The sequence below is a fragment of the Callorhinus ursinus genome, unplaced genomic scaffold (genome assembly GCF_003265705.2).
Source record: "Callorhinus ursinus isolate GAN/ISIS: 27379988/994484 unplaced genomic scaffold, GSC_fseal_2.0 scaffold10, whole genome shotgun sequence".
Classification (NCBI taxonomy): domain Eukaryota; kingdom Metazoa; phylum Chordata; class Mammalia; order Carnivora; family Otariidae; genus Callorhinus; species Callorhinus ursinus.
In genome coordinates, this window is record NW_027397072.1 from 22,120,888 (window position 1) to 22,190,376 (window position 69,489).

The window sequence follows — 69,489 nt, forward strand, 5'->3', positions numbered from 1 at the left end:
AGACAATGCGGTTGATAAAAACTCAAGTGATATGTGTATAGACGATTTTGTTAGCTCAATTTAGGGTTAAGGGTATAGATCTGGTAGGAGATGAAAAGGTATGTTTAACACAGGTAGGAAAAAAATTGAATTTGGAGGTTAGAGTAACGGGCTGTGATTAAAAACCATAAACCGCGAGGAGATACTCGGCCTTAGCTCTCTCGTGTTGCTAAAAGAGAAGAAATATGCTCCAGTTTTTCCTTTGCAGTAGCCGTGAGGCAGATAGGAATCCGTCATCTGGCTACTACGGAATCAGGTGTAAATGGTTGTTCCTTCTGTGATTAGTTAGACAGGGTGGAGGAATTGTTACCCTGTTGCTAAGGAAAAAGGAAGGGGCTGTCCCCAGTTGCCATGGTGACAAGGTAAGAGCGTTCCCTCGGTACCACCATAAATTTATGAGGCGGTTTCTTCTCCTTGTTGCTATGGCAATGTAGAGGGACTGTCTCGTCGCCCCCCGCCGCCCCCCGCCGCCGTCGCTAAGACAAGGTGGAGGTTGGGGCTGTCCTTCCCTCGCCGCCCAGTTGCCTTGGAGACGGCGGGTGCCCTGGCCCCGCCCCGCTCGGACTGACAGCGGTGGCCGCATCGCGCCTGCGCAGTGCTCTCTTCCCCCGCAGTCCCTGTGCGTTGAGCCAGAGACCGCGGCGGCCTCTGCTAGGACCCTTCGCCCCGGAGCCGCCGGCCGGAGCCGCAGCCTCAGTCGCAGCGCCCCCGCCGCCTGTCCCCCGCCCCGCCGCCTCCGCCGGAGCAGCCTCGCGCACTGTGAGTCCGGGCCGAGGCGACCGACGCCGTGGGGCTGAGTCAGCGGGAGGCCCGGGCCCGGGCTGGGGGAGGGGAACCCGGCTGCCCCCCTCGCCTCCCCACCCGCGCCCCCGCCCCCCAACCGCGCCTCACCCCCGCCGCCTCTCTCCCTCCGTCCCTCTCTCTTGGGGTTCACGCGGCGGCCGTCAGGCCTTCGAGCCACTCCCCCTCCTTGCCCTCCCTCCGGACCCACCTCGGGGGCTCCTTCCCCACTAGATGTGGCGCCACCGCACCTCCACCCCGGACTGATCCCCCCGCGTCGCCCCAAACTGCCTCCGGTCCGCCCTTGTCGCTTCTCCTTACTCCTCTTGGGCCTGACACCTCCGGCCTCTCTGGTTTTCCCCAGTGATATGCCAGAAAAAGAGTGACAAGGGAGAGGGCGAGGGGAGACTTGGGGGAGGGGGGAGCATTCTGCCTGCCCAAACCTTGGGGCCTCAGGTTTCTTACCCACACAGTCCTGCCCTGACTGGTGTGGGGAAGCAGGTCTGGACAGTTCTGACTGACTGCTAAGAGCTTCTGGGGCTTTCGGAATAGATTTTGCTGAGAAGGACTCAACCCCGTGATGATGATCGGCTACTGTTTAGTGAACACCCGCTGGTGCATGGTGGCCTTCTAGTGGGCTGGGCTGTTGCCTTGGCAGGTGCTACCGAGAAGAACTAGAGGGAGTGGGGGGGGGTGCGGAGGTTGAGTTGGGGAGCTGAAGTTCCTGCGCTTCCAGTGTGTTGTGAAGAAGCATCTTGCAGTACTCTTTAGTATGCATTTATTTATTTACTTACTAACTTACTTACTTACTTACTTACTTTGCAGTACAACCCTGGTATAATGTGAGGCCTGATACCACCCATAGCAAGTGCTTACTGTTTGTTGAGGGGCTGTGGCAGGACTTAATCTCTGATACCTGTAAATTCCATGCAGTCACCGACTGGGTGACAGTGAGTTTTAACATAACGTGCAGAGTGAAGAGGAAGGAGAAGAACCAGGACTTCCTCTGTGGTATAGGTCTGCGGCCTGTACCCCCCACCTCCTGCAGCTGTGAGTCTTTGTGGGGGCTGTCACCCGATAGGGGTTCCAGCATATTTGGACAATTCCCTGGGTTATGTTTGCTACCAATCCACCTGCCCACCCTGCATTCCCTGATTTTGGAGGATCCCAGACTGTTTTCTTTTTCCAGCAGAAATTGAGCTCAAGTCAGAATTGGTGCTCGCAGCCAGGGCTCTCTTAATAAACGTGCCTCAACTCGAGGGCTCCTAACTACTATGCATGTACCTCACTGCCAATATCCTTTGATTCTTTTTTTTTTTTTTTTTGGCTTCCAGATTCCAGTGTACTGTTAGCAAATATGTGTAAATATCAGGCAGTTAAACCCTGTACAAGAGGCTTTGCATTTTTTTACTCCAGGCTGCCAAAGGAGTAGATAGTTTACTTTTAAAAATCATGGCGAAGGACCCACTAATTTGCAGTTTTGGGGATTGCAAACAGTGAGAAACAATGATTTTGCTCCTTGACTTTGCTCAATCATGGCCTATTGGCAGCCTCCTCAGAGCCACTCCCCACCCCCATGCCCATCAGATTAGTTTACAGTAGCAAAGACGGCTGTTGCCCTAGTTTTAAACATAGAGATGAAGTTCAGGAAAACTACAGCCCCCATGCAGCAATGCAGTTTCTTCTGTTTCGAATGCCAGTCTGGGGTTTGGCGGGATGCACCTGCCTGCGGGGTGATGGGAGCTGTGGGGCCTGAGAGTTACATTCCTTCTGTGTGGTCCTCTGTGTTGCATAGCTCACCGAAATACCCGGGCAGGGCAGGAGCAGACAGCTGTGCCGGAGAGCTGCTCCTCCTGGGCTGAGTGTATTTTGGGAATCAGCAATAGTACTGGGGTGGAGGGTTGTGAATTAAGAAGCAAGAAAATGTGTCAAGGCTAGATAGATGAGGAGGGTGTGAGTAAAATGTTCCCTTTCCAGTTTGCTCTGGGACGGGACATTTTCAGAGCATCACAGTGGTTTTTATATGGGTTAATTTGCCTTTGAAATCCATACCAGTGTTTTATGAGACAATGATGGAATGCTTTTTAAATGGCTACTATTGGGAAACAGACTAATGCCTATGTCTCGAATGTTGCCTATCCAGTTGTTACTGAATGTAATTGTTAAGATCAGGGAGAGAGACACAATTTGAATGAAGTTAGACCTAAATCTATGTAATCTATATGGTGGTTTTGTAGCATTATATCCCTTTGATTCTAAGACACACCAGCAATTTACCAACGCTTTTTAGTAAAACAATTTAACACAACCAGATCAAAATATATATGTTGATTCTAAGGCACATCCTAATTTCGGGAACAGTAAAGTAGCCAGGATGTGGCAAGATTTGAAGGAGGGATTTGTGTGTTTTAGAACTGAGGAAGGGTGATATTTATAATATTTCTGGGTGTGTGATGATGCCATTACTGACCTACCATCCTGACAGTGCATGCATTGTGAGGACGGATTTCTTCCAAGTCCTTCCTCCAAGTTAGCCCACATTATGGGGTTATGTGTGTAAGACAATTGACTGTCATTAGGTACAGTAGTTGGCTACTCAACAGAGGAAAGTTCCTATGTGGGAATCCAACCCAAGGCCTTATTATGGTATCTTCCAGAAGCTGAGCCAACTAACTGGCAGCAGTGTCTTATGAGCTATACATGAATTTGGCTAGGGTAACATCTTTCAGAGGCTGAACAGAAAATATTATTTTTCTCAAGCAGAATGCATTTGCCCTGATTTGTTTACAGATACATTTATAAAGATCCTAAAGTACATGCCCAACCCCTGTACGATGTTAGAAGTAGAGGGGACTTCAGATGATATAGCTCAATGTTCTCATTTCCAGATTCTAACATGAGACACCAAGAGTTAAGCGATTTGCCTAAAGTCACCCAACTAATGTAAAAAGTATGTGAAAACACTTTGTAAACTGTGTACACTGTACAAATGAATGTTGGTGGTTATTAGTGGCTGAGTCAGGATTAGCACCCAAATTTCTAGAGCTAGTCTGCAATACTACATTGTCTCATCCCTCATGTTTAGTATTCAGAGGATTTTAATAAAAATAATTTAGTAGTCTGTAATTAGTCCTGTAGACAAGGACTTGTTTTATTGTCAGAGATGTTGCAGAGCTAGGTAAAATCTAGTGTCACACTGTCTAATTGAATATTCTTGCCACCTTAAAAATAATAATTTTGCCTCACACACTCTGACTCTAGGAAGGTTTTCCCTTCCAAACTTTGCATCATCTACTATAAAATAAATGTGAAGGTGGGGGCTTGTAGGCCTCTCAACTTGGCATCTGTGAGGCCCCTGCATCCCAAGAGGCAGGGTGCAGGGGGCCAGGAGGGGCCAAGAGGAGCAGTAAACTGGATTATCTTCCAGCTTCCAGCCTGGAACCTTCTATAGTTCCCGGAAGCCCCAGGGAGATTTCTAACCTTTCTCCTGGAGAAAGTGAGGTAGTCTGGCCTCTGGAAGCAGACAGACCTGAGTTCAAATGCTGGTCCTATCACCTCCTGGCTGTGTGGCCTTGGGGGGCTGTGGAACCTCTGCGTGCCCATTGCTCCCCTGAAAGCCTGGGATGATAACTGTATGTTTTGCAGGGTGGTCATGAGGGTGAAATGAAAGAAAGTATGCAGCACGCCTGCTTAATAAGACGTAACAATCACGATTTCCTGTTGCTAGGGTATAGAATTTAAAAAAATACAAATTTGTATCATGTCTTAAGTCCATCTTGGACCCTCATTTCAGTAGCCCCCACCACCCAGCAGCACTCTCCTGGTGTTTGACACGCTCAGAGAGAAGATTTGTCCCATGAAGACCTGGCACTTGCAGTGTTATTCCAACTGCCAAAATAGGAGTATATGAAATGCCCCTTTGTATCCATGTATTCAGCTGACCTGGTTATCTGAAAGACTAGCAGGGCAGGAGCACTTGCCCGGGAGAGCACAGACTTGGTGTGTTTGTGTATGTCATGGGGGCGGTTAGTCCTCCAGTTGGGGAGGCCAGTCTGGGGAGCAAGCTTAATTGGAAATGAAAAAGCTGCTGAGCTCTCCCTTGTGACTAAATCTCCCATGGCCTTCATTCACTTTCTCTTCTGTTAGAGGTGTAGCTCTCCTCCATGACTTTGCTCGGGTCAGCTTCTGCATCTGTCCAGGAGATCTGGAGGGCCAGGCAAAGGAGCTTTCCATCCTAGCAGGGAAACCTCCTTTCTAGTGAAGAGAAGTAAAGGGAGGTCGTTTGGGATGGCAACATTTCCAGATGGGGTCAAAGGCAGAGACTACCCAGTAATTAAGGAGCCAGGCAAGCCATTCAGGTAGAACACAAATGAACTTAAATTCATATAAATTTCATTTGGGAAGAAAATACGAAGGTATAGGCATCTAAAGACTGAAAAGGGATTAAACACAGTAGGTTTTACCTCTTGGAAGAATTTTGGTGTGGAGGAGGGAAAGGGAGATTCAAAGGAGAACTTTTACTTTATGTGCTTCTATATGTGAATTGTTATAAGCAGCATGTATGTTTTTGTAATTTCATGCAGACGAACAGAGTTAGCAGCGGCTGTTTTTCAGTGAGTACATTTTGATACAAAAGAAGGCTTTGCCTTGGGGCACCTGGGTGGCTCAGTCATTAAGCGAGTGTCTGCCTATGGCTCAGGTCGTGATCCCAGGGTCCTGGGATCGAGCCCCCTGCTCGGAGGGAAGCCTGCTTCTCCCTCTCCCACTCCCCCTGCTTGTGTTCCCTCTCTTGCTATGTCTTTCTCTGTCAAATAAATAAGTGAAATCTTAAAAGAAGAAGAAGAAGAAGAAGAAGAAGGCCTTGCCTTTTCTTGAAGCCTTCAATACAACAGGCAGATAGGGTTAGACTGCTTCCCTCAGGCAGTTTGCACCAAGTCAGTCGTAAGTGAGGGCAGGAAACTCCAAAGTGGCTACTTCCCTGGCAGCCCAAGATGCTTCATTGACCTGCTGCCTACCCACCTCTTTCTCCTGTTTTCCTTCCCTTCTTAAGAATAGTCCCTCCTCTTGCCCAGTTGAAGTCATCATTACTATTCCAATATGCTAATTTAATTTTCAACTACTGATGAAATGCCATCTGACCAGATGACCTTTATGAAAAATCCGTGCCCCTTACTTTACATCAAGGAAACTTGAAGTTTAGGGGCGCCTGGGTGGCTCAGTCGGTTAGGCATGGGCCTTCCTTTCGGGTCATCCCAGGGTCCTGGGATCGAGCCCCGCATCAGGCTCCCTCCTCGGCAAGGAGCCTGCTTCTCCCTCTCCCTCTGCCTGCTGCTCCCCCTGCTTGTGCTCGCTCTCTCTGTCAAATAAATAAATAAAAAATATTAAAAAAAAATAGGAAGGCTTGAAGTTTAAAGGACCTCCGGCTGAAGTGCTGACACACTCTAGCATTAGCTGTGTTTTTGATCAGACCTAGCCGATAGAGCCCACAGCTCATTCAGTAACTGCTCCTCCTAGGAAATAGATGATCTTTGACAAAATAATTACATATTATTGAGCTTTAATCTTCCCATAAGTTGGTCAATTGTGTTTCCTAGCCAGGTGTCCTATTTATTATAGAAAGAAGACACACCTATCATTTGGACACGTGCTTTGGCTTGCTAACCAGGAGTGAGGATGGGTTATGCTGAGTAATCCACATTCCATCGCCTAATCTCCCCTCTGGCCAAGAGTACAAATTTGTGACAGTTGGCCAAGGTTGGTGAGACATTCTGTTGACAAGGATGGTTTTTCCTCTGTGTTGAGTTGACCAGCCAATACTAGCCTAAGCCCTGTATCTTTCTCACTAGCATCATGTCCTACCAACTTTGCTAAACAGGCATGACATAACATTAGCGTTTTGAGCTCTGAATGCTTTATTTGCCTGAAGTAAATAGGACTTGACCTATTAAAATATTTCAATTCCAAGTAAAATTATTTTTTTCCTGAAATTGTTTCCTGTGTATGGGAGATACATACCACTGTGTGATGTTTAAAATAACTGAGCAAGAAGCATTGCTTCAAATCTGACCAGTAATTTTGACAATGTATATCAAAAGCCTTAAAAGGACATACATCCTTGAATGGAGCACTGGGTGTTATGCACAAACAGTGAATCATGGAACATTACATCAAAAACTAATGATATAATGTATGGTGATTAACATAACATAATAAAATAAAATTTAAAAAAAGAACATACATCCTTAAATCAGAAATTATGATTCTAAGAATATTTAGAAAATCAAGGGTGTTTACAAAAATACTGTACAAGGATTTTTATTAATGTAACATTATTAATAATATCTAACAGTTAAAACAACTAAAGGGTCAACAATTAGGGATTGGTCAGGTTTACCCAGATAAAATACTGCACCAGTGCACATGCATGCACGTGCGTGTGTGTGCGCGCACACACACACACACACACACACTGAACATACATTAAGAATCTTTTAGAATATTTGTTGATACCAGAAACTTTTGATATAATAAGTGAAAAACAGATGTAAAATAGTATGTTGAGAATGATACCATTTTTATAAAGAAAAATGTGAAAAAGTACTAGCAGAGCATTTGCCAACCATACATGATAATCTTGAAGTAATGGGATATAAATGAACAGGTTGTTTTGGTAGTGCTTTTCACTATTTTCCAAACTTTTCTGTGTTAGCAATTATAACTTTTATTATAAAACTTTTTTTTAAGATTTTTATTTATTGGAGAGAGAGAGAGCATGAGCGGCAGGGTTGGGGGGCAGAGGGAGGGGGAGAAGCAGGCAAGCAGGCTCCCCTAGGAGCAGGGAGCTCGATGGGGGGTGGGGCTGTACTCGGGGCTCCATGCCAGGACCCCAGGATCATGACCTGAGCCAAAGGCAGACACTTAACCCACTGAGCCACCCAGGGGCCCCTATTATAAAACTTTTAAGTCAGTGCTTTCTAGATTCCATATAGTAGAGTAATCTCTAAGAAAATCACAAGATATTTAATCTACTTATTATTATTTCGTTTCACCATTGTCAAGATTAATGAAAAACACATCTCAAAGGTGTTTCTTTAGATACTACTTTATTTCTTCTTTGAAAGAGAACATGGAGTATTATTGTGTGGGTATGTGACTTAAAAACATGGCCTAGTGGGGTGCCTGGGTGGCTCAGTTGTTAAGCGTCTGCCTTTGGCTCAGGTCATGATCCCAGGGTCCTGGGATCAAGCCCCGCATCAGGCTCCCTGCTCGGCGGGAAGCCTGCTTCTCCCTCTCCCACTCCCCCTGCTTGTGTTCCTGCTCTCGCTGTGTCTCTCTCTGTCAAATAAATAAAATCTTAAAAAAAAAAACAAAAAAAAAATGGCCTAGAAATGCCCAAGTCCATCATCCAGAGAAGTAATCTCTCTTGACTCAAATGAGCTGTAAAAAAAATTTATGAAAAGAAAGTACCTTTTTTTTTAAAGATTTTATTTATGTGAGAGAGAGAGAAAGAGAGAGAGAGAGCACGAGAGGGAAGAGGGTCAGAGGGAGAAGCAGACTCCCTGCTGAACAGGGAGCCCGATGCGGGACTCGATCCCAGGACTCCAGGATCATGACCTGAGCCGAAGGCAGTCGCTTAACCAACTGAGCCACCCAGGCGCCCTAAAAAGAAAGTATTTTAAGATAGTTTTCTTTGCCTCTTACCTTTTGCTGTTTAAATTTATCAGAAAGTTTCAGTAAAACCCTGTATAACAGGGCTCTGTTTGGGGTGGGCTTTCTTCCCCCATGTCTATTCAGATTCTCTGGATTCCCGGTTCCCCCGTGTCTTGGGGACCTTATCTGAGGCTTGCTCTCATGTTTTGCTGCTTGTATACCTATCTGAACTCTTTCTGAAAGACTGTGCTCAAGCCTGCCGCAGGCTCCTTCCTCCCTTTGCCTTTGGCCATGTTCTGTTCAGCCATCAGCTCAGAGGTCGTTCTTCCTCCAAGGATAGAGAAGGTTGGATGCCTGCCACTAGCCACCTGATGGGCAGAAGCCCTCCGCAGGGACAGACTGGGCAGTTCCCTCTTCACTACACCGGGTCCATGGAGCTCCTAGCTAGGAAGGGAGGGCTGGCCCAGTAGCTGTCCTCTCGCCTGATCTTTCCTGTCCACACACACATTGTACGCTGCCTCCATGGCCCCGCCCAGAGGACTGATTCCTGTCTTCCACTAGTGGTGGTGTCTGCTCACCTCAGAGCACTGGGCATCCAGGTTTTAGAGCTGAGGGACGTGTGGCCTGTCACACAGTGCTGCCGTAAATGTTTGCTGAGCAGAATCTGCCTCTTTTTCCAGATGGTTCTGACTACCCAAACATTTGTCCCAGATGGGGTGGAGGCCTTCCTAGCCTCCTGGGATTATTAGTGAAAACTCTTTGGGTATGGCTAGCTGGAGAAGCTCCCCACTTGGCGAGAGCGATCGTCAGAGAGGCATTCATCTCCTCTTGAGGGTGTGGTTGTCCTGGTCACCTTGTCATTTAAATGGGGTTTCCTGATTGGTAGGAAACGAAATCTTAGCTGCTCTGAGTCAGCAAGATCATAGTTGGACTAACGTGTGTTGTGCCATGTGAAAGGGGCAGGCCTTAGACCACTGGATGATTTTAAATATCTCCTCCCATGTGAGGAGTGTTTCCCTGAAGACTTATCTCCCCTGGTATAATATGCACTGTGTAGCCAGACTTTTCTGCAGTACCAGACTCTTGGCAGGCAGCCACCACCCCCAGCCCCTTCCTTGTAGATTATTGCCACTTATCAGAGACTCTCTGATTTAGTCTCTGATTCGTTCTGATTTTAGATGGGTAGAGTTCACAGTTGAAAGCTTCCAGTTTGGGCATCCTATTACCACCTTTAAGTGACAAGACCACTGAAAAGTACAGAGATGTGTTATGCTGGCCCCAAAATAGCAAAAGGTGCAGTGTTTTGAGACTAGATAAGACTTGTATTCCCCAGGGTGCCTGGGTGGCTCAGTTGGTTAAGCGACTGCCTTTGGCTCAGGTCATGATCCTGGAGTCCCGGGATCGAGTCCCGCATCGGGCTCCCTGCTCAGCAGTGAGCCTGCTTCTCCCTCGGACCCTCCACTCTCTCTCTCTATCTCATTCTCTCTCTCAAAAAAATAAATAAAATCTTAAAAAAAAAAGACTTGTATTCCCCAGAAAATATAGTTTCCAGGTTTATAGGTTATTCATATACATTTACATATTTTCTTCTCAAGGCTTTATTCTAAATATACCCTCAGCACGTACTCCCCAGGTCCTTTCTGTTTTGTATTCTTAGTCACCATGGGATTTAAAAGAAATGAGACTTAACCCATCTCCATGAGGAGATCATAGTGTGACTTGGAAGATAAGATGCATGTGTGGAATGACCAGTATATTTGACAACATCAGATGTCAGCAACACATCTGTGGTGCTTTGTTGTGTAAGAAGTGGTCTTTGTGCTTAAGGAACTTGGCTAACATTCTGTTGAGAGTTGGACAAAAATGATATAAGTCACCATAATACAAGGGGATGGAAACTCCAGCAGTGATGGGAAGGGGTGCTTTGGTAACCCAGAAGGGGGAGTGACCCTGAGCCTGTGAGAACTGGGAGGGCTTCAGAGAGAGAGATGCACTGGGTTGGATGATGCAGGATCCTGTCCACCAGAGGACAGATGAGTAAGAGAGTTCAGGTAAAAGAAATGAAAAGAACAGTGCATTTGTGTGTCATTAGTACTATAGAGTCTAAATTCAACAAGGATTCTGAGAGGAAAATAATCATTGTGAACTGAGGTAACTGGAAAAGACTTCACAAAGGAAGCAGAGCCTGAGCTTGCCCTGAAGGTAAGCAGGCTTTCAGGAGACAGGACAGCAGAGAGGGCTTTCCAAGAGACAAGGCGTCCGCCAAGGAATGACTGGGAGTGAATGTGATGAGGACCATAAGCAGGTCACCGTTACCAAATTGAGGGTGTGACAGTTTGGGACAACATTGGTGACATCAGCCAGAAGTTAGGTAGTTGAGGAGATAATTTGGAGAGAAGTTTCATTTCAGACGTGGAGAACCAGAGGTGACAGTTGGAGACCTCTAAGCGGAGTGATCACATAGAACCAGAAGCCGAGGGTGAGGCTGGGATGGAGCTACAGACTGAGAGTGAGCGGCGCAGAGGGATGGCTGCCCTGAAAGGGGCTCTGTCCAGAAGGCTGGGGTACAGAGCACCAAGACCAGCGCTCCAAGTAATAGGCTTCAAGAACTGTCCACCATTAGGAAAAAAGCAAAGAGGTGTGGGGAAGTTAGGATGGTTCCTCAGCAAGGGAAGAGAAAAGAGAAAGATGTCAAGAAGAGAGAGTCAGTGCCACCGGCTTAACTAGACTCAAGGATCTATCCAGAAGAAAATCATGACGATTGCTGAGGGTGGGAGTCCAGTAAAAGACTGAAGATGGAGGCCAGATTGGGTAGTGTAAAGGGGGGAACTGGGTAGAGGGACAACAGAGGCAATGGATGGTCATCAGAGAGTGGCAACAGGAAAAGGCAGAAAAGTAGTTACCAGAAGAAGCAGCAAGATCAAATTTTTTATTAGTGTAATTCTCTTCTTTATCAGCAAATGCATATAAAAATTTAATGAGTGCATTTTTGCTTATATAACTTTTATGTATTAAAATCTGCTTCATCTGCAGATTTCTCTGTATCAACATAATCCATGTATGTGTCACTTCAAATATCCCATTCCAGTACACTCATCTTGATGAGCACTGAGTAATTATATGGAAGTGTTGAATCACTCACTATATTGTACACCTGAAACTAATATAACACTGTATGTTAACTACACTGGAATTAAAGTTAAAAAATAAATAATAAAAATAAAAATAAAAACAAATATCCCATTCCTTCTGTGGTGTTCCATTATATCAATAACCAAAATATGCTGAACTATCAATCTATTACTGGGCAATTGGGGTATTTCCAACATTTTGCAAGTTGCAAGTATAAATATCTCTGCTCTGAACATCACTGTACAAGCCACTATTTTTCTTTTGTGGGTTATTTCTTCAGAGTATATCCCATACAGTGGAATTCAGAGGCAAAGGGTACAAACAATGCTGGATTTTGTTTTGGTTTTGACTTTCCCATTTGGCCCATTCCCCCACCCCTCTTCCTCTGGCAACCTCCAGTTGCTCTCTGTATTTGTGGGTCTTTTTCTGCAGGGGTTTTTTAATCGAGATAGAATTGACTCATAACACTGTAGTGGTTTCTGGTGTACAACATAACGATTCGATATTTGTATGTATTGTGAAGTGATCACCAGGACAAGTCTGGTTAGCCTCCATCACCACACATAGTTACAAATTGTTTTTTGTTGTGATGAGAACTTTTAAGATTTGCTCTCTTAGCAACTTTCAAATATACCATACAGTAAATAACTACAGTGACTGCACTGTGCATTATATCCCCAGGACTGACTTTTTGACCTTCATTCATTTCCCCCACCCTCCATACCCCATCTCTGGCACCCATCAGTCTGTCTCTGTATCCATGAATTTGGTGTTTTTAGATTCCACATACAAGTTTTTGTCTTTCTCTGTCTGACTTATTTCACTTGGCACCGTGCCCTCAAGGTCCATCCATGTTGTTGCAAATAGCAGGATTTCCTTCTCTTTTATGAATGAACAATAGTCCATTCTATATGTTACCCCATTTTCTTTATGCATTCATCCATCAGTGGATATTTAGGTTGCCTCCATGTTGTTGTTGTTGTACTAGGCTTATTACGCATTGTTCTCCATGGTGATCCAGCCAGCTTACAATTTGAGTAAGAGTTTGGGATTGACTTGGAATGCTTGCTGATAATAAGGCGATCTGAACACGTGTAATGGCAGAAGGGAGAAGGAGTTATTTGAGGAAAGTAATTTGGGTGCAAGAGAGAAAGGGAGCAAATGGGGAAGATCTTGGGGACACCAGGGAAGGGGTAACCTTGCAGAGGAGGGAAGGGTTGCCTTCCACTGAGACTGGTAGGGGGAGAGGGTGTGGCTCTTTCTACCCATGACTTGCAGGGTGAAGCCCAGGGGAGATGAGTGGCGTTCCTGCTAAGAAAAGACCTTTTCCTCAGTGAAATGGAGCCAATACCACTTGCTGAGGTAGGGCTGAGGTCTTGAAGGTCTGAATTAACCGCTGTAAGAAATGAGCCTGGGCGTATGAGAGATGAATAGAAGTCTTGTTCAGGGCCGAGGGCTGACTTGGACCCAGGGATCCCTAAGAGGCTCAGTCTCTGAAGTCCTCTACCCTGGGGAGCAGCAGTGAGTGGCCAGCAGCAAGGGCAGGGTCATGTTCGGCCAAGGTTTCTGAGGAGGCAGAATTTAAGATGGCATTGAAGCAGCTGGCCCTAAGGTCAGAGGTGGAGGGAAGAGCTACAAATCTAAGAGAGGCGTTGGTTGTCAGCAGAAGGAGGGGGCAGAATAATTACAGGCTCAATGAGAACAGAAGGCAGGTTTGGAATATGAGGGATGAGTAGTAAGGAGGTTATTGACAGAAGAAGATTTTAATTTTAAAATTTGGAAGACACTGCTTTTACTTTTCATTATTTACCTTGGTGTAATGTTTGCGGTGTTTTTACATGGGCAGGTATTACCAATAACATTTTTTAAAAAGACTTATTTATTCGAGCGAGAGAGTGAGAGAGCGAGCAGGGGTTGGAGCAGAGGAAAAGGGAGAGAGAGAATCTCAAGCAGACTCCACACTGAGCAGGGAGCCCAATGCAGGGCTCGATCCCACAACCCTAAGATCATGACCTGAGCCAAAACCAAGAGTCAGACGCCTAGCTGACTGAGCTCCCCCCAGGGGCCCCATCAGTAACATTTTTTTAAAACTAATTTAACATCTGGGGGGTTGTGCCTCCAGAGTGTGGCTGGACCACTCTGAGATTGATGAAGGAGAAAAGAAGATGCAGGAGGATCCCAAAGTCTGGCTTGCTAAGTGTTAAAACTGCCAGGTGTCTCTGCTTATCAACCAAGAGCTCCTGTGGTCACAGCTCATCACTGCAGGGTGGCCCCCAGCCACCAGCCTATAAACACCCACACACCAGTACTGTTTCAAACCAGAGGACGCCGACCTTCCCTAGGCTTGGCAGCATTTTCAACGTGATGTCCTGTGGTTCTGGCTGCTTCCAACCCTCTGACCAGGTGCCCTACAGAACCATTCCTCTCCGGCCTCTGTCAGTGAGGGTTCTTCCCTCAGGCAGATCAGCCCCTTGCCAGGAACACAGTTTTGGGTTTTTTTGTTTGTTTGTTTTTCTTTTGTTTTTAATAATTTTTTATTTTTATGTTAATCACCATACATTACATCATTTGTTTTTGATGTAGTGTTCCATGATTCATTGTTTGTGCATAACACCAGGAACACAGTTTTGTGAGTGTAGTGGGGCTTCTGTGTCAACCTCACAAATCCCCTCCCTGGGTGCTTTGTGCAGTGTACAAACTCTGTGTCTGTATACAGCAACCCTGTTTCTCTTCTTGCCTGTTTTGAAAGAGGCCCTTCCCTCCCGACCCCTCTTTTTCTTTTTCTTTTTTTTTTTTAAAGATTTTATTTATTTATTTGAGAGAGAGAGAGAACGAGAGATAGAAAGCACAAGAGGGAAGAGCCGACCCCTCTTTTTCTCATGTGCTCCTAGATCATCCACTTTGACCCTGACCCTGACTGACACCCATGGCTGTGGGCTGTAGTTCACTTGCTGGATTCACATTACCTCCAGGCTGCACAACCGAGCCATTTATGCAGCTCGCCCTTCACAGCAGTCACGGGGGCTGATAGCAGGGAGCTGAGCAAGGTGGAAACGCGTGGAAAGTCAGGTGCCGGCATCAACGTGGGGAGATGGAAAAGCCGGAGCCAGTGCTCTGCATTCTTTCCAGGGCCTTCAGCTAAGACTAAATTTTGCCTGGCCATTTTGTAAATGATGTTTCGTTAAAGCCAGCACTGAGCAGGAGTATGGCTCCCTGCCAGTCCCTACCAGGAAGGCACAAACAGCTTGCGGCACAGGCCTCAAGCCAGGTGGGGTAGGAGCTAACGTGCATTGTTTTGCATGTAGAATTTAATGGAATCTTTGTAAACATAGCCTCCTGCCATTGCTCTTTTCTCTTTTCTCCTAGGCAGCCTAGGTGAGAATAATTAGTCCTTGGCCCATAACTACTAACTGAAGAGGAACAGGACAACTGATAGGCTGCAGTCCATGAAAGAGCCTTGAACCTGGAGTTGGGAGGCCTGGGCTCAGAGTTATGTGACCGTGAACAAATCACATCTCTCCTTGATCCCGTTTCCTTTCGTGTAAAATGAGGGTTCTTTACATATGCTGTTCCCTTTCACCCGGAACATTCTTTCCTGGACTTTCTGGGCTGACTGTCCTTAACCTCGCGTGTCTGGGCCTAAATGTCATTCCCTCGGGGAAGTGTCTCATGACGTCCACCCCAACTCCACTACAGGCTGGGGCCCCGCTGACAGGCTTTTTCAAATTATGGATCACAAACTTTAATTGGTTGTGAGATCAATTTATTGGGTTGTAACCAGCATTTCGTAAATGAATAGACCAGAAAATGTCAGAGTGCAGAGTTCATAGTAAGAATAAGAATTGTTTAATGAAACTTTTGTTTTATTAAACATGTCTATATGTGTACATATATTTCTTGGATTATAATGTAAAATATATTTTTTACTAAACAGTTGAAAGGCATTGCTTTCAAAACACTCTAGTTCTATATTTTTCCTCTTAGCACTTAATGTGATTATAATTATAGAGTTATTTGTATGATTTTTTTAAAGATTTTTATTTATTTATTGAGAGAGAGAGAATGGTAGAGAGAGAGCATGAGAGGGAGGAAGGTCAGAGGGAGAAGCAGACTCCCCGCTGAGCAGGGAGCCCGATGCGGGACTCGATCCCGGGACTCCAGGATCATGACCTGAGCCGAAGGCAGTCACTTAACCAACTGAGCCACCCAGGTGCCCTATTTGTATGATTATTATATTACTATTTGTCCATTTCACTAGACAACAAGTTCCATGAGTCAAGGACCAAGACTGACTTACTCATCCACATCAGACCCAGAAATAGTTGAGGCTCAACAAATAAGCTCATCGCTGAATGAGTGGCTTTCTGAGGTGTGTTTTGTTGCCCTCGGTCCTATGTAGTCGTTCCTAGGAGTGAGTAGACAGTGACTGTAATGATAAACTAACGAGCCCTCGCGTTCATCCCTAATGGACGAGAGGACCAGAAAGAGCAAATCTCTGACTGCTCCTCTCCAGGTTGGGAGTGGCACTGGAACCCGAGAAGGCTCCAACCAGCTCCTCTCAGAGGCAACTAGGAAGCAGATACCACAACCACCCTTTATTCAATAAGGCCTCACTTGGGCAGAGTCAACTTTCCGGTAAGGTAGAGACAGAGACATTCAGGGAGCAAAACCCACCACATAATTTGTGCTTCCATGAAAAGAAAGCTGACTGGTCTAGCGCTGCCTCTCCCAAGGGTGCGTTTCTGGCCCTCCTGGGTGTGGGTGACCAGACCCTGACCTAGGAGCCCGCCAGGTTCCCAGGGTAGACTTCAGAAAGCCCTTTTCTCTCTGTAGCGCCTCCACCCTGCCCACCAACACTTCTGGAGAACTGATCTGCGTCATGGGGCATCTTTCTGAAGCCTACCAGTGTAACAGCAGGTACACTGTGCCTTCCCTGATGGAACAAGCCTCTGATTGTAGCCCAGAGAACTTCCTGTGGCCGGGAAGGCTCCATTAGCAAGACCCAGCCAGGCACCGCTCTGCCCAGAGCTCTTTGGGGATGTGCTAAAGGTTGTAACTCAAGAGGACTTGTGACTCTTGAGGGCACTAGGAACCCAATGATAACACAGGCCCTGTGAGGAGTATTTAAGAAGGTCCAATTTGCCCTTTTATCTTTAAAGCTTATCCTTTGAACTCAGTTGGTCCTGCCAGCACCTAGCTGTTTTGTGGACATTATGTTGCTTGCTGTCTGGAGCAGATGACCTCTCGGGGAGGGGGGAGGGAGGGGGACAAGGGAATAACTAGCTGTTTTAGAGCTCCCAGAACTGTTAGCTGCAACGTCTTAATGTGTACATTGTGTTCAGCTTGGTTTTCTGGAATTGGCAGCACCTTCTAACTGCCTCTCCAAAGAAGCTGCCTGTCAGCTTCTCGCAGAAGCTTTCCTAGGTATCTGAGCCGCAGTTGGGTTGCTGAAGACAGGAAGCCAGCTGAGAGAAACAACTGAGAAACCTCTCACCCCCGTCCCTTCCCCAGAGGGGGCCGGGGGCTTGGACAGACATTCCTCCACGACTGTCTGCCGACCGCCAGCTCATCAGCTATTTCTCTGAAGGACACTCTTGGGAATTTTGGATCCCTTGCCCCATTCTCACCCTAGTTAGTAATCCATGCATTCTCACTTGTATCCATGCATTAGCTTTCCCATGAATTAAAAAGAATTCTTGAAAATCGCTATTAACTTGCCCATATTTCAGAGAAACGTCTAAGAGTAATGTGTGTTTAACTAAACTTGAGTGTACAGGTCATCAAAACCCCCTTTTTTGGATAGCAAGTGTAAGTCAAAATTGCCTGTAAAAGTATTTTAAAATTAAAGCATTATGGGGGCGCCTGGGTGGCTCAGTCGGGTGATCGTCCTACTCTTGATCTCAGCTCAGGTCTTGATCTCAGAGTCATGAGTTCAAGCCCCGCGCTGGGCTCCCCACTGGGCATGGAGCCTACTTAAAAAAAATTAAGGCATTACAGAAACACACTAAGCAGGAAGTAGAAGTCTTCCATGACCTTGTCCCCCAAAAAGAATCGCTGCTGTTTTGTTGAATATTCCAACATTTTTCTACACACATATTATTTCTTTTAAAAAACGTGGGATCTGACTATTTTTAATATACAGAAAATTGGAAAAGATAGAAACGAGTAATTGAAACATGAAAGCCATTTATAATTCTACCACTCGGATGGTAGTCGCTCAGGCACTGCCCCTCTCCCAAAGCCACCCCAAGGAAACCTACAACCCCAATGCAAAGGTGTGCTGGTTCTGCAAAGCAGCGTTAAGACCCTCTTCTAGTACCCCTTGCCACCAGACCACCAGCCCTAAGACCCCACCCGTTGGAAAACCGGGCGCTGCCATCGCTACTTACTACAGTGATCATATCGTTGCCTTTCCTCCCAGTTTTTAACTAAATTAGAATCCTATCCACTTACAGTTTTTCTAGCAGTCACTTTTAAATCCCAATGCAGGACCCATGTGCAAAGCACTTCCCATTGCAATAGCATTGCGTTTGGTTTTGTCCCTGGTAGCACTATTTCCAAGACACTGACATGTTGGGGGACTTTGTTTTGAGCTCTCCCCTGGAAGACACTTCTCACTGTGCTAGTGGAGAAATGGAAACATAGGGGCAAGGACTTGTTTTAGAGCAAAATAAAACTCTGGCTTAGTTCAACTTACCTACAGGTGTCTAAATGCCCAATATCACTGGCTGAACTGCCTACGTTTGCTGTAACTTCTGGAAAGAAGTAGAAGGGACATCCCTAGGTCCTGAATTCTTCCTTTCCTAGCCTGGGTATCAGCAGCTTAGTACCATTTAGATAGATGTGCTTCAGCTCTGAGACAGGTTGGTAAAACATGTGCCGTGGAAATTCTTTTCCTTCCTTTGGGGAAGGATCCTGGCCCTTCCCCAGTCAGTCAGAATCCCACCTGGGCTATCCTCCCAGTTCATGACATGTTTCACAATATTCTCGTTCTCGATTCTCTTCTGTACATCTCATTTCGTCATGTGCAAACACAGCCAGGGAGAGTTCTGACTGTGGATCTGAGTGGGTGATGTCATTCTCATAGAGGGAACCTGGCAGAAGTAGGCTCTGGAGACCCACTCCACCACCTCAAGTTTGGCCCAGGTCAGTGCCAAGACCACTGAGCAATCAACATAAGCCAGAGCAACCTCCACGAGTGAGAGCAAAAAGGGACTCACAGCTGAGAGTGCAGGTGAGGGCAGGTGGGATCGGTCTGTGGAGCAGCTTCCTAAGGCTGCTACGAGTCTCCATGCACTTAGTGGCTTAGAACGACTCAAGTCTTTTGTACAGTTCTGGAGGTCAGAAGTCCCAAATCAGTGTCAGTGGGCATAGTGGGCTGAATGGTAGCTCCCCGAAAGTCCCACTCCCCAGAACCTATGAATGTTACCTTATATGGTGAAAGAATGAATATTACCTCCTATGACAAAAGGTGTGATTAAGGATCTGGAGAAGAGGAGTTTGTCCTGAATTATCTAGGTGGGCCCTAAATGCAATCACATGTATCCTTTAAGGGGGAGGTGGAAGAGGTTTTGAGAGAGAAGAGAAGGAGATGGTATGACCAGAGGCGGAGATTGGAGTGATGTGGTCACAAGCCAAGGAGTGCCTAGAATCACGAGAAACTAGAAGAGGCAAAAACAGATTTCCCCTAAGAGCCTTCGGAGGGCGGCTTGACACCTTGCTTTTGGACTTCTGGTCTCCAGAACAGTGAGACAGTACATTTCTGTTGTGTTAAGCCACTCAGTTTGGGTAATTTGTTACAGCAGCCATAGGAAACTACTATAGTGGGCTAAAATCAAGGTGCTGGCAAGGCTGTATTCCTTCTGGAGGCTCTAGGAGAAAATTCACTTCCTTGTCTTTTCCAGCTTCTAGAAGCTGCCTGCACTCCTCGGCTAGCAGCCCTGCATCCCTCTGACCTCTGCTGCCATCGTCACGTCTCTCTACCCTTCCCACTCCCCTCTTACAAAGACCCCTGTGATTATATTAGGTCCACCTGTAATCCAAAATAATCTTCGCATCACAAAATCCTTAACTTAATTACATCTGCAAAGCCCTTTTGCCATTTAAGGTAACCTCTTCCCAGGTTCCAGGGATTCAGACATGGACATCTTTGAGGGCCTACCCGCAATCTATATAATCCTAAAGGGTGTGACTGGGAATGGTGGGTCTGTTCACCACATCCCCATGTGTTCAGATTAGATGAACTCATGCAAGTGAGAAAGCATCAAAGGAACACTTCTTTGAGCAGAAGTAGGAAACAGGGAATGCATTACCCCCACAGGTTCTTCTAGGCAGAAATTATAGAAGGGCTGAGGTCAGCTGTGGTAAAAAGAAGGGGTATGGATGTGAGCTAGGCAATGTGAGGTTCTCCCTCTAAGCTTTCAATGTGATGATGTGTGTGTTGGGGGTGGTCTTCTACAGCACTCACCTTTGGGGTTTCTCACAGAGACTAAGCTGAATGGGTCTGTAGGGCATTTCATGCAGCCATCAGTCATAAAGCTGGTGCCTATGGAGACACAGCACCCTGAAGATGAGCCAAAGGATGAGTCACAAGAAGTGTACATGGTACTGGGATTAGAGGTAATGGGGCAAGGTTGTTGTAATGGGAGAGTTACAGGGCACGTGAGAAATATATGGGTCCGTCATACGAGACAGAAGCCTTTCATGCAGGGTGCTTGCTGGTCAGAAGGGAGAGTGAGAAGCGGAAGAGCCGCCATTTGGAACATGTTTCTATCTAGAGGCAAGAATTCAGGAGAGAGCAATCCATAATAGGTACTCTTGAAGGCAGATGGAATGACTTGAGGCGGTTTGAATCTACATCAAGACCGTCAAAAGCAGAGTTTCATTCTGCTTCTGCCTGTCTCTCCAACTCTGAGAAAGAATACTTTCTTCCTCACAAGTAAATAAAACTTCCTACTTGGATAAGAAGGCATTAATTATTAATGTTTATTTTTATATTTACAGATGAAAGGCATGCCAACTTCAAAGAAATAGAGTTGGGACTGGGGAAGAGAATTAATTCTCAGCATTATAATTATCTACTAGAAAACACTTGTGACTATTTTGAAAGTTTTTCATGATTGACTATAATGGTGGAGAATTTTTAAAAGAAATTTGACAACCAATAAAGAGACCAGGGAAGAGTCTCTGAAGACAGAAATGTTTGTGTTCCTAATCACTCCCCAAGCTCATTTCTAGGACAAGGCAGTAGACAGAGGTGTCCTGCATGCTTGCAAACCATGATGAGAAGTTATGGTGAATGCCTCGGAACCTTGCCAAATAATTAATGGCTTAAGTCTGCTTCAGCTCCTCTTTTTATAACACAGAGGTCTGAGACTCCAATTAATGAATTTTGCTTTAAAAAGCAGCAGCCTGTTGGATACATGCTCCAGTTTAGAGCATAAAACTCAAGGATGGGGACACAAAGAACCCATCATCCTGGGGCCTCTCTCTATGGTCAACCCTACTCCCACCTTGTAGGCAGGTGCGCCAGCTGGAGGCCGGGTTCTAATGACCAAGGCCATTGTTACATGGTGTGTCTCTTGGCCCACTGGTCTGAGCAGCCACAGCGATGGGGCACCAGTGTCTTTCATGGGACCAGCATCCTGACTTGATGGAAAGGGAGGCTCCTCCTGGATGGTTCTTTAATATAAGGACTTCCAGTGTCTCAGCATTCAGGGATGCTGTGAGGTAATATCTGTCCCAGTCTCTAGCTCTTTTTTTTAACTTGTATATGTGATCTTCAAGAAGGAACACTGTGTACTTTTAGCTTCTTTTTAAATGTTGGCAAAAGGGACCAATTAGCTAAGTGGGCATTAATAACTGTGACCCTTCACTGAAAATTTTTTCAGCATCCATACAGGAAGTCAGCACATTTCTTTGTATTTGTTTCCGAAGTTGCTTTCCTCCATCACAACATTCTAGAATCCAACCAGAAAGAAGACTGAAGCTTTTGGAGATGAGGGGAAACTTCAGTGTAAAAATTCATGCTTTCCCATGACTCAGCTTAATGCTGGGCAGACCACTGATGGTTCACAGTGACAGAAGCAGGGCTGCCTCAGAGCTGGTAAATGGAAAAATCTTGCATGTGCTCTCTAGAGCACGGTGGTCTCTAGTGTTGTCCTGCCACTGACTCATGAGGAAAGCCTGCGAAAAATGCAGACTTCTGATCCCCAGCCCACATCTGTCTCTGTGAGGGGACGGGCTTAGGAATCTGCATCAGTAATAGACCAGTCAGATGATTCTTGTGCACCGTAAAATTTGAGAACCTCTGCTCTAGAGAGTTTTCCTTTTTGAGGTATGAGGGGGTCCATCTTGGTTCTTAGGGCTTCATTCAAAGCCAAATGTGACCCTGGCACTCCTTGGCAGAAGAATAACCCTGCTCTTCTTTTTCTGTCTCCTCGGACCTAGGGAAAAGCTGTGCCCTAGCTCAGCACCACCATGTACTGTGAAGTCTCAGGTTTATTATTCATTCTTGCCGTGTGCCAGGCAGACAGCTTCACCTCAACTTTTTTTTTATAAACAGCTCTGTAATTGCAGCATCCTTGTCTCCCAAATTGACACAGAAGTGAAGCCTTGAGATGCAACTATCTTTGTCTTTTTCATTGTCTGATGGCATTCTAAAGCTTTTGTTGACACCCTTAGAAGAAAAGCCTATGTGGAATTTCTGATGACTGTTTTGCAGAACATCAAGAAACATCCACTAAGCTCCAGAGCCCCTGGACAGCCCCTGCTTGGTTGTGGTCAAGGAGGGAAAGGACTTTTCTCTGCTATGAGCTGGGTGCTGTGCAGGATACTTTCCATGTATTGCCTCGATTAATGAGAAAAGTGATCCAGAGTCTGCATAATTCAAGGGAAAGGACAATAATATCATGAACAAAATGAGAGGCAGGCTTGAATTCTGTTCTCAGCTTCAGTTTTGACTCAACATGGTAGGAGCCCCCCAGTGCCTCTGTTTATCCTTCTATAAAACAAGGTTATTACCCGTTCCCATTGTCCAATCATGAGGTTAGCGTTGGGAATACTTTGAACTTCTCAAATGAAAGAGGATATAAAACTACAAAGTGAAGAGTTGGTGTAGGAGAGGATGCCCCAAGAATAAGAATGAGATGGCTAAATGAGAGAACAATGTAGGGATGTCAGGATCTTCTACTCTGCTACCATGGGGACTTTCTGGGCCTCCAGTTGCCTTCCTTGCCTTATGAAGCGTGAGATGAATACACACTCAGAAGGAAAGGCAGTCTAGTGTAGTGGGTAAGAGCAAAGACTCAACCTACTGAATCAGAATCTCAAGGTAGGGGATGGGGCAGCTGCAGTTTTAAGAAATTCCCGAGGTGGGGCACCTGGGTGGCTCAGTCATTGAGTGTCTGCCTTCGGCTCAGGTCATGATCTCAGGGTCCTGGAATTGAGCCCCGCATAGCGGCATAGGGATCCCTGCTGAGTGGCAAAAAGCCTGCTTCTCCCTCTCCCACTCCCCCTGCTTGTGTTCCCTCTCTCACTGTGTCTCTCTGTCAAATAAATAAATAAAATCTTAAAAAAGAAAAAGAAAAAGAAAGGAAGGAAGGAAGGAAGGAAAAGAAAGAAAAAAAAGAAAGAAAGAAAGAAAGAAAAGAAAGAAATTCCCAAGGTGATGCTGATGCACACCAAAGTCTGAGGGACAGTATGTCCTCACTAGACCACTGGTGGTCCCCAAAGAGACTATATTTCCACACCTCTCTTACATGCTCAGGCTGTCCACACTCCCTGAACCACCTTTCATCCATCACAGGCATTATCTCTTGGCTTTGCTTACTACTAAATGGACTCCAACTCCTCCATCAAGGCCCAGATCACAAATCACCTTTTGTCCAAAACTTTCCCTAATCTTTTCAAAGAAATTAACTGTTCCTGAATACAAAAGAATATGCAACCATCAAGGAGAATGAGGTGAATCACTATACACTTCATTGAAAGGTAACCATGATATTTTTAGACCAAAAAAAAAAAATCACAATATTTTTATAATATTTGTCTTTAAACAATGGAATAAATATGTATATATGGTTTGAATATGTATATTAAAAGGTCTGAAGAATACATATACCTGTTACCAGGAAACTCTACTTTTTAATTTTATGCCCATCTGTGTTATTTGAATTTCAATACCACTTCTGTAATTTTTCAAATTCAATAACAATTCAAGTAATTACTAAGAGAGTAATTGCTCAATTACCAGGGAAGAACCGATTGATGTTACAGCTCTTGCGTATGAGGTATCATTGTGTGTGTCTCTCCCCACAGTTCAGCTGTGAGCTTCCTGATAGCAGGGGACTCATCTTGTTCATCTGCCTATCACCAGTGCCCAGCACTGTCCCTGACACTCAGTGGGTGCACAGTGCATACTCACTGAATTTAAGAGATCTAAAACAGAGTCTGGGGAGGCTTAGTTGATCAACCCCAGGGACGGTCAGGTCTGCAGCTGAGGCTCAGCCTATCCATCAGTTGGTATGTCTCGTTCTAGTAGAAGGACAACAGCAAAAAGGAAGTGGTAGTGGTCGTTGAGCCAATACTGCCTACAGCCTTGATCATTATAAATATAAAAAGCTTGACAGTGGTGGTAGGAAGAAGAGGACTTTGGAGGTGGTAATTGGCTACAAAAGGTCTGTGGGTCACTGCAATTCACTTTATTAAAAGTCACTGCTCCATAGTTATGATCTGTGTCTGCTTGTTCCAAAGTGACCCCTACTGTTTTTCAAAACAGAATGAAACTCCCCATTCACTCTGTAGAACCTAGAGAGGTAAAAGAAATGGGTTAATTTTTTATACATTGTCCTTAGTATCTCCTTTCTATCTCTATCCCTCCAAAATCCTGCAATCATGAGATTGCTTAAACCATCTCTCTGGGAGGCCCTGGCTACTTCTAGGCATCCACTCCCTGTCTTACATTTCTAGATCAGACTCTCAAACTCTAAATTAGGCCAAATGTAAATAGGTAACAAGTATCTGTATTTTGTCCATTCCACTAAAATTAGTGGGCTTTCCTCCCCTCCTTCCCTCATTGAAATAACTCACTCTCATAAATCATGCTGGACTTTAACCTTGACCTTCTTAGGTCACACTCGTGAGAATTTGTTCCCTGTCTTTCACTAACACCACCATCCCACACACATCCTTTGTGCCAACTTCCTATGAGAAAGTGGATATGAGTAATTGTTTAATCTCAATAGTTTGGGAAATCAGAAACTTATTCCTCCTATAGTTAAGGGAGAAGAATAAATGAGATATGTTTGTATTTATTATATTTACATCTAAAAGCTATAGCAATTCCTTTTTTATAAAAAATGTGATTTTTAAAGTCGTATTGTACTCATTCTCATTGAGTAATGTTCTCAGATAATTTTTTTAAAAAATACTAACCTATTTTATGAGTTGGGGATGGGTTGTTTGAGGGGAAGAGAAGACAGGTCATTCAGCAAACATTAAGCACCTACTTTGCGCCATGCTTTGGAATTAAGAATACAAATATGAGACACTGCCCCTGCCCCTGAGTTCCTGTTAATACATTCTGCTGTAATCACTCAGTGCATTGGGTGTGAGTCCCTGGCTAGTGAGATGGCCAAGTTGAGGACTTGGCCCTCTCGTGAGGGCCAACCTGGTGAGCCCTCTGTTTTCTTCTCTGCCTTCCCAACTCTGTTTGCTGGATTTAGGAGATAGGGCAGTTCTTGCCCTTTATCCTACTACTGTAGGCCCAGCTTGGTCCTGGCCACTGGTCAGGTTTTTAAAGTTCATGTCTGGCAGCAAAGCCAGAACTATAATGGACACCTTGAGACACCTTGAGAACACTCTTCTGAGTAGGAGGTGGGCTTCTCCCAAAAGACAGAGATTTATTGGGAACATTGACTCTAAGGAACACTCCCAGGATACCCCCAGGATTTGGCTGGAGCTCTAATCTTTGTGGGTGGGAGCTGTCCAACATTTCAGCATACTTTTGCATCTGCCCACTTTGAAAGAAATATAACAATGATCTGGCTGTTTGACTGTTTTATTGTGTGCCATGTTCTAAGGGAACTGACACAGTTCAGGATCCAGCCTTTCGGGTACTTTTTTGAAGATTTTATTTTTAAGTTATCTCTACACCCAGCATGGGGCTCAAACTTACACTCCCAAGATCAAGAGCCGCATGCTCCACCAACTGAGCCAGCCAGGCGCCCCTCTCAGGTCTTTAGATCTGGTACTTTAATGATGAGGTCTCCTTAAGGTCACTGAGCCCTAAAAATAAAAAAATAAAATAAAATAAAAAACCTGACTTACTTGCTCAGGCACATTTGTACCAGAAAGTAAATTTAATATAGGAAGGGATATATTTGTTTCCTGTCATGGTGACTTGACAATCAGAAAGGTGATCGAAGCTTGCTTTGTGAACATGAAATCAGAACGAGTAGAATTGGAAAATGTTAAGAAATGATGTATCATCCACACTATGGTCAAGCTTGACTAATTCTCCCCTCTCCACTAGAAAGCATACTGTCCTAGTGGCCAGAATACCAGTGTCAGCTAAACAGTGTTACTTCACTGGACAGTGTTAAAATTGCACTAACATAGTTTCACTCTCCAGCCATCATTTTTTTTCTAGATTCCATAATAACCAACCCTGATGTTTATAATTGCCTTTACAACCAGATCCTACAACATACCATATGACAGTTTTCCAACTTTGTATTTTATTTCTGCATTGATAAAGGTACTGCCTAGTGACATCTAGAGAGACATAGAGAGAGATATTAATCTTTTTACAATATCTCCAAGTCACATTATTCCTCCTGATAGGTATCCTCTCTATAGTATGTAAATACTTGTTAGCAAGGATCAGCAGACATTTTCTGCAAGGGCCAAATAGCAAATATTTTACACTTTGCAAGCCATACAGTCTCAGTCAAAATTACTTAACTCTGCTGTTGTAATATGAAAGCAGCCATAGATAATAATAGGTGAATGTGCATGGCTGTGTTCCAGTGAAACTTTCCTTACAAAGAAAGAGGGGCTCAGACTCGTAATTGCTGACCTCTGCTTATTAGTCATAATCACAGAGAGGGCTCTTTCTTGTCCTTCCCTGACTTGCTGTGGTCCTCTTTTGTCATAAATATTAATATGATGCTTAGTCTTCAAACGTGATTTTCACTCTTCCCTAAAAGGACCAGGAATCCTTAGAGAAATGGCTTCTTTCAGACCAAGGCAGGGAAAGTACAAATTGAGCCTGGAACATCTTATTCCACCAGAAAGTAAGGAGTTTCAAGAATGATGAGAATGTGTCAAAAAGACATGGGACGGGTCTCCCAATGGCCAAGACCAGGACAATGTGAGCATCAAAACAAATGATAGTAATATATTATAACCCATTGAATAAAATAATCTGAGTTTATACTGATCAAAAGAGATAAATGAAAAAATTAATGGGGTAGGAAGGGAAAGCTCTTCCTTAATGATAGGGTTATGAGAAAAAAGTGTTTCTCAAACAGGTTGGAGAGCAACCACTTGGGAAGCTTTCCCACAAACCTCCATCTTTTTTTAGAGGGGTGTGTGTGTGTGTGTGTGTGTGTGTGTGTGTGTGTGTGTGTGTGTGTTAGAAAAGCTCCCCTGGAGACACTGTTGGGCCTTTCCAGGTTGGGGACCACTGATATGTGATATGTGTTGGACCTTGAGCTTGCTTGGCCCAATCATGCCTGCTTCTCACCTCTATTCCTTCTGTTATCCTTATCAGTGTGTTTGGTCCTCTTGGAACCTGGAAGGTCCAAAAGAAGGAGCTTTTGCCTCTAGGGTGCTTGGGCAGCCATAGGAAACAGATGAGACATTAAAAGACAGGAGTTTCCTTAACTAGCAGAGACTGCCCCCTCCAGTGTTTCCTTTTTAGGATCTTAAAAGGAGTAGCAAAATACTGGGAGGAAAAGTACCTAATGAAGAATTAATTCTTACTTTGCAGGGAATTTTCAGGAGATAAAAGATAAGCCTTTTAACAGACAAATTAAAGTCAAGTTGCAAAGTGAGCATTTAAGACATTTTTATTCTATTTTGAACAAGTATAGATATGTGGGACCAAAGATCTATAATACGTGATATGTGATCCCTGACTTCGAGGCATGTATCTATTTGGGAATATGTTAGGGAAAAATTAAATGGCAATATAAAGGATTGGTAATTTAAATATTAAAATGCAGCAGACTACATATATACTTAATCACCAAATGAGCTATGTAAACTCATAAAATTCACTAAATATAGAGGAGTAAGGGATTGCCAAGGGCTAGGGAGGGCAAAGAAAAGAGTAATAGAATCAGCATCTAATGGAAGAGACCTGAAGAGGTCACCTAAAAATAAAAGCTCACCTAGCTCAGCCTTCAGGCTGGTTCTTGACGCTACTAGAACATCCCCACGGGGTGTCACCCAGCTTAAAAACTTGCCATGATGGGACCTCACCCCTTCCTGGGATAGGCTTGCTGCCTTTAGCCCTGCTGGGAAAGTTCTTCAATGGATCAAAATCTGTCTTTCTGTACCTTCAACACTTGGATTACAGTTTTACCCCCTTGTGACCACAGAGAAGAAGTCTAATCCTTACTCTTCCATTCATAGCCCTCCAAGTAATTAAAGATGGTTCTCGGGTCACACTGTTTTTCTTCCATCTCTAGATTAAACCCCCAGTTCTCCAGCAGATCCTCACAGGACCTAGTAGGAGTATATTCACTACATTCACCATTATAGTCACTTTGTTATTCTAAAGGCATGCTACCCATGAACTGAATTCACTATTCCAAGGGGAATATTGTCACCTTCCTCATCCTAGAAGGACTTTTTTTTTTTTTAAGATTTTATTTATTTGACAGAGGGAGACACAGCGAGAGAGGGGACACAAGTAGGGGGAGTGGGAGAGGGAGAAGCAGGCTCCCCACTGAGCAAGGAGCCCGATGGGGGGCTCAATCCCAGGACCCTGGGATCACGACCTGAGCCGAAGGCAGATGCTTAACGACCGAGCCACCCAGATGCCCCTAGAAGGACTTTATAGTCAGTTATCTGGCTTCAAACCAGTTCTAACCAGCTGTGTTACTTTGGGCAAGTTACTTAAACTGTCTGAGCCACAGTTCTGTTCTGCTAATATCTGAGAACATAGCATGTGCTGGGCACCATACTAGACATTAAGGATGCAAAGACTTAATGCCAGCCCTCGGGAAGCTCATAGAGAAGTAGAAGAAATAAATATGGTAAGTACTGTCTGCACTAGATGTATGCCCACACAGTATTACAGAAATACCTAGAAGGCCAACCTAACCCAGACCAGTAGAAGGAGGTAGGAATCAGGGAAAACCTTTTAGGTAAAGTGACACTTGAGATGAATCTTGAGATTAGGTGGGCATTTTCCAGGTGAAGATCAGTGGCAAGAAAGTGCAGGCATTTCCAAAGAAAACAGTATGAACAAAAAGCTCCCAAGTTTGACTCCACTGGTATGGTGTCTTATAACTGGAACATGCAGTGGGAGGGGGGAGAGGTGATGGGAGGTGAGGCTGGAAAGGCAGGCAGGTGCCAGGCACAAGGAGTTTAATGAGGGGCAATGGGAAGACATTGAACCAGGGGTTGCTTTAATGGTAGTGTGCAAAGAAATAGACATAAAGCGTGTAAAATGGGGCTAATGAGACCTCCCCAAATTGTGAAGGGCAGATGAGATCAATAAAATGCACAAGAAGGGCAGGTGCATGCCAGGGGCTCAGTCAGTGGTAGCCCCTTCCCCAGCCTCTGTCAGCTCCATCACAAAGATAACTATGTCAAGCTCCTATCTGTCTAAAAGCCTTCTGTACTTTGCATACTCCGTTGCAAACCCTTATGTCTTCTGCCACATCTCTTCCTTCCATTTGGTTTTTAAGATCCAAGTGCAGAACCTCATATGTATTTCTTTTGAGTGGTTTAGCCTCTTGCCATGGCCGGTCACAGCAGTTTGGGATCCTGACTCCATCAGCCAGTACTCCTGGAAGTGGTGGGGTAGGAGTTCCACCTTAAAAGGAGGGCATTCAGGAGCAAGTCCGGGCAGGGAGGGAGTCAATATTAGGAAGACTAGAAGAAGGAGAACAACAATCCAAAGCTGGGGGCTTAAAGGATGGAGAAGTCAAAGAAAAGAATGGGGGTGGTGTGGAGTGAAATTATGAATACCAGGCCAAGATGTTTGGTGTTTATCCTATAGGATCTGCATAGATATAAGGACCACTGGAGCTTGGGGCGGGGGGGTGGTGTCAGATTAAAGCAGCACAGTGAGAGGCAACAGAGTTGAAAGGAGACTAAGAGGAGGAATACTGTTCGGTCACAGAATGACAACAATCTGGACCAGGACGAGGTCAGTGAGAATGGAAGGGAACGACTTGGATGAGAAAAATCAATGATTTGACAACTTGGCCAAAGCAGGAGAGGCAGGATTGGGTCCCAACGTCATGCACTTTAAATACAGCATTCCACAGATCCTCGCAGACTTTTTTTTAAAAGCATTTTCATGGATAATACAGATTTAAAATATAATTTAGTTCTAATATTTTACTGTTAAAACGTTTGTTTCCACATTATCATTATTAATGTTCCCATTCCCCAATATTTTTAAACTGCAGTTTGGAGAAAAAATTCATTTTTCAGGGGTGCCTGGGTGGCTCAGTCAGTTAAGCATCTGACTCTTGATCTTGCTCAGGTCGTGATCTCAGGGTAATGAGATCCAGCCCTGCGTCAGGCTCTGCGCTGGGCGTGGAGCCTGCTTAAGATTCTCTCTCCCTCTGCCCCTCCCCCCACCCCTCTCCCTCTCAAAAAATTTGTTTTTCCAACCTACTAATCTTTCTGCCAATTCTCAGTTATTGGTTCATAAATATAAAGGTTCCACAAGACCTTAATTTTTAGGATGCAAATAACACATTTCCACTCCTTTATACGGATGGCTGATTTTACACATAAGTATGTGTGTCTGCATCAGTATTGTGCTTTATCCTTCGCCGGTGTCAGGCAAACATTCACCAGGAGTGTACTGTGAGTCGGGTATTATGAAAGGTTCTTGAGAGTCGAAAGGCATGGTGGCTGCTCAGGGAGCTCACTGCTTGGGCAAGGGCAAGAGGCCCGTGAACAGGTAAACAGTGCAGGGTCATGTGGAATGTGACCGAAGTACAGGTCCAGGGCCGTGGAGGCCCATCATGCCCCTGGTATGCCATGGCCAGAGGAGGCAGGAGGAGGAATGGAAAAAGAAAGGAGAAGAGTGAAAGATTTTAAAACAGGGAGGAAGAGCAAAGTATAAATACGAAGTACAAAGGAAAATACCTTACCCTTTGTTATAGTTTGTAACGGATGAAGACTTCCAGGTAGGTTATCTCATTTGATTCTGCCAAGAAGCTTATGAGAAAGCACAAAATGAGCGATGGAGGGGAAGAGATGGGAAGCGAGGCCCACAGTGGAGAGGAGAGAGGAGCTGGGAAGAGCTTGGAGCCCCTTGTGGCCAGGAGGCCATCCCTGGAGGCTGCGCCCCACTGCTGGGGCCAGACCTTTTAAAAACCAGACAAACTAGCAAGGAAGGGCTTGAACCACTTCAAAGAAGTCTGAACCACCCAGACAAAGAGCCACAGAAGCCTTTAAGTGGTTCTTTTGGCAACTATTGTCAAGAGCTTCTTTTTTTTTTCCCCTAAAGATTTTATTTATTTATTTGACAGAGAACACAAGCAGGGGGAGCTGCAGGGAGAGGGAGAAGCAGGCTCCCACTGAGCAGAGAGCCTGACTCAGGGCTCCATCTCAGGACCCCCTGGGGGCGCCTGGGTGGCTCAGTTGGTTAAGTGTCTGCCTTCAGCTCAGGTCATGATCCCAGGGTCCTGGGGTCGAGCCCGGCATCGGGCTCCGTGCTCCACAGGAAGCCTGCTTCTCCCTCTCCCACTCCCCCTGCTTATATTCCCTCTCTTGCTGTCTCTCTCTCTGTCAAATAAATAAAATCTAAAAAAAAAGAGCTTCTTGCTGGCTGACCACAGCTTTCTTCCGTACTTCTCTCCCTGTTTTTAAAAAATATTTTTAATTGAGGTTTTTCTTGTCACAAAAGTTATACATGTTCATTGTAAAAAATTTAGAAAGTCCAGATAAACCTGAAAAAGAAAATAAAAATCCCCTATGACCCTACCGTCAGGTAGAACCACGCTTATATTTTAGAACACGTATCCTCACATTATTCTTCTATGCCTGGTATATTTCTGCTCCATAATACCTTCCCTTCACTTGATATATTGTAAATGTCCTTCCATGTCTTTATCAGTTGGAATTGTGTTTTGATACAAGTAAACTCGAAGGGTAACTGGCAGTTAGTCGACAGCAAACCCCAATCCAAACTAACAGTGGTTTAAACAAATAATAGGGGCATTTTTCTCACACGATGGGAGTATGCAAGTAGGAGGTACAGGCTGGTAGAACAGCTCAAGGATGTCTTCAAGGACAGTCTGGCCCCTTAGCCAGTTGGGTCGTTACCTCACGTCTCAAGGTGGCTCCAAGCTTGTACTTCATTTTTCTGACCTCTCTGGTGGGGACCAGCAAGGGAGAGGTTGCGCACAGTGGGTGCTGAGTCGGCCAGCAGCACCGGCATCATTACTAGTCTCTACAGAGGCGCTCTGTTAAGCAGCTACATGGTTTAGATATCCTGTGATTTCTTGATCTGTTCATTATTGTCGATCATTTCAGTTCCCAGTTTTTCACTATTATAAATATGCTTATATCTAAAGCTTTACACATACCCATAATTACTGCTTTAGTACAAAATTCCTAGAAGATAAATAAGGTCAAAGAATATACAAAGTATAAAGGCTTTTAATATCTTTTTTTTTTTAAACAAATTGCACTCCAGAAAGACTGCTAAATGATACTCTCACCACCCATGTCTAAAAGAGTACATTTCCCTGGACTCTCAACAACAGGTTTTTGTTTGTTTGTTCATCATTAAGCTATTATCCTATGACCATTTAAGTGTGGACTTAACTGACCAGATTATGAAGTGCCCAGCAGCCCGTGGGGACCCCAAGGGGGGACCGCAAGAGCTTCAGCCAGCCCTCCACCCTTCTCCATTGCTGCCTGGACATGTGAGTTTGTGGGGCATCCTGTGGCCCCAGGCAGCCGGTGTGGGTCCTCATCTTGACAAGCATTGCAGGGACTCGTGAGGTCTCTGATGAGCATGTACCTCACTCTGCCACCATGAAGTCATCCTCTGTTCCCATCTTAGTCCTAATTCAACACCATCCTGGCTTATTTGGAATTGAGGTGCACCTGGTATCTGGCCTCTTTTGAAACCGCCCTCCCATACCCTCACACATCACTCTTACCTGATGTACCCCAAGCAGGGTAGCCTCACCAGCCCACTTCATAATCTGTAAGAGAGAGAAGGCTGAAAAAACAGTATCTGTAGATTCAGGGGCTATTTTCATCATATTAAGCTGCTTTTGGGACATGCCACAATTTCCCGGGGAGGTGATAGAAGGAGTAAATTATCCCTAGACGTCACTACCCTTTGAAATGGTTATTAACTATCAGCAGTTGGCCACTATGTACAGTCCTACTCATTAAACAAGGAGCCATCCATGGATGAGAGAATTCCTCTGGCCCAGTCATCTCTCTGTACAGAGTATGTGCTTCCGTATTCATGTGTGTAGGCATATATTCACATGTGAACAAATGAGTGAATGATGAATCCAAGCAAGCCTTGTGCTTAGTGTAGGGATATAGGCCAAATCTCAGCACCATACCATGACCCCTCTAAAATTAAAAAAAAAAGGAAATTCCAGAATTCTGGTTCCAGGAAGGAAATGATAAGAATTCTATTTTGGTGGTCCCTTCATGACCTTACCCTGACCTCCAGAGAGGTGACACCTAAAACATGAGAAGCGCTATCTGAAGGAACCCAAATTCTCTGTGAGCTTTCCTTATAGGGCACGGTTTGGAGCGACTGTCAGTTATTACCACCACGAGGAAAAAGAAAGGAAGAGAAACTAAAATTTATGAAGCACCTACTACAAATCCAGCTAAAGCCAGGATCATGATAGTCTGGCCAGTCACTGCTGCCAAAAGCCCAGCTCGGGGCCCTCTACCCGGGCCCCTCGCTATTCCCAACTGTGGAATGCTGCCTCATAAGATGCCCACAAGATAGATCCCACTCACAACTTACTGTGTTTAACGGTATAATAGTCTCCAATCTCCTCTCCCTACCGAATTACATTCTTCCTGGCTCAATGTCAAAGACTTAAAAATTCTGTCAGAATTACGTTACCAACCTCTCACCAATAGCTATAACTATAAATGTCCTGTGTGAGTGACCCACTTAGGTTAGCCCTAACCTTCGTGACAGTCCAGCAACATAGCTACTTAAAAATCATTCATAAAGTTGAACATTTTTCCTATTTCATGCTTGCTAGCCATTTGTACTTCTTCCCTGAATTGTCTGTTCAGAGCATCTGTGTTTTGGGTGCCCACGAGCCAATCACATAGTGAGTGATGTCAAGAGGCATTTCTGTTTCACAAGAAGAAACCAAGGCCTAGAGAGGCCACCTTTGCCCAGAAGATCATGGGAGGCAGGGCTGGAGCTGGGTTCTTTAGAGTCTTTTTTGGAGTACCATGCTGCCTGACTACATGGCTAAACATGCCAATATATTCCTTAGGAAATACACCATAAGGCTGCCTATTTTGGAGGTGCAGTTAAAGTGTGCACTTAATTCTCTATTTCTCGTACTTTCAGCAGAATCTTGGGAAACCGTAAGTCATTTTCCCTTTCTTAACCTCTTTCCCCAAAACACTAGGCAAAAATATGAGGGGCACATATCTTGGGTAATGTCTAGCTTTCTCTTGGTTCCCTGGTGATGTGCATTTTCTCCATTGTTACCAAACTTCTACTTTTTCCAAATCAAAATACATTTTAGCATAAGTGCAGTGTAGCAACAGTATTTTTTTTCATTTTATAATTTTCTTAAGTGAATCTTCAAAACCTTCCTATAAGGACATTTTCTAGTATCTCATGCTCAAAATAAATTCCATGGAATATCAGGCATTTACCAAAAAAGTAACTATGCCTGGGGCCAATATAAATCCATTTCAGGATCCTAGGCCTTCAGTAAAGGTGTGAATATTGAGAATTTACGATCAGAATTTCCAGATGTTTTTTAGACCACATGGATGACTTGTGGGTTCCTCAAACTCTACAGCCCAAACAGTTCACAGACGAATACATTTAAACGGGCAGTAAACATAGAAATGTTCTTCACTAGTAATCAAAGCAGTGTTTTTTAAAAGAACAAAAAAGTTTTTTATTAAATCAACACATTTTTTAAAAGATTTATTTATTTATTTATTTATTTATTTATTTATTTATTTATTTATTTTATTTGACAGAAAGAGAGAGAGCGAGAGCAGGAACACAAGCAGGGGGAGTGGGAGAGGGAGAAACAGGCTTCCCGCCGAGCAGGGAGCCCGATGCGGGGCTCGATCCCAGGACCCTGGGATCATGACCTGAGCCGAAGGCAGATGCTTCACCGACTGAGCCACCCAGGTACCCCTAAATGAACACATTTTTCTAAAAATACTGACATTCCATGTTGGTGAGAGTGTGTTGAAATGAGCTCTGAAACTTCTGGAGGAAAAATAAAAGGTACCATCTTTTTGGAAAGCTGTTAGGCTTTAAAATATGCCATGCCTTTTGCCATAGTAATTCCCTCCCCACAGGGTGATATTACATTTAGACAAAACTCAAATGTTCAAAGATATTAATTCTAGCACTATCTCAATATCAAAAATGTCCAACTACTGAAGATTGATTTAATTAAACTTGAAATATTATGCCCCATTAAATACATTTCCTAATACCCTTACATATTCTTCATATTCTTCACAGTGTCCATGTATGATACTAAGTGAGCTCCTGGTTCCCCCCCCCCATCCTCAGACCTGCTCCTCCCATGCTTTCCTCCATCCTTCACACGCTATGGCAAGAAACGGGGGTGGCAGGGGGTCGTCCTGGGCCTCTCTCTCTCTCTCTCTCTCTCTCTCTCTCTCGCATCCCACAGCGTGGCCTGCAGCAGAGTCTGTCAGTTCCACCTTCGGTACGATTTGCCCTACTTTCCAGGCCTCTTGTAAAGCATGAACTGAAAAGGCTTGAGGAGAAAAGAAAGCAACCCTGAGTGCCCTTGAGTGGCTAGGGTTTGGGTTCTTAAATGGAGGCCCAGTTTTTCTCCTTCTTGAATGATCTAACAATCTTTTTCCTAGAACAGAAGCCATTGGGCCAAAATCACCTCACTGAAAACATGACATCTGGAAGCAGGATAGCAGGACTCAAAGTATTAGCACCATGAACAGAAAAATATGTGAGGGAGAAAGTAATAGGATTTCACTGGTGCTAAGCCTACTTACTGAGAAATGTGTATTTTCAGTGAGCTACAAATACTGTATACCATATGACGGACCATCAGATGTAAAGGAGACCCTAGAACCAAGTGTGCAGAAGCGTCTACTAGCCTAGCTGCTGGGCTGTTGCCCTTAGGACAGGTGAGTAGGCTTTGCTACAGGAGAAGAGACAGTGCACTAGACTGTTGATGTCTGATGATTCCCATGAGGTTGAGTCATAACACCAAAGGTTTGTCCAGACCTCACATGTACAAATAGATAGAGAGGTTTATGATAATTAGGTAAGCCCAGAGTGGGAAGATGTGAAAGGGCTAATTTAATTCACAAAAGACCTCTTCATGTTTAGATTCCTAAGGAAGAGGTCTGCATACTGAGGACTTGGTTAACTTATAAGTGTGATGATTTAGAAATGTTCAAAGTTGTGAATGGCCTACAGTCTGCCGAGAGTATAGGATTTACCTCCTTGGGATAAATCATGTCCTGGACAATGAACTTTACTTTGACCACATTATAACTTCTCTTTGAAAACACTGAAAGAATACAGTAGATCACTGGAATCGGTCTTAGAGTACGTCTCTTTAGAGCACAACCCAAGGTCATCCACATGAAGAATCAGGCAGAAATTTAAGGTCCTTGAGGTTGTTGTTGAGGTCTTGTGAAAAGTAGGTGAGGCCTCAGGAAATCTTTAGAGCATAGCAGTCCAGATATTTTGTTGATTTTCCTAGAAGAAAGCAAATAAATGTTGACTCTTTGGATCTAAAGGAACACTAAGAAAGCGGAACATATATCTGCAACTGTAAAATATGCAACCTTGGGAGGCACTAGAGATAAAAGAGTATTTGGTTCTGGGGACACCCGGGTGGCTCAGTCGGTTAAGCATCCCACTGTTGATTTCGGCTCAGGTCATGATCTCAGTGTCCTGGAATTGAGCCCTGCATCAGGCTCTGCACTCAGCGTGGCGTCTGCTTGTCCCTCTCCCTCTGCTCCTCCCCGCCCCACGCTCTCTCTCCCTCTCTCAAATAAATAAATAAAATAAATCTTAAAAAAAAAGAGGGGTGCCTGGGTGGCACAGTCGGTTAAGCATTCAACTCTTGATTTTGGCTCAGGTCTGGGATCGAGCCCCATATTGGGCTCTGCACTTGGCGTGGAGTCTACTTGAGATTCTCTCTCTCTCTCTCTGCCCCTCCTGCTTGTGCTGTCTCTCTCTCTAAAATAAATAAAATATTTTAAAAATAAGAAAAAAATTTTAAAAAGAGTATTTAGTTCTGGTCAGAGAATGACTATTCTGTTTATGGCCCCAAGGTCCTGAGTATACCTATATCCCCATCCACTGGGTTTTTTGACTGAAGGGCAAGGGTGTTACAAGGACTGTTCAAGGTATGATAAGTCCTTTCTCTAGTATGCTTTTGACTATTTTAGTCCTTCTTTAGTTTTAAGAGGGTATTGTGCAAGTTTGGGTAGAAATTTAGATAGGCCATTCTGAATCTTAATGGATTCAGCCCCAATAATCCTGCAAAAAATGGAATGTTTGAAACTTTGTCCCCTTTTTGTTCTAAAGCACTTCTCAATTTTCATATCGAAGGCTCCCCAGGTTGACTGCTATAATTCTAAATTATCCATGATAAAATTGTGCCATAATAAGATAAGTTCACAAATTTGGGTTATAGAGTGAATGCATGTAAGAAGCAAGAATCTGGCCTGCGGGGGCAGACTTAGGTTTAGATTGAACAAACCCATAATTTGGGGAACGACTGTCAGTCCCCAAAGAGTTGCTGTGCACCTGTGTTTCAGCCTCTCCCCTGAACCTAATGCCCAGGCCTCCCAACTACAAACTTCAACTAGCTTTGTAGTTCCAGAGGACAGAAAAACATGGAGGGCGCCTGGGTGGCTCAGTTGGTTAAGCGACTGCCTTCGGCTCAGGTCATGATCCCGGAGTCCTGGGATCGAGTCCCGCATCGGGCTCCCAGCTCGGCGGGGAGCCTGCTTCTCCCTCTGTCCTTCTCCCCTCTCATGCTGTTTCTCTCTCTCTCTCTCTCTCTCTCAAATAAATAAATAAAATCTTAAAAAAAAAAAAGAAAGAAAAACAGGGAGAGATCTCTCCCAGAGCCAGACCTTCATGGACAAAGCAAGAGAAGACTGAGGAAAGTTCTCATAGGATTTTTTGTAATCACCAAAAATTGGAAACACCCAGATATCCTTCAGTGGGTGAATGGATAAACTCTGGTATAGTCGTATATGCACCATTGTTTTGGGAATACTACTCAGCAACAAAAAAGGATTCTTAATCTATGCAACAACTTGATAGAACCAAAGGCATTATGCTAAGTGAGAGAAAAGCTAATCTCAAAAGGTTACTATATAATTCAATTTAAATAGCATTCTCAAAGTTACAAAATTACAGCAATGGAAAACAGATCTGGGCTTGCCAGGGGTTAGAGTTGGGGACAAGGCGCGGTTGTAGAGGGGCCGCAGAGGGGAGTTTCCTTGAGGTTATAGAACAATTCTGCATCCTAGTAGGGTGGTGATTATATGAATCCACACATGTGATAAAATTTCATAGACTGTACACCAAAAACAAAGTGCATGTAAAAACTGATTAAATCCAAATAATGTCTGTAGCTTAGTTAATGTACCAATGTCAACTTCTTGGCCTTCACAATTGTTATGTAAGATGTTATTGGGGAAGCTGGATGAGGGTACATGGGAATTCTTTGTCCTATTTTGCAATTGTGAGTCTAAAATTATTTCAAAATAAAGAATTTCCAAAAATTTGGAGGGCACTGATTTCTGCAAAGCAGCACTTGGGAATTTCTTCAATTTTTACTAGAAAAGATAATATAAAATAAAGCCTCAAGAATTATAAATTTAATGCAGCTTCTAATCACTGTAACTTCATTTGCTGTAATTTTGATTTGGAAATTATGCTCAGTTTCTTAACTCTAGTATTGTTATAAATATTTTTGTATTATTATAAATATATTGTATCCAGGAAGAAAAAAAAAATCCCTTGATGAGTTTCCGCCAGGATGAAATACCCCCTAACCTCTTTAGAGAGCTCCTGGTGTGTGGCTTCTGTATACCTTTTTAACCTCATCTCCTGCTCCCAGCATGCATTCTGGGGTGAACTATTTGTAATCCTCTCCCTCTTCCCAGTCCATTCTTCTCTCCTCTTAATGCTCTGTTTGATGACCTTCTCCTTCAAGACCCACATCAAACTATGCTTCCTCTACAAAGCTGTCCCTGGCCCACGAAGCAGGGTTGCTCCAACAGTATGCCTTCCTGCCTGTGGGGTTGTAGCATAATGTGCAGCCCTTTGGTTATTTGTTCACTGGCCTAGCTCTGACCCTGGTCCATGAACACCTCGAGGGCCCTGACCAGGTCCCATTCCTTCCTATAGACCCTGCATCTGGCTCAGTGCCTAGAATATACACTCCATAAATGGCGATAAGCACGTGAGTGAATCAGAGGCTCTGGGAAGTCCTTAGCAATAAATTTTGTGCATTCCACCCTGCCTTAATAGAGTACTTTTCAACAAGATTTTCAACAAAACTAAAGATCAAAAGTGGTTCTGATTAACTACGGTTAAACACAATAGCAAATGAATACTTAAAGTATTTTCCAAACGTTCAACTTAGTTAAGACTTTATTATATTTAAAATTTTTCCCATTCTTTCTCTTCATTCATGACACAGTGTTGTAAGAAGCTTTAGAAAGCCCATGAGGTTGCACTTGGGAGTCTCCTTGGACAGATACGATCTAGAACTTAAGAACAGGATACGGATTCTGAAGGGGAAGGGTGGGAGGTCGAAGATGAACAGCACAAGCCTACATTAAATCTTGTATATGGCTTCCAGCTTTTACTAAAAGCAGCATGGTGTCCCCACCTTGCAGGCAAGTCGCTTGCTACTCCACCTGCCATGGCCGCAGACACAAACACCCTGGATGACAAACTCCTGACTTCCCCGCTCAGCATCCTCTTGGGCAAATGATCTAGGACTCCATAACTGTCTTCAGGTCTAGCTTCTGTCTCCAGCCTCCAGCAAGATGACTCAGACTTTCATCATTACTTCTTGCACAAGCTAATGACCATTTCTCCCTCAGAGGTCTGGTAACTTCATTAAGCAGGGCAGATAACCTCCTCCTTAAAACCAGTCCCTCCCTTGGCTCCTGACACATCACCTACCTCTCCTATCTCCTCTCTTAATCACATCCCCTAAGATTCCTCTAAGATACAATCACTGGTCTTTGGCTCATTTTAAAAAATAAAAGTAACAGCAAACTTCTTTCCCATGTCTCTAATTTCCCATTTTCTCTTCACTGCTTTCTGATATCCTGTCATCTTTAAAGGCCCAAGTGAGGTGCCACCTTCTCCCAGAAATCATCTAACTGAGCCCACACTCGTCCTTTGCACTCTCTTGGAGCACTTAAAAGCCAAGTGTACTTTCACTGTTAAGCACTTCATATGTTCTGGCTTGTGGGATCCCTTATGGTTTTATGAATTACTCTTATTTCTTCAAACAAAGGCTCCTTAAGGACAAGATCCATGTCTTAAAATGATCCCGTGTCCTCATGGTGCCTCACAAAGTGTTTAGTACCTTATGTCAGTGGTCAGTAAATACTTGGTGATTGAGATTAAGACAACATTGCAGCGGCACCTGGGTGGCTCAGATGGTTAAGCATCTGCCTTCGGCTCAGGTCATGATCCCAGGGTCCTGGGATTGAGTCCCGCATCGGGCTCCCTGCTCCTTGGGAGCCTGCTTCTCCTTCTGCTTCTCTCTCTTTCTCTCTCCCTCTGTCTCTCATGAATTTAAAAAAAAAAAAAAAAAAGACAACATTGCGGTAGCTTAGAAAAAGAAACCCAAAGAAGAAAACCTTTGAAATTTCTTTTCCCTTCTCCTAACGCTCAGGGGCCGAAATCAGAGCAAGTCATCACACACTGGAGCTGTGCAAGATCAAATAGCTTTTCCTGCCACAGTGCAGTGGTGTAGTAAGAGCATAGGGTTTAGGTGGGTTCATGCTGTAGTCTTACCAGTGGTTGATCTTGAGCTTGAGCAAGTCACTTGAACACAGAGCCTTCATTTCCTCATATTCAAAATTGAGATAATTACTAAGGCTTTTTGGAGATGAAGGCTATAAACCTTAAAAGTGTCTTTGTGGTGGGAATTTCAGGAACCATTGGTAGACCAGGGGAGAAGATACTTGAAAGTAGGCAGGTCTTCGGTTACCCCTTCAGTGTATATCCCCACTGAGGGAGGCCCACTGTCTCCTGCAGGGCAGGCAGCTAGAGTCTCAGGGACCTGAAGAATGACAGTCTGCATGAGAAGACAGAAAACCAAACACTGAAACTTGTCGAGTTTGTTCTAGACATCACCAGGGTATTCCTTCTGGTGGCAAGGCTAGAGGATTAAATGAGCAGTCTGTCAAAAAGGCAAGGAAACAAAGCCGGAAAATTCTGAGAAGGATTGGCTGTGGGGCAGAGGAGGGCCGAGCTTGGGATCAAGGCAAAGTAGGCTAACAACCGGTCAGATCCACTTGTTCCAGAGGGAGGGAGAACATGCCACTTGGCCCAATGACAATGGCAAGCCACACAGTCTAAAGAAACACTGTTTTAAAGGAAGGTACAGTGACATGGCTTTTTTGTGCCCCCTGAGACACAGACCCGCTTTGAAGCATGAAGGATCATTAAGGAGACATCAGGCATACTGGGGCCACAGAAACAAATGTTCTCTCCTCAACACATCACGGCAGCCGCTGAAGCCCTGCTCCCTGTCTATCCTCAGGCTAGCCACCCATGGGCCAACAGCTCGCCGGCCCCTCCAGAGCAGGCCAGCAAGAAGGGGGCTGACCAGCAGCTACGGGGCGTACGGCAGCATTACCCAGACTAGCCTGGGAATGCCTCTTGAAGAGCTGAGATTATTGTTCAGCAGGACAGGTCCAGGACCCTGGTAGCTGGGACCTCAGCGGGGTTCAGGACCTTAAAGAACAGCCACATGACCTAAAATTGTTGTGAGAACAGAATCCTGGAGAAGCTCCAGTCCCTACCTGAACCAACACCATCCAGATCCCTGGCCTGGATCTGCTGGAGTGGGCACGTGCTGGTTCCCCACCGGCCCTGGAACTATTCCACATGCCCCCTCTCTACCTTTGACTAATTCAGCTTTGAGAGGCTGAGCCTGCCCGTGAGTCCGGTCCTTGCCCCACCGTGAGAAGAAGGTGATTGGCTGGGCCTGCCAGGGCTTTGTGACCCGCCGGGGGGCCCCTCCAGCCCCACAAAACCCTTTATGCCTGCCTGCACATATTGCCTCCATGCAACCCCAGAATAACCTGGATGTGTGACCCAAGGGCAAAAGGGGTAGCGATTTTGCAGATTTTCCAAACAGGTGACTTCAGCCCCCCTGGGCCTGGGCAGGAAGGGTTAGCCCAGTGACAATGGGCATAGCCCTACATCAGGAGCGGGAAACATTTTGGCAGACTCCTCAGAGTCATCCTCTGATCCCACAGCGCCTGTTCCAGTTCTCCTGGCCGGTAGGGTTGCATCTACAAAGCCCAATAGTTGGGAAAATCTGGAGTTGGGGAGGGATTGGGGTCAGAGGCCCAGCTTCAGAAAGCCCAGATGGCTGTCCCCAGGCAGAAAGGGCAGAGTTCTGTAGTCTGTCTCCCTCCTGGACTGGCCTTCCATGGGCTCGGAGACCTGAAGCTGGATATGTATTGGGCACCTGCCTTCTCAAACAAGGGCCCTTGGATTCTCACTGTCTGCCCCAGTGACATTGATAACACTTACTGAAAATGTACTATGTGCTAGGCTCTGCTCAGTGCTCGGTATATGTGGTTCACTTAATCCTCATAAAGGCTCTGTGAAGTGGGAACTGCCCCCTTCTTATATATGAGGAAACTGAGGCCCAAAGCCAAACTGCTAGGAAATGTTAGAGCCAGGATTTGAATCCAAGTGATCTGCCTAGAGATCAGTATTCTTAAAGCGACACCTTTCTGGAGCCTGCTGAAGGCCTGCCCAGTACCCACTGCAGAACTGAAGGACCTGGTCTTTCCTAGCTGTGCTAGACAGAGGGTAGAGTCCTGGGAACTGCAGGGAGTTCTCCTAGGGACCAAAGAACTGGGGACCCCTGAATTCTCTTCAAGACGCATTTGTGGAAGATGGATCCCCACTGAAGACTTGAAAACAAAAAGCCAAAATCAGATTTAGGCTCGTGATGCCGTTATTAAATATCGCAATGTGAGCTTTCAGAGTTATACAGACTTATTGATGATTTAGGAATATAAATACCTAGAGCTAATGTCGTCCTAGGTATCTGGGAAGGAATTGGATGGTTTCTAGAAACTCTTCTGACCATGGGAGATTGCGATTTAGTCTTGACCGCTTCCAAGGCCTTAGACCACTGAATGGCCAGCAGCTTCACGTCTCCTGATGAGAGCTATAACCGCCTTTCCCACCGCCAGTAAATGCACCCTGAACCTTATGGTCCTAGCATAGGAAATGATTTAGCAAAATCACCAGATTAAACCTCCTCAACTTGTCTTTCCCATGACTCCAGACCTGGTAGCCGGAGTCAAGGTCCTGAAGAACAGGCTTTTCCCAAGGCCACATTCTCAGTCTGATCCTAGAATGGGGTTTCCAGCTGACTCAGCCGGTGACACACCACAACCCAGTCAGGGGCCGTTTCCCTTGATAGTCACCATGTGCCAAAGATGATGGTAGAAACAAAGGAACAGGGAAGACCTGCTATGTTAGCTTTTGGAACAGAGCCTGACCCCTGGTGTGGTTGCCTACCATTCTCTCAGAAGAGGGAAAGCAACCCTTGGTAACAGGTGTGTTAACTTAAAGAGTTTTCTCAGACCGTTTCTCTGCAGTAATTGGAGACAATTGGACCACACAGAGCCAGATGATTGGGTAAACGCTTTATATATCTTTGCCCCCAGAATCCGGTCCAGTTCAAGTCTAGGTCTGAGTTAACACCCAATACAAAAAGTCATCAGAAGTGGGACCAGTTGATGAGTTTAATGTGTAGCTTTGAGGCATAGGGAGGTTGGTGTAGTTCAGTCCACAATCTTAGACCCAATGTTCCAGGCCACTCCAGCTGGTCCAGTTCTTAGAGGACATCCGGGGCAGAACAAAGCACTCCATCGACCACCCCTGTGCCCTGATACCACGAGCTTTTGACAGAACCAGGATTCCTCTTTGGGGGACCAGATCAAAGTTGGGGCTTTCTTTTTCTAAATTGAGCTAGGGAGAGGAGGATTTGGGGATGGGGGAAAATGTTTAGAGGAGGCTTTGCTCAGGACCTGGGTGCCACCTGCTGGCCATAATTTAGTTGTATTTACAGGGCCAAATCTAGGAAAGGAAAATGAAATCCTGCCCTCCCTATCAGGATGAGAGATAAGGGAACTAGGAGGCTGTTTCTTTGTGACCTTCTAGCAAGTGTGACAGAAAATCTTTGCAGAGACCCCTGGGTGCCTTAGGTGAGTCCTCCTGAGCTAAAATGGACCCCCCCCCCCCGGGACCAAGGCAGAGAGTAGCCAGTCCTGAGTGGGGCTAATGGCTCTGTTCTTAGTATCAGCCTCCCACCCCACTCCACCCTGCCCCCACCCACTTTCCCAAAAGCCCCGTAGGAGGTAACAACATGATTGTTGGCCCTGAAATGAGACATTTTTTTTTCCAACTTCCTTCTTACATGCCCTGTTGCCACTTTGGGGACCCTGGATTCAGACTGATGAAAGGTGTGGAAAATGCCCTCCCATCATAAGGCACAGACAGAACTGGGAATTTCTGGCCCAGAAGACTTTGGCTTTTTCAAGTACCTGTGTAGCTCTTGGTGACTCTTGGAGCTCTGATAACAAGGTCTTTAGTTGTATTCTGGAAGGAAAACTGAAATTTTTCCTATGCATCAAGGAGGAAGATGGCTAACACTTTCCCCCCAGGGAGGTAGCAAAACATGCCAACATCCCAGCCTATGCTCCTGCAGTGCAGGCCTGTCAGCCCCAGGTATGCACCTGCATCAGACGAGGACAGTGTTCTAGCACCTTGTTGTGCGCCAGAACCACCTGGAGTGGGCGTGTGTATATGTGTGTGTATGTGTGTCACTATATACAGTTGACTCTTTTTATTTTTTAAAAGATTATTTATTTATTTATTTATTTATTTATTTATTTATTTATTTGACAGAGAGAGACACAGCGAGAGAGGGAACACAGGCAGGGGGAGTGGGAGAGGGAGAAGCAGGCCTCCCGCTGAGCAGGGAGCCCGATGCGGGGCTGGATCCCAGGACCCTGGGACCATGACCCGAGCCCAAGGCAGACGCCTAATGACTGAGCCACTCAGGCGCCCCTATACGGTTGACTCTTGAACAACACAGGTTTGAACTGCACGGGTCCACCTATATGTAGATTTTTTTCCAGAAATACAGTATGGTACTATAAATGTATTTTCTCTTCCTTATGATTTTCTTAATAACATTTTCTTTTCTCTAGCTTACTTTATTGTAAGAATACAGTATATAATACATATAACATACAAAATATGTGTTGATCAACTGTGTATATCATCAGTAAGGCTTTTGGTCAACAGTAGACTATTAGTTAAGTTTTTGAGGGAGTCAAAACTTATACACAGATTTTCAACTGTGCAGGGAATCAGTTCCCCTAACCCCATATTGTTCAAGGGTCAACTGTATATAATATACTACATATGTTATATATTATATATAAATATATACTAATAAGTTGCATATGTACTATATTATATATAGTTATATACATAATATAGTATATAATATAGTTGTATATAATACATATATATAGTTATACACACATATATGCACTTGGGCTTTACTCTGGCCTACTAGAAAATCTCTGCAGGAAAATCTGATGTGCTCTTCTAGTAAAGAATGTGAACCATCTCCTGTTCAGTCCCGTGGAGCCCCAAGAAGCCTGCCTTCAGGCTGGAAGACCCTTGAAGCTCAAATGATTTCAGTCAAAACCTGGAGCACTAATTTTGACCCAGACCAATGCCTCTGCTTTTATTCAGTAATCAGCCCTTAAAACTCATATACACTAAACAACAACAACAAAAAAAATCCTTAACCTGGCTTAGGAACTCGCAGGGCCAACCTAACACCCCCCTTTACCTCCCAGAACCTGTCCTGACCAGCCCAGACCCTGTGAGGCCTAGCAGAGTGCAGAGCCACAGCCCATCCAGTCCCCTGAATCACCCTGCCCCAGAGGACTCGGGGAGAAATAATCCCCCGAGCTCATGGAAGGCCAGTATCCAGAATAGCTTGTCCCCTCTACACTGGGATCAGCAGGGCTCTGCAAGCCCCCTGGAGGCCTCGCAGGGTCTGACCACTCCCATGGGGGCCATTCAAGCCCATTTCTCTCTCACCCTACATGCTCTCCTTTCTGACGTCCTGTCACACCTACTGTTTCACCACACTTAGGGGGCATTTGGTTATATTCTTCTTTGTGTTTGTCTTCCCAGTAAGACTATAAACTCCCTAATGACTGGGGCAAATCTTTCTTTTTTCTCACAGTCCCTAACTAAATACTCATCAAAATAAAGTGCACTTTCCTCGACCCTACCCATTCTGCCTCTTTGTCAACTTTGGTGTCCATCCATTCCCACTAGCTTTCTGATGTCACTTTAGGTGAGTTTCCTAGAAACTCAGAAGCACTCTCCTAAATCCAGTCTCTGCAGTTATTGTTCATGGAGAATCGGTCTGGAACCCACAACTGAATGGAACACAGCCTGGCCATTGAGGAGCTTACATTTCGGTGAAGGGGACAGACAAACAAGTGATTTCAAGAGAGCTGACCTGCTGTGACTGAGCATGCTCATGGTACTATAGGAACAGAAAGGGGCAGGGCAGGTCTCCATGCACAGGGGTCAGAGACCTGGAGGTCAGTGTCCTGGAGGACATGATGCCAACATCCCAGCCTAAGGTTGAGTGGGGGGAGGGGGCCAGGCCAGGAGGTGATGAAAGATGATCAGAAAGAGGAGAGGCCATGAGGAGGCATCACGCAATCATTCAACGAATTTGCTGAACACCTTGCCCGTGACAGGCCTGGAAACCCCACTCCCGGCTTCAAGGCTCTTACAGACAAGGGGGCAGGCATTTAAACAAGCCCTGTGGTTAGAACAAGGGTCAGAATACAGGGCACTGGGCTCAAAACCATCACGTAAGGGGCGCCTGGGTGGCTCAGCCGCTAAGCGTCTGCCTTCGGCTTGGGTCGTGATCCCAGGGTCCTGGGATCTAGCCCCGCATCGGGCTCCCCGCTCTGCAGGAGGCCTGCCCTCTCCCACTTCCCCTGCTTGTGTTCCCTCTCTGGCAATGTCTCTCTCTGTCAAATAAATAAATAAAATCTTTAAAAAAAAAAAAAACATCGTGTAAGAGGAGACGCAAGTGCAGTCAAAATTACCCTCGGAAATCTCTGGAATTCCTAGCTTCTGAGTCCTTAGAAGCTCCCAAGACATTAATTTTTGTTTCTGTTGGCTTTTTTGGCCTGCCTGGCCTCCCTTCCCCTGGGCCATGAAGGACAAAACAAGAGGGTTTCTCTCTCGATTTTTCTCAAAAACATCAGTGAATTTAAATGTGCATCTAATGAGGTTCCATAATGTATATATGGGGTGGGGGGCACAAGGGAGCACAGCCTAGTGGATGCCAACTGAGCCTCCTCTCTAAAGCAGCTTCTCCAGTTTGCACCCACAGACTCTCTGGGCATCTTGGTCAGGTGCAGATTCTGACTCAGTAGGTCTGGGGTGGGACTCAAGAGGGGGAATTTCTAGCAAACTGAAGCCCATCCAGCACCCCTGCTGCTCCAGGGACCGCAGTTTGAGAACCATGGGAGCAGAGAATGAGTGGACTTTGGGGTGGGGGGCAGCATTCCAGACAGGGTAAGTAGGCAGCTGCTGGTGGCTCCCAGCCCAGGGAGCAGAGGGAGAGGTGGGGCCCATTTAGGAGTACGATATGTGGTGGGGAGGGTCCCATGATAAGGGCAGGTGCCTACAGGGGGCAGGGGCGTGGTCTGGCATAGTCTTCCTTCACAGAGACACTTTGTGTATTAAACCTAGAGAAATATTCTTCACTCCGGAAGTAAGCACTCTCCCAGTTCTCAAAATACGCTGTGCTTTTGTCTATTTTCTCTTTCTCCGCTTCTGATAAAGACCTAGTTACAAGATATATTTCCCTCTTAACAGTGCAAGTCAGTGATAAACAGCAGCTGACACTGGCCTCCCGGCGGGGGGGGGGGAGAAGGAGGGGCTCATGCCCACTGGCCAGAAGGGGGTGCCTCTGCCCAGCTCCCACCATTGCCCAGGGTTGCCAAAGAAGCCAGAAACCTCAAGTCGTTTGTGTGAAATGTCCCAACATTAAACTATTGGGCACTAATTCAAAAATGTTTCCAGCACCGCGAGGGCTGAACAGTTCTGCAAGGCAAACTCAGCCAATGGGTGTCTCGTTCATGACTGCTGTGGATAGCGCTGTGGTTCAGGCTGCTTTTACAGAGATTCTGATTGCAACAGCGTCGGGGACTGCTAGGGGAGGGACTGGAGGCTGGGTGGCCTTTAGGAGGCGACTGCTGGCCTTGGCCAGAGAGCGCACATGCATAACCCCCAAGGCAGCGGCAGAGCTGGGAAGACCGCAGAGCTGCGGGACTTGATGACTGATTGGCTATGAGGATGAGGGGGCGAGGGCAATGGAGGATAACCCTCAGGTTTCTAACGTGCGTGATGGAGGGACTGGTGGTGACGTTCACTGGGATAATGAATACACGAGCAGAAGCACGTATTGAGGGGAGGTTCTAGATAAGCAGAATGTAGGTGCCTGTGGGTCAGCCAGCAGGCCTCATGCCACAGAAATACGGGGTTTGAAGTCAAAGGAGAGGCAAAGGTTAGTCAGCTTTCTAAAACACAAATCTGGGCAGGTTACTGCCTGCTTAAAATCCTTGAATGGCTTCCTGTTGTCTGAACAGAAAGTTCAGACTCCTCGTGTTAAACAAAGCCCTTTGCCGTCTGTCCCTGCCAACCTCACTGTACCACACCCCAACACAAAAACCTGCTCCCCAGGCCTGCTGAACAACTCAGAGTCCCAGCATAAGCCACGCCTTTGTTCTTGCTAGTCCTTGGGCCTGCGGTACCTTCTAACCCTTCCCTTGTATGTTTGGAAAATTCCTAGCTCTCTCAGACTCCAGCATCTCTGCTCTGAAGCCTTCGCTGACCTTGTCAAGCAGAAGAGATCACTCCTACCTTTGTGCCACCTCTGAACTTTATGTGTGCTGCTTTTTCTGCCGTCACTCCCTTCTAGAAAGATGTGCCTGTCTATAAACTCCTTGAAGGCAGAGAGCACATCTTACTGCGTCACCACTTCCTGAGCACACGTCTGGCATGTAGTAGACACTCGGGAAATGGCTGAAGGGTTTTCCAGGAGGGACAACTGCAAGGCTGGTCTAGAGGAAGATGCTTTCTACTTCCCCAGTGATTATCTGGCTCTTTCTCTCCTTACAGTTAAAGAACCGCACGAGGACCCCGGGTGCTGACCTTGCCTGTCTTCTTTCTTTGCAGCTGGGGTATGGCCGTCAATGTGTACTCCACATCCGTGACCAGTGAAAATCTGAGTCGCCATGATATGCTTGCATGGGTCAATGACTCCCTGCACCTCAATTATACCAAGATAGAACAGCTCTGTTCAGGTAGGACCCTGGGAATGGGGAGAGTGGGCCCTGCTGGAGGGCAGGGGCCAGAAGGTGGGAGGCAGGACCGACACAGGAGACAATGTAGTTTGTAATCAGGAGTAAGGAGGAGAGCTGCAGAGCCCTAAACTAGTCAGAGTGTTTGGAGGTGATGGAAGTAAGGGTCTCGTGGAATGGCAAGAGTTAAAAGTGAAGAGCAGGAGAAGCTCAGGGAAGGGCTGCAGGGCGGGCGGGGCGGTGGAGTATCAAGAGCTAGGACAGGCAGTGAAGCCAGAGGGTAATAGCCTGAGGTCTGGACTAGCCCCTCGGGGGCCCAAATCTCGGCTCTTCTTGCAGTGCAACCCTGGGCAAATCCACTAGGTCTGTTTTCCCATCCATAAGACGGCGATCCCATGCCCTTTCACACTAGGGCCGCTGGTAGGATGGAGTGCTGTATATGCAGTGTTTGGTGTGGTGCTGGTACGTGACCGCATGGGTCTGGAATAACTGCTCTCATTCCTAGAAAGCCGGGACAAGAAGAGGCTGGGTAGTTTGGGGCAGTGGCCAGCAGGGGGCCTGGGGAAGGGGAAGCGAGGAGCCCAGGCAGGGGAGCGGCCCGAGCCCCTCAAGCAACTACGCTTCTCCACAGGGGCAGCCTACTGCCAGTTCATGGACATGCTCTTCCCTGGCTGTGTGCACTTGAGGAAGGTGAAGTTCCAGGCCAAACTAGAGCATGAATACATCCACAACTTCAAGGTGCTGCAAGCAGCTTTCAAGAAGATGGGTGTTGACAAAGTAGGTGCCTGTGCTCCGGGGGGCCCTGAGGAGCTGTATGACCCTGGGGAAGAAGATGGCCCGCCAGCTGGGGCGGCAGGGGCTGCTGGGGTCATTCCAGCCCTGGCGCCTCTCTCCACCCTACTTTCCAGAGGGAATGTTCCCCCAGCTCAAGGCATGGTGGAAAACCCCACGCTTGACATCCCATCCTGATGACATTCCTGCCCCTTCCTTCTCTCTGGACCCAATCCATCTCAGCAACTAGGCTCAGTCTACCGCTCCTTTTAAGTTCCTTCTCTGTCGGGCTAAGAAAAGTCTCTGGGTTCATTCTCCTGCCTCAGTGGCCTGCAGCCCCTGGTTCCAGCAGCCCCCACCCCACATGCACATGGCAGGCAGCACCAAGGGTGCCTCCTGTGCCTGGAGGAGGGGCTGTGTCCGGATCGGGGGCCGGGCCCCAGCCTGCCTGTCTGCTCTGGGGCCACGGGAGCCTCCTCCCCCCCCCCCCGCCGGCTGTGGAGAAGGTGGAGGATGCTGCAGCCCAGGGACTGGCTTTCCTGAGAGCAGTGGGCCTCTCACAGAGGAAGGCAGCCCTACAGCAGCAGGCGGCTAAAGTTCTCTGCTTGTGTGGTCTATTTCAGATAATTCCCGTAGAGAAATTAGTGAAAGGAAAATTCCAAGATAATTTTGAGTTTATTCAGTGGTTTAAGAAATTCTTTGACGCAAACTATGACGGAAAGGATTACAACCCTCTGCTGGCGCGGCAGGGCCAGGACGTAGCGCCACCTCCTAACCCAGGTGATCAGATCTTCAACAAATCCAAGAAACTCATTGGCACAGCAGGTAACGTGCCCGAGCTGGGGGAGGGAGTGTGGGGGGCCGGGCCGGCAGGGCTCCACAGCCACGAGCGCCCCCTGGGCCACCGGCCCGGCCCTGCCAGCCTAGAGGAGACTGTTATCACGGAGTTCAGATGACGCCGCCTGCTGCCCGCCTAGACCAGGGGGAGTCACAGGAGGGAGGACAGGGCCCGCAAAGATCGCCACAGGTGGAGAGCCACCGGCATCAGCTGTGGGGGCAGTGGCGGTGGGAGGCCCAAGGCACTTGCTTCGGTAGCATGAGCTAACTTGTTGGCCTTGAGATGACGGGCCAGCATGTGGCATGGTTCGTCTGTCCAGGCCCATCCAGGCCAGGGGCCTGGTGCCGGCAGCACGCTCCCTTCTTGCCCCCTGCCCACTGGACGCCCAGGGACAGGAGTTTGCCAAGCTTCCCCCGTGGGGATCACGTCTTCCCTGACTCCAAGGGCCCATAGCCCGAAGTCCTCAAGAGAAGAGTCTTTTGAAAGGAGGCTTTGTCTGGGTTCTAGAGAAGGGAGAGGAGCAGTAGGGCCTTTGGGGGGACGAGAGGGTTGGGGAGAGGAAGAGAGAGGAGCAGCCCCAGCATCTGAACCCGTCATAGCAGAGCCGCTCCTCGTTCGCGCTGCTGCCCCGCCTGGGCCTGCCCCCATTCACCCGCTTGCTTTGCGTTAGAAGCAGCCAGCTGTGACCAGGGAGCGGCCATAGCTAGAAGACAAGTGGCCACAGCATGTCCGGCCTGCGGGGGAGGAGCCGGGGGCCCTGAGGCAGACCCAGCAGAGAGCCCAGAGCCCATCCTGAGGCAGGGAGCCTGGGAGGAGTAGGGGCCCTGAGACTCTGAGGTCACCCACAGGGAGGGTGGGGCTTCTGGTAGGAAAGACCCAGCAAGTGCCAGATTCGAGACCCTGCACCAGCTGCTCTTCCTCAGACTCTGGCTGCCAGGACAAAAGGCCCAACCCCCCCGGCCCCACTTCCCAAATTCGCCTTCCCAGTTCCCCTCACCTCTCCCTCAGGCCGGCTCTCCTCCCTCCCGACACCTCATACCTCCTTTACTTCCCTGAAGTCCCTGCTGTCCCAGGCTTGCCAAAGAGCTGCCCAGCTGCTGTGGTGTCAGTGTGGCCATGGCTTGAGGCCTAGACGTAGATGGCCCTCCTGAGTGGGAGGAGAGGGGAGAGCAAGACCGCCTGCCTTTCGCATGGGCCTGCCCCCCGCAGCTGTCACACCAGGCCATCTCATACCGCGTGAGCTGTGGGCTCACGTGGCCCCATCTGACTTCTCTCCCCTGGGCAGTTCCACAGAGGACGTCCCCCACAGGCCCCAAAAATATGCAGACCTCTGGTCGGCTGAGCAATGTGGCCCCACCCTGCATCCTCCGGAAGAATCCCCCATCAGCCCGGAATGGCGGCCATGAGACTGATGCCCAGATTCTTGAACTCAACCAGCAGGTGAGTAGGGTGGGCAAGGGTCGCTGAGAGAGCCCTCGACAAAAGCCAGGCCCTTGGGGTGTCAGGACGGGAAGGGGAGTCGGAGGCAGGGATTTCTGGCCTGAGCACCACCTTGTCCCGGACCAGCTGTTGGATTTGAAGCTGACCGTGGATGGGCTGGAGAAGGAGCGCGACTTCTACTTCAGCAAACTTCGAGACATCGAGCTCATCTGCCAGGAACATGAAAGTGAGAACAGCCCTGTCATCTCGGGCATCATTGGCATTCTCTACGCCACTGAGGTGAGCTCTGCCGGCACCCGCTCCCATCCCAGGCCCGCTCACGGATCGCCCCGTGGAGACCACAAGGGGTGGCACCCGAGGGCTGAGGAGAGCCCACTGAAGTCAGAGCCCAAGCCCACATAGAGATTAGCAGGGGAAGTGGGACCAGAACTCGGTCCTTTCTCTGGAGCCCCGGGCAACCGTCTCCCCCTCGGCCCCGCCTGCCTGGCTCACCACTTCCCTCTCCTTTCCCGCCCTCCAGGAAGGATTTGCACCCCCTGAGGACGATGAGATTGAGGAACACCAACAGGAAGACCAGGACGAGTACTGAGGGCAGCTCGAGCCCTGGCTGACTGCACGGCTTCCCGTGCCTCCCTACCCTGCTCCCACCCCACATTATAATCCTTTCCTTACAGCCTGCCGGCCGGCCGGGTGCTTCATATCAGGGCCCCAGCACTGGGGAGTCAGGCGAGGAGCGGGGCTCGCGGGGATGGGGCAGGGGGGCAGGCGGAGGCCCCGTCCTGCCGCCACCGGCCCAGCGGGCGGGGCCTCTGTCCACCCCTCCGTATCCCTATTTATTTCCGTTGTCTCTACGCTGTGTCGGCCAACACCTCCCCGGGGTGGGGGGGGGAGGGGATGCCGCTGCCCCCCCCACCCCAGCCAGCTGCCTGCTCCCCTGACAGCCAGCAGCTGTATATTTGACAAAGTCATTGGTATATTTTTACTTACTGGATTTTTCCTTGCACTTTACCTGTTCTTTTCCCAGGGCTGACAGCACGGGGCTCCAGGGCAGTGTGCCTGGCTTGGCTTCCCTTCCCTGTTGCTGGGAGCTATGGCAGGACTCACCCGTTCTTATTTATTTTGTCTTTTGGCTTCCCAGTAGTTGAGGGGAAGGCTGATGTCAGGAGAGGGATAAGGGGACTGGGGGGGGTAACTTAGGCCCCGGTGGTCAGGGAGAGGGAGGGGAGCATGTGAGGGATGCAAATGACCTCCTGGCACCAGGCTCCCCGACCCTCAGCCCCCGGCCCCCAGCACTGAAGCCCAGCACTGCCCCGAGGCCCCCAGCCACTCCTCCCGCAGCTTGGTTCATACCACACAGACTCTGCTTGGATCCTCCTGTTCGTCTGCCTCCCGTGTGCCCTCTTCCCCAACCTCCACCTCCTCGGGCCACCCAGCCTGCATATGTGTTCACTTTTATTTAAATAAACTTGTGTGGTAAAAGTCCATGCCCTGTCTCCCTCACCGGGGCCACAGCCTGGGTCTCAGTGCTTCGCTCTTCCTGAGCACTCCCCTCTTCCAGAGGTGGTTGGCGCCCAGCCCCACTACCACCCTCTGTCAGGCCTAGCAACTGCCATGGGTGCTTGGCCTCAGAGCCCAGCTCTGACCTCATCCCCATCTCTCAACTCTGGTCCCGAGGCTCTAAGGGAAGGAAGACATGGAGGCCGCGACCCGCAATCCCTGTGGAGGAACAAAGTGTGGGGCCGTGGCTGTGACAATGGGCAGCCCAATCAGGTGGCTGGGGGCGTGGGGCATAACAGGGTGGCCTAGCCAAGAGGTGCTTTGTTTCAGTCTCCTTCCGGCCAGTGAGGCCACATGATGTCCCCCACCATCAAAGCTCACAGCCCTCCCAACAGTCATCCAGCTGGGGACAAGGAAAGAGTGGAGTGGGTTACAAAGAGCAAGCAGCTCTGAATGCTGAGGCCCAGAAGGACAGCAAGGCCTGAGCAGTTCCTTCTGTGGAACAAGCTCTAATGAGAACCAGGAGTCAGCACATCATCCACATAGCCCTACCTTCGTGGGGCGTGCCCCAGCAAAGGGCCATAGTAAGAATATCCTGGAAGCCCAAACAGGGACTGAGGGCACTGAAATGAATGTGTGAACCAGGCCCGCTCAAACAAAGCCGTCATCTTGATCAGCCCCCTCACTTACGGAGGGAGGGACCAAGGCCTGCATGTGACACAACTTTCTCAAGGTGGTAAAAATCTGGATTAGAATTCAGACCTCCTGACTCATGATTCAGCGCTCGTCCCCAAAGACCACAGAGGTGGGACCTCCAGAACGTTCTCGAGGTGAGGGCTGGGAGTCCTGGTAGGCGTTTCCTCACCATCCTGAATATGTTCAAACTGGGGCCTTGTTTCTTCCATGACCCTGCTCCATGCGCCTCCTCCAGACCACCACCATTTCTCTGATGACTCCAGACAGAAGCCTTAAGGAAGCAATTCATGTCTGTACATCCCTCATTCACTTCACCTCCTCTTTTTGACTCCCACCCCAACATAGATACTTCTGACCCTATTCTGTTTTTCTCCCCCAACAATTCCTTGCCTGCTTTTATTGACTTTTATGCTGTTTAATTCCCTTGCCTAATTTTTAAGATTTATCCATTTATTTAAGAGAGAGAGAGAGAGAGAGGAGGGACAGAGAATCCCAAGCAGACTCCTCGCTGAGTGCAGTGCCTGACACGGGGCTCCATCCCAGGACCCGGAGATCATGACCTGAGCTGAAACCAAGAATCAGACCCTTCACCCACTGAGCCACCCAGGCACCCCTCCCTTGCCTAATTTTAAAGGGCTTTCCCTCTATTATTCCATGTAGATACTATAAGAAGATAAAGTAGTTGTTCTGTGTTACCCAAAGTTCATCTTCAGGCCAAGACCTCACCCTGCCGTCAAAGTGGGTGTGGTAGGCAGAATAATGCCTCCCCCAGAGGTATCCGTGTCATAATTCCCCGAGCTGGGAACATGTTAGGTTACATAGCAAAGAGGAATTAAGATTCCAAGTGGAATTAAATCGCTAATCGGTTGACCTTAAAATAAGGGGAGTATGATGGGTTATCCAGACGGGCCCAGTGAAATCACAAGGTCCATAAAAGTGGAAGGGGGGCAGAAGAGGAGGTCGGAGTGATGCCATGTGAGAAGGACTCAGTCTGCTGTCGCTGGCTTTGAAGATGGAAGGGGCCTGAGCAAAGAAACGCAGGCAGCTTCTAGATGCTGGGAAAGGCAAGAAAACAGATACTCCCGTGGAGCCCCCAAAGAGGACCACTGCCCTGAAGACATGGTATTTTAGCGCAGTGAGACCCAGATAGACTCTCGCTTTCTAGAACTGTAAAATTTGTGTTGTTTTAATCCACTAAGTTTATGGCAATTTGTTACAGCAGCGATAGAAAGCTAACACCGTAGGTCAAACTGTGCTTCGGTGGGCTCACCCTTCTTCTTGCCCCCACACTAGACACCTGCCTGTCCCCCACATCTTTTGATTCTTCCCTCAAAGCCCTTGCTAGTTTGTTCTTGCTAGTCCTTGGCCCTGCGGTACCTTCTAACCCTTCCCTTGTATGTGGGTGGGTACCTGCCCCAGCGCACGTCCATGGCTAGTGTCTAAGGCTGCTCTTAGAACCCAGAGTTCAGGGGTATAAAGCCACTGCCTCTTCTGCCTCTTCCCAGGACCCTCATACTAAGTGTGTCTTTCTCGAGGAACACTTAAGATGATGAACTGTAATCTTCTGTTTACACATGTGTCTCCCACACAGGCTTCAAGTTCCTCCCAAGCCAGCGAGGCGAATCCTCCCACTCCGCCTAGCACCTGGCGCCTAGCACAGTGCCAGGTGCTTAGGTAGAGAAGGTGCTTAGGAAATGCTACAGGAAAAATAAATGACTCCTAACCCCTAGATGCCAAGGTACAACCAATGACCTGCCAGACCAATCCAAGGAAACACAGCAAAGAAAGTCCCTCTCACCCTCTTAAATGTCTCCACCATGGAGCAGACCCCTTCTTTGCCTCTATGGAAAGCTCGTTCTGTTTCTCTTCAGAAAACAGTGTCTCCTCTGTGGCCATACACGTGACACAGAAGGGTTGAGCAAAGGGGAGATTGTTGTTAGACTCTGAGTAGAGTTAAACCAATGATCTGAAAAATGAATTGAATCATGATCAGTTCAATTATGGTGCTTCGCAAAAGCGCTCTATCTCAGAGCGACCTGAGGCAAAGTCAGCTGCAATCAGACCAGAAGGGGCTGGAGGACAGGCAGGAGGCCGCAAGAGCTGGTTACCTCCCATCTCCTGCCTTCCCCCCCCCCCCCCCCCCCCCCCCCCCCTTCACATATCCCCATTTACCTTTCCAAAACAGTGGCTCATGCCACTTTCTCACTGGTCTCCCAGTCCAAATTCAGCAGACCACAGCATATGGGCTCCGATCCCTTTCCAACATTCTTCACTTCCCAAATCCCATTAAGCACCACCACGCTGAACTACTTCCAGTTTCCCAGCTTTGCCCTGTCGTGTCCCACCCCTAGGCCATCGCTTAAATCAGGAAATCCATACAACTGGACTGTTCTCCCCACCTGTCCTGATCCCCAACCAGTAAAAATTCTCCCCTTCCCCATGTCAAATGCCACCTCTTTCAGGAAGCTTTTTCTAATCTCCTTCCTAAGGAACTCATCACTCCTCAGTTCATCTGCAGGAATTTGGACTCTATTAGTTCTTACTATAAAGGCTTGCCTGTCTTGCACCTCAGTATGGCAGTTATGAATCTCATCCTCAGATATAGGAGCATACATGAAATAACACATTTCCTTAATTGTAATAAACTACTTTCATTTCTCCTTCCCTCATCCTCCTCTGCTGGAATGTTTAAATGCTTTAAACATGGTACTACAAGCATGGTGGAAGGCCCTCCAGGGATAGTGAATGTCAGCACTAACCTGTTGGAGTGGTTCCTCAGGTCCGGGGCCCTTGATTATTCCCTGCCACATCTGGGACTTGGGACTGCCTCTTGCCGTGTAAATCAGAGCCATTCTTTCCCATTACGTGGAAGGGGAAACAGCCCTGGCTGTCCCAGAACCCCAGACTTTTCTCTCCTATCAGAAGGGGTCTCCACTCTCCATTTCCTGCCCTCCAAACAGTGCCCCTTCCCTCAAGCTCCGCCCTCTTCCTTGTTCTTCTAGATTTTTATAGCCCAATAACTCAAAAGTTTAACCACTAGCAACAAAGAAGCTAGCACTTTCCTAGAAGGACGAAAGCATTTAATCTTCAAACCCTCCCCGGAGGAAAGGAGAACTTTCCATTCCATCTTTCCAGCACCACTAGAAAGGGAAGAAAACCCAAAACAGTTAAATTTCCGAGTCACTCAAGGCAGTGGCCTTCACACAGTAGGCGCTCAAGTAAGATTTTCTGAATGCAATAGCTTCTCATCTCAACATCTTTGCCTCGATGTTTTTCGCTAGGAAGGAACCCCGAGCCCCTACCCGATCCCTCGCTAAGGAGAACCCAACGAAAACGAAAGACTACAAGTCCCAGGCTGCCTTGCGGTCGGCGACGCGCGCCGCGAGGCCCTGCGAGGAGACGTGGCAGAGCGCGGCGCGTCCGCGCCAGACCGGAAAGCCAGGGGAGGTGGCAGTGGCGGGAGGGTCGGAGCCATGGCAGCTAAGGCGGCTGGTGGGGGACGCTGGGAGGTGGTGAAGAAGGGGCGGCGGCCCGGGGCTGGCGGCAATGGTAGAAGCGGCGGAGGGGACCGCCGGGCTCTCGGGGAGGCGAACGGTGTGTGGAAATACGACCTGACCCGTGAGTACCCACCCGGCCGGTCACCCGCGTCGCCACCCGGCCCCGGGCCTGCCCCTCCGACGAGGTAGGGAGCAGCCACCCGAGCCCCTGGGCTCTCCTGCCCATCGGCACCCCCCCGGTCAGCTGCCGCGCGTTGCCTCTTGAGCCTCACAAGAGGTAGACCGCTTTGGGAGGGAGCTGTCCTCGCCTTGCCGATGAGTAAACTGAGGCCCAGTGGAGTTAGATGCCTTTCCCGGGATCACATGTCAGAGGGGACCAGGACTGCGGTCTGCACACACGCTCTACCAGCTGTTCCCGGCCCTAGCCTGGCTTCCCTGGGCAGGTGTCTGAGAGCTGGGGAGAGGCATCCTTCATTGTACACGGTGCCGCCTCCTTGAGTAACCCAGCAGTGTTGCGGGGTGGGGACGGACCGTCGGGAGGCCTCAATCTCGACACCTACCGAGCATTGTAAGTGGTGCCTGTCTCCCCAAAGTCTCCTGGAGGAGTGGAGAAAGCTTGCCACTTGTTGATTAGAGAGTTGTCACACTGGAACCCAGATGGAAAAGGTCTGACCTCCCGGACTGGCAGCCACTCACCAAGGAAGCCAGCCCTCTGTATCCGATTCCTCCACTAGTTCCCACATACTCTGGTTTATCTAATAAAGAAATGCCTTATCTCTGTGAAAGAGCCTGTGAACTCAAGAGCTGCCATGACTGAAAGCAGGAGGGCCTCCCACCCTGCTCCTTAAGCATGACAGCAAGAAGGGGTTTTGATTCAGGTTCCTCGCTGAAGATGAATTAGGTGACAATGTGGGGGAAGGGACCACTGTTCCTGTGAGGCCCTCATGACTCAGGGGCCCTCATGACCTTTTGTCTGCCTGTCATTACCCCAGCTCCAATCCAGACGACCAGCACCCTTTACGAGCGGGGCTTTGAGAGAATCCTGAAGCGGCAGAATAAGGAGCAAGTTCCACCCCCTGCTGTGGAGCCTAAGAAACCAGCGAACAAGAAGCAGACTAAGAAGGTGGCAGCCGTCACCAACCAAAACCAGAAGCAGGGTCGCTTCCGCAGCCTGGAAGAGGCACTGAAAGCTGTGAGTGTACCTAGACTTGAGGTGGGGAGATGACAGGGACGTGAGGTGTAGAGAAGATGAAAGGAGCAGGAAGGGGGGAAGGCCACTGAGGGACCCGTGGAATTTGGGACATTATTGATTGGGAGGAGGTGTTCAGGAAAGGGCAGACACCCCAAGGGATAGAATGTTTGCATTTAAGATAGGTGAAGAAATAAGTTTATAGGGAAACCTAGATGAGTGCAAGGAGAGCCTTGAAGACTCAGGGATATCGGGGAGGGGGTAGAGAAACAGCTGTGGCTCCTCGCCCCGTGGAAGCAGCGATCTTCCATTTTCCATCTGGTCCCCTCGAACATGTGACGGGCTTAAGAGTATTGGGCCTTGAGATCAGCAGTCCCAGCTGTGCTGTTTTCTAAATATCAGATGCAGCGATATTGTGGCATTCCACATCCTTAACATTTAAAAAGCAGGAATCCTTTGTTCTTCTACCTTCACTTACTTTAACCATTTTCCCACCTCTGTCCTGTTTACCTCTACTCCCTCAACTCACCACGGGGGGGCCCTGTGTCCCTGGCAGCTGGACATAGCAGCTCTGCAGAAGGAACTGGACAAGAGCCAGAGCGTGTTCTCTGGGAACCCATCCGTGTGGTTAAAGGACCTGGCCAGCTATCTCAACTACAAGCTCCAAGCGCCTCTAACTGAACCCACACTAAGCCAGCATACTCACGGTTAGTTCTTCCAACTCCCTAAAATTAGATAAGTTCAAGAAATTCTAGAAAGGCTGTGTGTAAGCACATTAGTCAGTGACAGAGCCCAGTGCCCCCCACTGTCTTGATGTATGTGCGTGATTCAAGCTGTTCTCAAGTCATCACGGCTGTGAGAGTGGGCCTCATGGGGCTAGGGAGGCTGCCAGCCTCGTGCAGGGACCTCTGCGTGCATTCGCCGTTCTTGGGGAGTGCAGCAGGGCCCTCAGAGCCGGCAGAGGCTCCTGGTCCTAGCACTCAGGTGGAGGCCTTTCGGCCCCAGATTATCCCTACAGTCTGGTAAGCCGGGAGCTGCGTGGGATCATCCGAGGGCTGCTGGCCAAGGCAGCGGGGTCTCTGGAGCTCTTTTTTGACCACTGTTTGTTTACGATGCTGCAAGAGCTGGATAAGACACCAGGTGAGAGGGGACCCCTTGTGAGGGATAGCCCCACCCCATATTGGGAACCTTCTACTCCCTTTTTCCTACTTCCAGATTGGCTGGGTGGTTCTGTTTCCAGCAAAGAAATGTGCTAATCTCAATACTCTTTTGGAAAGAGAGGAAGAAGTTAGGAGTCACTGGCCCTGGGTTCTGGGCTCACAGCTGCTGGAAGGGAGATTTCAGGATTGGGGTACCAAGTAATGTATGTAGGTCTGAGAACACCTTTCTCTCCAGGGGAGTCACTACATGGTTACCGCATCTGTATCCAGGCCGTTCTGCAAGACAAGCCCAAGATTGCCACCATGAACCTGGGCAAGGTGAGCTCAGGTGGTGGTGGGGACATCAGGGGAGCTAGGACCAGGGAGGCTGGGCGAATCTACACTGTTGGACCTAACTAAGGGATAATGGAAGATGCTGGAAGACCAGTAACAACAGCTAACACTGCTAGTATTTGCTCTGGGTATGCTTTATCTATATATGAGGTAGGTACTGCTGTTATTCCTGTTTTATAGATGAGAAGATTGGGCCACAGAGAGGTTCAGTAACTTTCCTAGTTAGCGAACTAGTAAGTGGCAAGGATGGGTGAAGGCCAGAGCCTGGTGCCAGAGTGCACACTCTGAATCACTACCCTGTGCTACTCCAGTGCTGCGCTGCTCCGTGGCCTGGCCCTTCTCTCCCTGCCTGGCCTTGGGGGTGCTCCTGGTGCTTTGCCCTATTGCAGCTTGCCTTTCCCACTGGTCTCCCCAGTTCCTGGAACTGCTGAGGTCTCATCAGAGCCGACCAGCAAAATGTCTGACCATCATGTGGGCCCTGGGTCAAGCAGGTTTTACCAACCTCACTGAAGGACTGAAAGGTAACAAAGAAGTGGGGAAGAGAGAGGGATGGTCTTGGAGGCAGGAAGCCCCTCTTTAACCTCCCCAGTGGGTCCAGGCGTGAGGCTTCCTCCCTGACCTTTGTCTCCTCAGTGTGGCTAGGGATCATGCTGCCTGTGCTGGGCATCAAGTCTCTGTCTCCCTTCGCCATCGCATACCTGGATCGGCTGCTCCTGTGAGTAATTGGGCCGGGGGTCAGGGGCGGGGGTGGTGTCAGCCAGGAAGGCCCATGGTGTCCAAAGTAACTGTTTGAGCAAAATGGGGTGCTGTGATCCTGGTGTCCATAGATGTGAGGAAAACCAGGACCAGCTCCTCCCAATCAGAACGTGATGGTGAGGAAGGAAAGGGAGGAAACCATGGAGGAGTAGGGCGTGAGGCTGAGTTCATGCCCATTTCCCTAGCTGGGATCATGGCCTGCCTGGTAGTCTCCAGCAAGTCTGTTTCTTCCTTTCCCCCTTAGGATGCACCCCAACCTCACCAAGGGCTTTGGCATGATTGGCCCCAAGGACTTCTTCCCACTTCTGGATTTTGCCTACATGCCCAACAACTCCCTGACACCCAGGTAGGACTGCCCTGGGGCACACCTGCTGTGAAGGATCCCAGCAGTGGGTCAGGAGCAGGCAGAATATTTCCTGTCCCTTCTCCTCCAACCACCCTAAATCTGAGATTCTCAAGTTCAAGCAATCAGTGCAAGTTCAAGCAATCGGTGAACCCCCTAAAATTGTATGGACCCTCAAGTGTGATTGGCATATGGGCATTTTCCTGGGGAGAAGATCCATGACTTCCAACAGATTTTCCAAGGAGTCTCTGAGTCTGAAAAGACTCCGAGCCATTATAAGGCCCTTAGCGACACTCCTCCCTCAGGCAGGCAAAGGGGCACATCACGTAGCTCCATTTAGAGCCTGTGTCTGGCTCTCCTCCCCACCCCCACCCCCAGCCTGCAGGAACAGCTGTGTCAGCTCTACCCCCGACTGAAGGTGCTGGCATTTGGGGCGAAGCCGGAATCCACCCTGCATACGTACTTCCCCTCCTTCCTGTCCAGAGCCACCCCTAGCTGCCCTCCTGAGATGAAGAAAGAGGTGAGGAAGTAACAGGAGGCCGCCACAGAGCTTCCTACCTGCTGCCAGGGGCCCTGCCTTCGCAGAACCTGTTTCCTGGGCCTCCCCTTAGCTCACTCCTGACAGCCACCTGTCCCACTCACTCGTGTGCCCCCCTCACAAGGACAGAGCTGAAAGGATGCGCAATCAGGTGTGGCTGGTCCCTTGTGGCCTGCCTCTTGTCGACAAGTGATCTTCAAGCTCAAGCTCTAGCTTGGGAGCCACAGCCTCTCCCTTGTGGATGCTCAGAGATTTCTGGGGTCTTGGCATGATTTCCCCATCCTTTGGGGCGGGTGTGTTGCATGGGCGGCACTCTCCCCCTCCAGCAGCCCCAGGCCCCAGCAGTCTCTCCTGTCCCCTGTGCAGCTCCTGAGCAGCCTGACTGAGTGCCTGACGGTGGACCCCCTCAGCGCCAGTGTCTGGAGGCAGCTGTACCCCAAGCACTTGTCACAGTCCAGGCAGGTGGGGTTGGGGGGCTGCCCACCTCTGATCCATACAGAGAAGCCTTAATCTGTGCTTCCCAGCCTGTCCCTGGCCTAGAAGCAGAAGGGGAACATTTGTCACTGTCTTCCGGGTTTGTGCCTCTCAAATTGGGAACATGGCTGGGGTGGCCTCTAGTAAGCTGCTCACTGTGGGAGGGAAGTGAAGGAGCCAGAGCCTAATGGGGGACTGGAGGATGGGAGGGGCTGAGTGGGCCCCCTGATTGGAAGGGGTTGTGCTTTCCCCATAGCCTGCTGCTGGAGCACCTGCTCAGGTCCTGGGAGCAGATTCCCAAGAAGGTGAGGAGCTGGGAGGACATGGCAGGCTGAGCCTCGTCTGGGTTCTGGGTTCGTACCCCTCAACCACCGCCCTCCCTTTGCCGAGAAGGCACTGTATTCGTGTATTTGGCATGGACAGCAAAGCAGGATGGGGGCTCAGAGTTCCCTTACAGACTAAATGTTATCCTCTCAACCCAGACTTTCTTACCCTACAGACGCAGAAGTCTTTGCGAGAAACCATCCAGTCCTTCAAGCTTACCAACCAGGAGTTGCTAAGGAAGGGCAGCTGCAGCAGTCAGGACGCCGCCGCCTGCGACATGGCCTGCAAGGTGCCGGCACCCAGCCCTCCCCGAGCCGCACGCTCGCTGACACCACCCTCAGTGCCCCCACGAGCCCCCACCACCACCTCTGCGGTCATGGGAGGGCTTGATCCTCTTCCTTTGGAGGCAAGATCACCCGCTCCCTCTGACCACCGCTCCCTGCCGCCTCTCTCGCAGGGCCTGTTGCAGCAGGCACAGGGCTACCGGCTGCACTGGACACAGCCACTCCTGTTGGTCCTGATCTTTCTCATCGGTTTCCTGTGCCATGACTTCCGGTCGCACAGCTCTTTCCAGGGTGAGCAAGAATTGGCAGGCAGGGGCGGTAGTGTGAGGGTGAGGCCCAGAGCCAGGTGCAGCACCCACTGGCCCTATCACATAGCTTTGCCCTGATGCTACAGAAGACAGGCTTTTCTGCCCACAACTTCAGATTGCACTGTTGGCTTTGCCGTGCAGAAGTGTCCGTGTATTCATGGTCCTGTTCAAGTGCTGTCTTCTTTTTAACCCCTGAGGAAATTGAGGGTCAGATTTAGCAATTAGCTTAAGGTCACAGCTGGTAAGTAGACGGGCGGACCCTCTCACCCCAGGCTTCCTGCCACCTACCTGACTGCCTCCCTCCTGTTCCCCGGGCCCAGCAGGAGAAATGGGCTCGGCGCCCCAGGCCTGCGTCCCTCCCTCTGAGTGAGCCCCGGCGCGGCCTGGAGCCCCTGAGTCCTCCATCCATCACGAGCCCTGCTCTGGGGCCTGTCGTGTCTGTCTCCCCACTCCCTTGCCCCCCCTCGCCCCCCAGCTCACCAGAGGCCCCCTTTACGCAGCCTCCCTTTCTGGCCGGTGGCTTCGATCATCTGGGCTCTTGCCTGCTGGCCAGCAGTTGTGTGCGGGGGTCTCCTCCTACAGCCTGCGGGGCTACAGGTGAGCTCCTGGGGAGGGGAGAAAGGTGGGAGGGACAGGGCCTGGCGTTCGGGGTGGTGACGGCATCAGTGGGCGATGACGGCAGTTTTCCCTTCCCAAGGCCTCCCTTCCCCCCCCCCGCCCCCGCAGCCGTTCTTGGGGAGCCGAGCCATCTGAGGAAACTCAGCCTTCCTTTCTCCCCCCATCCTCTCCCACAGCTGGCTAGAGGAGACATTGCCGGCCTGGGGCTCCCACCTGCTGGCTGTGGTGAGGCCCGGTTTGCAGCTGGCCTGGGCCCACACCAGTGCCACTGTCAGTGTTCTTTCTGCCCACTGTGCCTCCCACCTTGCCTGGTTTGGTGACAGCCTCACCAGCCTCTTCCAGAGGGTAAGCCAGAGACAGGGAGGTCAGGGAAGGGCTGGTCTCCCCAGGGGCTGGAAGGTGCATCCCCACATGGAGCGGGTCCTTGGGGCCAGGATGCTTTCTCCCGGCGCTCTAACCCCTCCAGTCTCTGTGCTCCAACTTCAGATCCAGCTCCCCGCTACCCTGGTGCAGCTGCTGCAGTCTCTGAGGGAGCTGCTCGTGCTTCTTTACCAGAATGTACTGCTGCCATGGTGGCACATACTACTGGAGGCCCTGGCCCGGGCCCAGGAGCACTGCCACGAGGCGTGCAGGTGAGAGAGACCCTCATCTCGAGCTCCAGCAGGAGCCCCAGAGCCCCATGCCCTCTCCCCAGGGACGAGGCTCTCGTTCGGTCTCTCACCGTGCCCCACCCCACCCCTCGCACATCTCTTGGCCACTCTGGGATGCAGGTTATAGGTCTGAGCTGCGACCCTGTGACTCAACACAGTGCTGCTTCCCCACTCCCACACGTGTTCTGCTTTCCTCCCAGAGGTGAAGTGACCTGGGACTGCGTGAAGACACAGCTCAGTGAGGCTGCCCGCGGGGTCTGGCTCCGCCTACAGGACATCACCATGGCTTTCTTGGACTGGGCACTTGCCACGATCTCCCAGCACTAGGTCCTGCCCGCCTCGCCCCCGGTGCTGTCTGGGGCAGGCCGTCTGAGACTGCCGGCAGGTGGAGGACAGAGAGGCAGTTCTGCAGAGGCCGCTTTTTTACTTGGTGCCCGAGTTCTGTCTCCTAGGGACTGGCCGGTGGCCTTGGCCCCAGTTCCTCCCTCTTCGGTGGGGACTGAGCCCAGAGATCTCTCAGCCTCCTACCCATGATCTCACTGAACGTTTGCCTGGCCCTGTTGCATGTAGCTCCCAACCTCTGTCCTTGGGCTGCTGACCTCTGTCGCCCCCTCTCGTCTCCTGCTCTCCACTTCCTTCCGTCTCATTCCCAAAGCCCCAGACAGCTAGCTCGTCTCCAGAACGGTGGGATTCCACTGAGGGAAAACTGCATTCTTCTGATGAAGGATTCCTGCTCCTAGACTCTAGCCCCAGTGGAACAAGGAAAGAGGCCTCCGGAAGAATGTCGCACCACAGTGGGCAACAGCAGCTTCACCTCAGCCCACAGCCTGGGCCTGCCTGTCACTGGACGTGAGGGCTGGGCAGAAGGGTCTCTCCCCTCCGGACGCCCAACTTCCGTCTCTTGAGGCCTCTCACTGCCCCCTCTGTCATGGTCCTACTTTACTCGCCACTCCCTTCAGGCCTGGGGGACTCTGCCTCAGGGTCCAGCTGTTCCCCGTTGCCCAGCCCTACACCATCTGTCTGGAGAGCAAAGCCCAAGTAGTTGTGTGCCTCGGGCGCAGTGAACCTTCCAGCAGCCTGTTGAGACAGGAGTCAGCATATGGCTCCTCGGTACACCTACTAGGTGGAATAAAGGACACAGATTTGATCTCCAGCTTTCCTCTCCGCATCCTCATATAGGAATTCCCGTAGTTGTGAACAGGACAACAAAATACTGGGCACGCACATGTTCTCCTTTGGCCCCCTGCCTCCTGCGGGTTGTAGCCACTGGCTGCAGTTGAGCTTCCGGCAGGGAAAGCTCACACCCATCATTCTGAACTTTGCCCTATTGAGGATTCCAGACACTTCTTTTGCTCCCCTAATCATATTGTCTCACTTGTCACTGTGATTCATGTCCCAAGATTTGCCTCGATAGCTTGAGTGTTTTAAGCTGGGAAAAGCGGGGAGAGTCTCCCAGGAGAATTCTTGGTCTGTGATCAGTGGGGTCTTCTTCCTTGCCAAGACCTTAACTTATTAATTGGTTTTATAAGGCAAGAGTGAAAGTTAGGACTCCAAGAGACACATGAATCAAGGGTCTATCACCGAAGTCCCTTTTTGTGTTTGACTTGAGACTCTGAGAGCTGAACAGGCTTTCAGGTCTCACCTCAAGTTTCTTTCCTTGAATGTTTCAAATCTAAGCAGTACTGGAGGTACCCTGCCCACTCCAGCTCCCACAGGCTGGTTCCCGCTTCCATCCTGCCTGCAAGGACAACACGATGATAAACAGCTACCACTTTCCCATTAGCTTGTCACCCTGAGACTCTGCCTCAACTTCTCAGTGGGGAGATGATAAAGTAGCAAGTGTAGGAAAATCTTGACACAATGTGAGGTCATGAGTACAATAGCGCCTAACATTTGTATCCCCTTTCCTTGTTAGGACAGAACTATGTTACCTCTCGAGAGTTAAGCGGCCCACATTGGGCAGAGCCCTGCTCCCCTAGTGGCAGGTAACCATGACCACTTTTCCCCGGCGGGGGGGGGGGGGGGGGTGGAATTCTCACCTGGCAACTAAGGTCTAGGCAGGACTGCCCAAGGGTCCCAAGACCTCGTTTCTTCCTCCCCGATCAGAAACAAACAGGTTCAGTTCTTAAGAATAGTGAGTCCTTATAACTGGCCTGTATTCAAGGCAAATTGAAGAAAGGGCTGGTGTGAACCTGGGTTGACAACAGCACAGGACAAGTAAAATGATGACCCTGTCCTGATGACATTGAATCACCAAGGCTGCTGGACTGCTACAATCCAGCAACTCCAAGAATGTCGCCTGAAGTGTGCACTGGTCTCCAGTGTGCGTACTGGGTTTACCTTGGTGGGTTCGTTCAATTTCTGACCTGGAATCCTGGGGTTCAACATTTAATCAACTTTGGCTAGCTGGGGTCTCCACAGACTCTCACGGGGACACTGACACCTTCATTGGCTTTATTTGATAAACACAGTTGTTTGACCCGATACTGGAATTGTCCAGAATTTTTCCTGGGTCAGTGAAGTAGTCCCAACCCTGCACCTGCTGCCCATTAAAACTAAACCGGACACCCAGATATTTCACATTTTGCAGACCTGTCAATGCACAAGAATCCGAGTGGAGCCATTGTGGACTAGGAGAGCAGACTCGTGCTGAGAGGTGGGCTCTCCCACTATGACGATTGGTGTTCTTGGAGGAACAGAAGTAACCTGACACCTCAGAGGGTCACATCTGGACATTGTAACTTTACTTTTCACAGAGCAGGCGTTGCACAGATAACATGCCAGAAAAGGGGGCTGTTTGAATATGGTTATGTCTTAACCAACTTGAGTTATTACCAACTCTTGTATGGGCCTACAAGTTTTAGCACATGACTCATTTGAAACACCTCTTTCCAAAAGTCTTGAAGCACGTATCTGGATTTGAACCCAGTCTACAGCTCCAGCTTTACAGCCGGGCAGCCTGATGGGTGGTCTGCTTACTGGGAACAAATAGCATTGCTAGACTCAGCTGCAGGATTGCCAGTCCATTCTCAAATGCCATCACCCTTGGGGTGGAGGGTTTCCCACGGAGACGGGCATGCCTGCCCTGCCCTATTCCAGAAGGACCCAGTTGACAATTACACAGAAATTTCAAAGGTAGTCTGCCCTGAGCATTTTAGTCTTCTCTCTCCTAAAGGACATTGGGTTTAAGTGAACACTTAGACTGATCGGTCCTTTTCTACATACTCTTCACGGTTCTGCTCTCTAAAGGGCTTGTGGGGACGAAGGCTCCGCTTTTCCCTCTGGGGTATTCCATTTTACTGGGCAGTTTCATTGCCCCAAACTTGAAGTATAAGAAGAAATTTGGGGACGGGGTGGGGGGAGCTTCCATCATTCAGGGTATGATTGAATACTTGTTGAATATTGAATAATCTGCCTATTAATAAAAACATTGAATTCAGATGCATTGTTGGATGTGCCTTGGTATATATATTTTTTATTATGTTAGCACACCGGTTATTAATTTTTAATAGACATTTTTAGAGTTTTAGGTTCACATCAAAATTGAGCAAAAAGTACATATGCCTTGCCCCCTGAACTCACACAGCCCCCCACTGTCAACATCAGTGAATCTACACTGACACATTGCTATCACCCAAAGTCCAGGTAGTTTACATGAAACATACTTTGTATGATTTTAGTCTTTTTTAAGTTTATTGAGACTTGTTCTGTAGCCTAACATGTGGGCCATCCAGGAGAATGTTCCATGTATGCAGGAAAGGAATGTGTATTTTGCTATTGTTGGGTGGAAGGTTCCGTGCATGTCTGTTAGGTCTAGCTGGTGCATTGATCAAGGCCTCCATTTCCTTACTGAGCTTATCACATATATATCCTTAATGTTAAAGAACTCTTACAAATCAAGAAAAGCCCAAACACAACAATAAAAATATGGATAGAAGACAATTCATTTAAAAATGCAAATGAACAATAGACTTAAAGTCCATTTCATTGGCAAAGTGCAAATTTCAAATAAGTTACCACTTCCTTTTGCCAAAGATTTTTAAGT

The 69,489-nt window shown here is 48.1% G+C and overlaps 2 protein-coding genes and 1 long non-coding RNA gene across 8 annotated transcripts; 2 read left to right on the forward strand and 1 right to left on the reverse strand.

Annotated features, from left to right (window-relative positions):
* The first annotated feature begins 640 nt into the window (after nt 1-640).
* On the forward strand, nt 641-54,259 carry MAPRE3 (microtubule associated protein RP/EB family member 3). 4 transcript variants are annotated; one of them, XM_025867889.2, is made up of 7 exons: nt 641-798; nt 49,604-49,731; nt 50,360-50,505; nt 51,123-51,324; nt 52,623-52,777; nt 52,904-53,056; nt 53,298-54,259. In XM_025867889.2, exons 2-7 carry the CDS (start codon nt 49,611-49,613, stop codon nt 53,364-53,366), a joined length of 846 nt encoding a protein of 281 aa, XP_025723674.1. In that variant the 5' UTR covers nt 641-798; nt 49,604-49,610; the 3' UTR covers nt 53,367-54,259. The 4 variants fall into 4 exon arrangements, with proteins under 4 accessions (XP_025723674.1, XP_073753230.1, XP_025723675.1 ...); XM_073897129.1 differs by having other exon boundaries at nt 51,123-51,279; XM_025867890.2 differs by lacking the exon at nt 641-798 and adding an exon at nt 42,301-42,416.
* Nucleotides 24,286-42,230, reverse strand: LOC112820849 (uncharacterized). 2 transcript variants are annotated; one of them, XR_003207271.2, is made up of 6 exons: nt 42,079-42,230; nt 41,066-41,348; nt 36,496-36,757; nt 32,973-33,017; nt 25,778-25,887; nt 24,286-24,408 (listed from the first exon to the last, which is right to left on the reverse strand). It is a non-coding gene; the product is annotated as an uncharacterized lncRNA (long non-coding RNA). The 2 variants fall into 2 exon arrangements; XR_012379652.1 differs by lacking the exons at nt 24,286-24,408; nt 25,778-25,887; nt 32,973-33,017 and adding an exon at nt 35,705-35,786 and having other exon boundaries at nt 42,079-42,229.
* A 4,132-nt stretch (nt 54,260-58,391) lies between the features above and the next one.
* Nucleotides 58,392-66,597, forward strand: TMEM214 (transmembrane protein 214). Of its 2 annotated transcripts, none has more exons than XM_025867892.2 (17): nt 58,392-58,588; nt 59,460-59,659; nt 60,213-60,363; nt 60,662-60,796; nt 61,052-61,134; nt 61,565-61,670; nt 61,783-61,864; nt 62,150-62,251; nt 62,627-62,768; nt 63,153-63,248; nt 63,517-63,565; nt 63,743-63,873; nt 64,042-64,159; nt 64,677-64,773; nt 64,971-65,139; nt 65,281-65,426; nt 65,645-66,597. In XM_025867892.2, the coding sequence occupies exons 1-17, from the start codon at nt 58,444-58,446 to the stop codon at nt 65,769-65,771; spliced, it is 2,079 nt and encodes a 692-aa protein (XP_025723677.1). In that variant the 5' UTR covers nt 58,392-58,443; the 3' UTR covers nt 65,772-66,597. The 2 variants fall into 2 exon arrangements, with proteins under 2 accessions (XP_025723677.1, XP_025723678.1); XM_025867893.2 differs by having other exon boundaries at nt 63,153-63,244; nt 63,760-63,873.
* Nucleotides 66,598-69,489: the final 2,892 nt, after the last annotated feature.

Bases quoted from the DNA above. Each gene is read 5' to 3' on its own strand.
- MAPRE3 (XM_025867889.2), top strand. From the start codon at position 49,611: ATGGCCGTCAATGTGTACTCCACATCCGTGACCAGTGAAAATCTGAGT. The intron at 50,506-51,122 runs GTAGGTGCCTGT...GGTCTATTTCAG, and splicing joins AGAAGATGGGTGTTGACAAA to ATAATTCCCGTAGAGAAATT. The intron at 51,325-52,622 runs GTAACGTGCCCG...TCCCCTGGGCAG, and splicing joins GAAACTCATTGGCACAGCAG to TTCCACAGAGGACGTCCCCC.
- TMEM214 (XM_025867892.2), top strand. From the start codon at position 58,444: ATGGCAGCTAAGGCGGCTGGTGGGGGACGCTGGGAGGTGGTGAAGAAG. The intron at 64,160-64,676 runs GTGAGCAAGAAT...CCCTTTACGCAG, and splicing joins GTCGCACAGCTCTTTCCAGG to CCTCCCTTTCTGGCCGGTGG. The intron at 65,427-65,644 runs GTGAGAGAGACC...CTTTCCTCCCAG, and splicing joins CACTGCCACGAGGCGTGCAG to AGGTGAAGTGACCTGGGACT.